Source organism: Opisthocomus hoazin, chromosome 5 (genome assembly GCF_030867145.1).
Source record: "Opisthocomus hoazin isolate bOpiHoa1 chromosome 5, bOpiHoa1.hap1, whole genome shotgun sequence".
In the NCBI taxonomy this organism is placed as follows: Eukaryota; Metazoa; Chordata; class Aves; order Opisthocomiformes; family Opisthocomidae; genus Opisthocomus; species Opisthocomus hoazin.
The window spans coordinates 78,470,936-78,541,141 of record NC_134418.1 but is presented as its reverse complement, the minus strand read 5'-3'; the positions used below and the strand labels follow the sequence as shown (position 1 = coordinate 78,541,141).

Here is a 70,206-nt window from a genome sequence, read left to right as displayed (position 1 = left end):
AATGCAAACCTTTGTCAGAACACACGACTCCCGCCTGCGTTGCTTCACCGGGGAGAGGGTGACAGTGACAGCTGCCGCGGGTGATCTGCTCTGGCGCTGGTTATGGCGGGGGTCTCGGCGCCCCGGAGGTTAACACAGCGGTGAAACACGTGTGCAGCGGAGCGGAGTGAAAGCAGCGCAGAGAGAGCACGACCTTCTAGGATTCATTCATGTTAATGCTGGAGGCGATGTAAAAAGAAAACCCAACCTACATTTCACAGGATCGATAGGATCCTCCTGCGAGGACAGGCTGAGGGAGTTGGGGCTGTTCAGCCCGGAGAAGAGAAGGCTGCGGGGTGACCTTCTAGCAGCCTTCCAGTGCCTGAAGGGGCCTCCAGGAAGGATGGAGAGGGACTTTTCACCAGGGTGTGTAGTGATAGAACAAGGGGCAATGGTTGTAAACTACAAGAGGGCAGATTTAGATTAGATATTAGGAAGAAATTCTTCACCATGAGGGTGGTGAAACTCTGGCACAGGTTGCCCAGAGAAGCTGTGGATGCCTTCTCAATGGAAGTGTTCAAGGCCAGGTTGGATGGAGCTCTGAGCAACCTGGTGGAAGATGTCCCTGCTGATGGCAGGGGGGTTGGAACCAGATGATCTTTAAGGTCCCTTCCAACCCAAACCGTTCTATGATTCTATGATTCTATGACTGATAATAACCCCACTAAACCAGTCACCTTTCTTTTGCTATCTAGTGCTTAGGTTACCAGTACGGAGCGTTGGGGAGTTCATGGGGAGCCAATTCACTCACTGGCTTTACTCTGGGTTTAAGCCGAAAGCCACGTCGCTTATACACAGACCCGCGGCCGAATCGTGATAATAGGGGAATAAAACCACGGCGGGATCAAGCTCAAGCTGGGAAACAAGAGCCCAGTGTGGACGCGCGTGCAGATGCTGGCGTTGAGGGATGTGGCACTTCTGCGCAAGGGCCCTGCCAAAGATCAGAGCAAAATGTCACAGACCGCTGGAACCCAAAGACAGGGGCTGAAAAAGTGTAAAAGTACAGAGGCGAGCTGCTTCTGCCTCAGCCTTCTTGTTCTGACCGTGTCCTGGGCTCTCCGTAACGGCGAGAGACAGGGTATCTGCAGCGGAGCTCACCATCCGCCTCCTCTCTGAAGAGCAGGATCGCTTGTTTTGCGATCTTGCAGAATGTTGCCGAGCTCTCCAAACACTGGTTGCAGGCTGCAGGTGCCGCCCGTTGCCAGGCTGCTTTTACTCCGCGGCGTGGAGGCGTTCGCGAGGGACAGTAGCACGGCCACAGCAAAACCCGCGCAGCTCGGCTCGCTGGGGTCCCGTGCGGATTTTGGCTGGGAAGTGGGAAAACTGAAACTCAGTTCTATTGAGTTTAAAGTGAGATCCTGAGGGGAAGGGGGGAAGAAATGCCAAGGAGAGCTTAGCCCAGGGTTTTCAACGCTGTTTTCAGGCGCAGGCAGCCCTGCCAGCCTCACCGGCGCTGTGCTGGGCAGCGAGGAGGGCTCTCACCCGCCTGCCCCCACCGACTGCCGGGGAGCCTGGCAGTGCGTCAGCGCTTGCCGTGTTCCAGGGGTTTCATTTCCAGACAGAATTACCTGCCAAAACCAAGAGAGCTGTGTCGGGCCAGGTGGGCTGAGGGCTGCACCTCTGCCGTTCCCGGTACTGTAAGCACGGAGTAACGGAGATGGGCTGTGGACAGAAGGAGCCCAGTGATTACAGACACCCAACAAGCCCTCCAAGCCCTGTGCCTTTTGTCCTTTTGGGATTTCCTTCAAGTTAGCAAAATAACCAGCAGCAAGCGACAGCATCTGAGCTCTGGTGGGAAGTGGGGGATGAGGAGCTACCTCGCGGTGCTGGCTTGTAGAGAGAGGTCATGTCTTTCATCAGAACCACTAATAAAGCGGGAGAAAGGGGCATTTCGAGCAACCTGTCTTCTTTTGCCTTTCTCATGCCCTCAGCTCATCAGGACTGCCACAACCCAGAGCCTGGGACTTAAGGAGAAAGAACAATAGTGCATATTGATCTTCTTTTTTTGGTTGTTATTACAGTTCGGCTGTGCTGTCAGGTGAAGGGACAGATGAGCAACAGTGAAGTTCAAGTACTTGACGTGAATGACCAGATGGGACCACAGGCCCAATAATGAAGCTCTTCTCAAAGCTACCTTCCATGCCTGTTCCCTCTTGCACATGAAACCCTTTAATGCAGCGGCGTTTGGCTTTGGCCAAGCGGGAGAAGCCGTTCAGCTGGACAGGCTGCGACTTCTCATTTGGAGAAGCAAGAGATGTTGCTGCTGAGAGGGCCGGGTGCTAAAAATTGCACCACTTTGGACAAATGGCCACGGACCCGCACCTGCGGACGAGCAAGTACTTGCAGATGAGCTGAAACGTTCTTCTTAAGTAACAAGGTTCCCCCGGCTGGGATGAGAGGGAAGACAGTGCGGTGAAAACTTCAAACACACAATGGGAAAAACACCACCAGCAGATCTGCTAACAGCTTTTGTGTGAACGTTCTCTGCAACTATTCCACAAACTATTTACAACTGGTTCATGTGCATTAAGTGGTGGCTTGCCAAGCAATGAAACATTACCCTTTCTTTGAAGCTGACTGGGAACTATTAACACTTGCTTATCAGGCTTTTACATATCTAGCCCAAGGTATAATTTTATGAGGCTTTCCAACACAGAGAACTCTTGTCTCTTCAGCCAGATCCACTCCGCAAATGACATGGTGGTGCGGGAGGAAAAGAAATGCAGTGAAATTACACATAATTGCTTTTTCTCCACCTCTGTTACACAGGGAGCAGGTGAGTCAGCATTCCCATAGAACTGCTTCGCTGGGAAAGGAGGGGCTCTGCCTGGGCCCGGCAGCTCTCTGCCCCCGCCTCTGCTTTCGCTATCTGCCCACCAAAACTTTCCCGCAGGGCTGGCTGCTGCTTATCGGCGCCGGAACACGCGTACCTGCGGAGCGCTCCTTTCTTCTTTCATTAGAAGGAGGATTTGCCACCCCACATGTAATTATTTAAAGCAAGGTGCAAATAGGCATATCGTAACCACAAGGATCTGCGTTGTGCTTTTCGACGTAGTCCCACTCATTTAATGTGCTGCTGAAGTCCGGTTGGGTTCATAGGTCCAGTGTCGTCACTTACAGAGCTAAGGAAGCAAGGCTTCTCCTGGCTTTACGTCACCTCAATAGCTGCTTCTGATTGCTGCTGTTGTTGTTGTTTGTTTCTTTGAGATACCAAAAACACAAGTATGTATGAATCCTGCTACTGGAGAACGGCTGTACAGAGCAATATTACTTCTGGTAGCACTATGCAGGAGCAGGGTTCCTGAGAAAGAGATACATGTTTGTACCAGGCACTGTAAAACCGAGTCAGACAAGACAGCTGGTATCTCCGGGAGCTTATCATTCACACGGACACAAAAGACAAAGTCTGAGAGAAACAAGAGTAATGGGGAAACCTCACGGAGGGCGGGTAAGGCTGGGAAAGTAACTTAAAACTCCGGAGTCTGAGCTGGCACTGACTCCACCAGCCTACGTTCAGAGACCGTCTCTCTGAAGAACACGGTTGATTGATCTCTTGGTTATTTTTTAATTCGGGCATTTTAGCTTGGCCCATTTCAAACTCCCCTGCGTGGCAATGGGTTTTTAGCCGGCTGCCTCCCGCTGACCTGCGCTTGGGAAGGCAGCAGGCAGAGTGCATGGCGAGCCTGGCTTCTGCATTGCATGCCACTAATTCAAGAAGCCATTCAAAATAAAGCTCCTACTCATATTCTCTATTAATAGCCAACGGCTTTCCTCCTCCCTCCCCTCCCACGACCTCTTTCTTTTAAAGTGATAAAGCAACCCTGCCCAGGGATTTGAGATCCCTTGCACTCAAAATACTGACTCTGCACCTTTTCAGCTGCGTTACAGCAGCCTTCCCCAACGCGGTTTGCCTTTAAATATGCCCCATCAATACCCCAGTAACGATGGCGAATTCTGGGAACAGGCAACTTCAAATCAAAACCATGGGGCCAGACTCTTTTCAGTGGTGCCCAGCGACAGGACAAGGGGCAATGGGCACAAACTGAAGCAGAGGAAGTTCCAGCTGAACATGAGGAAGAACTTCTTCCCTCTGAGGGTGATGGAGCCCTGGAACAGGCTGCCCAGGGAGGTTGTGGAGTCTCCTTCTCTGGAGATATTCCAGACCCGCCTGGACAAGGTCCTGTGCAGCCTGCTGTAGGTGACCCTGCTTCGGCAGGGGGTTGGACTGGGTGACCCACAGAGGTCCCTTCCAACCACGACCATTCTGTGATTCTGTGATTCTGCGATGCCGGCTTTTTCTATGCCGTCAGGGGCTTCTTGTTCAGCCTGTGACACTACTTATCCACTCACCTCTGAAAGAGTCTCCCCTCAGCTACGTGGGCTTAGCAAACCTGAGAGCGGGGCAACGGTCAGAGCGACAGAAATGACTTGTCAAAAGAGAAGCGCAGCAAGATGGGCTGCAGGAGAGATGAGTCACGGGCGAGCTGCGCTCCAGAAACAGCTCAGCAGGGCCAGCTGCTGCCTGGCAGAGAGTGGCCTTGGGCTCGATGGGCGAGGTGCGGCAGAGGAGCTCCGCTCCCACCAGCTCGATGCGTTCAGGAGGAGCTGCATCTGCCCGTGCTTTGGGAGAATGGTCAGCCGGGTGCACGGAGGCTGTGGAGAAGCTCTCTGGAGATCGGGGTTGCCGGGCCAAATACACGCAGGCAGTCAGCAGACGGGAGTCATTATGCAAAAACTACTCTTCTGCTAATAATTAAACACAGATTAGGAAAGGCAAAAGAGCCAAAGCTTTAGAGAAGGTGCTGACTTGACCATTTTAACTTAAGGTAGAAGAGTCTTAAATTAAAGAGTTATAATTGGCCCCTCTTTTTTTTTTGGCGTCACATTGGACTGTCACCCAGGCTGTGTTGCAGTACGAACTGGGGAGCGCACCAAAGAGGAAAGGCTCGAGCTATATTTAAGTAGCCCCCTCCAAACACGTAGCATCAGAGGCTGCTGCAGGGTGGGACGAGCTTGGGGGGCATGCAGAGCACTGCCTGCTTTGCCAGCAGGAAACCTCCTGAGCAGGACCCCCCCACCTCGGCTCCTCTCTGCCTCCACCACCCTCGAGGGGTCCCAGCACCTCCTGCCTCTCCTCCTGCGCTGGGCGATGGTCCCTGCCGACCCCCGTTGCCCAGAACAGGGGCACGCTGGCTTGGGCTACGGGAGGCGGGGATGAGAGGTGGGCTGCTGGCTCACCCACGCGGGTGCATCTGCTAGGTGATGCCCAGGGCAGCCTGGCGAAGGTCCCACGGGTGGGTCGGCTCCCTCTGTCCTCCCATCGTCCAGCTCTGGAGAGGAGCAAAACACCCCTAGCACGTGGTGGGACCTTTCTTCCCACCGAAGCCATGGGACCTTGGCAGGGTTGTCTGCTTCAGACAGTGATTGATGGGGGAACGTGCCTGGTGAGCATTTCTGTGATGAGCGTCCCTGGAAAGGCATCTTTACGTGTGAAAATCCACCACAAACAGAAAGTGAAAAGAAAAAAAAGTCCCTTCCCCCTCAACAAAGAGAATTGACCTGATTTTAGTAATAAATAAGTTCTGAATTAATGAATCAAACCCTGCGTTTACACGATATGAAGGAAAGCTCTCAATATCTCATTATTATCCAGAAGAAAAAGTATTTGTTCTGCTTTGTCACGCCAATAGGCAATACATCACTTATCTTTTTATTCTACCTCAGTTTCACTGGGAAAATTGCCATAAAAGCTTCCACTTCAGCGAAACGTGCTATTAAAGCAGGGCTAAGCAGGATCACTTTCAGGTAGGATCTGCTGCAGCAGCCTGGCCCCTGTCCAGGTTTTCTCTGCCAAGCTCCACTCCAGCCCTGAAATGTCAAGATGCTGTACATGTTTTTAAAGGACTGCTTTCCTCCCTAAAATTTGCTGCGAGGGCCAAGAGACGTGAGTAACTAAAACCGTCTCACGATGCTGGTGTTGAACAAATTCCTGGTTCCCTCTCCTCTCTCCCGCTGAAGAAAACGGACTGCATACAGCAGCTGAGCTGGCAGAGCGGTGGGCTGAAGTGCTGCGGCCAAACAAAAGCGGTGACAAGTAAAATGAACAGGCAGTCTAGCCCTCAGCGGTGTTTTTCTGCGTCACATATATGCTGCTGGCTCAGAAGACAGGCTCTCCCCACCTATCTGTCCTCCTGGAGCACCTGGGTGCAGCCAGGCCGATACGATCGGGGAGGTACAAAAAATTCCTTAGTAGAAAAGATGTGTGTCGTGGATTATTATTTTATCTCTCTGCTCTTTCTGGCTGAATTCGCTAAGGGCTGGATAGAGCAGCACTTTAATGAGGACACTTGCTTTTACTGAAAGTGTACGAGGCTTTGAGTTGCAATGGAAAAATTTCATTTTGCCAGCTTGACAAGACAGCGTCCAGAGATCTGGTCTGAGCAAAGAAGAGTCTTCCACCCTGGCACAGCTTTCTGTTGTTATTACTTTAATTATTACCAATGAAAACAAAGCACCACTCCCACCATCTAAATTCCTGGCCAGCAGAAGATCAGCACAGCTGGAACACGAGAGCTGAGAAGTACGTGCTAATTTAGACACCCCGTTAAGCCTCTCACGGGTAGGTCTCCCCGCTGGGGTAACCCAGCTGAAGACAAAGAAATTCTCCCATGGATGGATTTGCTCTGAAATGCGTTAAGGAAATTCCCTCTTTGTGCTGTGAATAGTGTCGGGGTGGCATGCAGTATTGCTGCTGTCGATGGGTTCCTGCTGCGGGAGGACCTCAGGCCACGCTTCTGTCCGTGGCCGAGCCCCGCCAGGAACGGGCCGGGGTCCACACCCCACAGAAGCAGCCTGAGCAAGCTACACGCCACCCTGCAGCCGTTCGAGCGGGAACGAAGAGGAGAGACCACAAGAAGGTTGAGTTAAGGAACCCGGGCAAAACGAAGGCAAAGAGGGCGAGGCGGGAGGCTCTCCCCATCCGCCTCCTGCGTGCACACGTGACTTCAGGGGCGTGAAGACCCTCTCTGAACTCCAGAGGAGCTGCTCATCTCCTTGCTTTTGAGGATGTATTTGCTGAACTGGGACTTAGGCGAGCCAGGGTTTTTCCCCCGCAGACGCTGGGTGAGGCAGAAGAGACCCAGCCGTATCTCCGTGGTTTGCAGGCCCCTGCTGATGGCTGCTGCTCTGCCCGTCCCCTGCTCACGCCAAGGCTGGGGTCACAGCAACAAGGCAGCAACAAGCTTGAGTTTCTGGTCATTTTAACACGAGCATAAATACTTTTCAAACACTGCAGAAACACCAGACAGTCCTTTTATTTACGACAGTAGCAACACAAAGTGAATCAAACAAAAAACTCATCCAACGAACAAAGCTGATTTCAGAGGAGAAATGAATTGCAAGTTGATAAAATGTTAGCCAACATTTTTTCCATTATACTTGGGGTGATTATTTGTGTTACAGCAATATGCAAATACTTCAAATTCTTGACTATAATCAGAAATCTCTGTTTTCTTTGGGGATTTTTTTTATAAGAAAGGTGTCATTACTATGTAGTATCTAAAAATATCAGTGCTACAGATTACATCAGCATCAGAATATTTTTGGAAGGACAAATGAAAATTAAAAATCAATTACCTTGCATCATGATTAAAAATGGGTGTAGGCACTCAGAAAGATGTGGGTTATAGTATTAAAGAAAGAATTACAGGACTCTTGCAACTGATTTATTTTCTTGATAGTCTATAGTGCGAATTACCAACGTGGTTTCTGCTGGAGGGCTTTACTACTTCAACGTACCAGAAAAATAAACAGGTTGGACATAGGTGAGTGTGCAAGCTCGGGGCCCAGCTCCACGAGAAAATTCGACTACTCCAATTCTACAGATAAAAAGTGACAATGTCGGTGACAGTGGTTTTAAGAACCAAAATGACGGTATCATCAGCTCCACTTAAAGACAGCGTAAAGCCCCACAACAACAGCAAAAAGGGAAAATTTCATAGATATTATTAAACTTCTCAAAACTATTATTAAACTTTAAAAACAAGCTGGATGGCTTATTTGCCTTCCGGAACTTAAAAGATTCTTGTTTTCAAGTGTTTTCTCAGGGAAATGAAGGCCAGGCCAGAATAGTGAAGCTTCTGTGAAGGAAAAGCAGGATGCTCACGGAAACAACCGATTTCAGTAGCTGGATCCCTAAGGAAGGTGCTTAAAAGAGTAAGCTGCAAACTTTGGCAATTCTGCAGAGAAAAAGCTGTGGTTATTTGACGCTTCTGGGTTCAGTCTTCTGATATTAAAGCTGTCGGGTCTCACTGAAACAGCAAAGTCACGGGAGTTAAAAGTCTCTTTTTGGAGGGAATGAGTCACCGCCGAAAGTTAAGTTTAGAAAACAAAAGCTGCCCATTCCCATTACCTTTCAACATCAAAAAAAGAATCACAACAGAAGATTTAACTTCTGGTATATCCCGTGAACTTGCGATGCTAGAAGACGCGGAGGGAAATGCCTTTGTTAACGCGCCCCATCGAGATCAGCTGAAGGCAGTGGGAAGAAGGGACCAGGGTGAGCTGCAAACTCTGCTCGAGGGTTTGGCTGGTGTTTCTCCAGGAAGCCAACTGTGTTTGAGCTGACCAAAACCAATTAACGTCATTCATGGCGTTGCCGCTTTGTGAGCAAGCCGTCCTCCGAGTGTGATACTAAATTATTAATACGATGGGAAGCCTTTTTTCCCCACAACTTGTGCTGATCCTTAAACTACAGTCTTTTTCACAGCCAGCTCATTCCGTAAACAAATTAAAAGCACGTACTAGAAAACGACTATGGTCACTGAGTGCTGCAAAAGCTGGCTGCAGCAGCTCTTCCCTTTGCTGGGAGGGAGGTGTCGGAGCAGCACCAGCCACCTCCCCTGTCCCCCGCCGCTCGCAGGCATTCCCATTCCCAGCCAGGCCCTTTCCAAGGGCACCCTCCGCACAGGTAGCCCCCAGAATTTCATGGGTTAGGGGCTGCCTGAGGCAGAGTGATGTCTTTACATTTAATAGCATCTCACTTTATTTTTTTTTCCTGTCGATGTGAATGGGTGATTTTTTGGATCCCCTGAGAACTTTTGGCACCTCAAAGCAGGATGTCCCACTGTTTAACTACCTGCTGCATGAAGATCCACCTCTTTCGGTTTGCTTTGAATCTGCCACCTGCTAGTTTCACTTGATGCTCTCTAGTTCTTTTATTAGAAAAAGAAAGCAAATAATCCACCCCTGCTCTCCTCTACTCATGATTGTGTATTGTCACTGGTCTGACCGTTTTCTGCTGGTTATCACTTCTCCATCCCAAATAATCCCAATCACTCGAGTCCTTGAGTCACTCTAACGTCGAGGTCACTCCATACTTTCAGTTAACTTCGTTGCTCTTCTCTGGATCTTTGCCATTTCTGTTAGGCATGGCCCAGAGCCCCCAGAGTCCCCCTGCTCTTCCTTGCGCTCTGTCCTGGTGCGTCCCACCAGCTTTCCAACAGTTTCCGAGCGCTGAACCCATCCTTCCATGGAGTTGTTAGGACTCCAAGATCTTACTTCTGAGTGGGAACGAGTTGGTTAGAAATTTCTCGCTTTCAGTCACTTTACTGCTCTCTAATCACACCTGGCACAGTAACTGCCTCCATCTTGGTCAGAGAGTCGTTACTACCATGTCAATACTACCGTTCACCTAGTTAGACCTCGAGTCTATAAAAATTCAGCTTTAGCTGCTGGAGTTAGCTGTTTTGACTCCTTCTTTTGGCATGGAACTCAGAGCCCCTTTCCCTCCAGCCACAGCCTAGTCTGACCCTCCTGTACGAGCTGTGTCCTGTCACCACCTTGTCCTGCTGCTTGTCTCCTCTCCATGCACATCTGTTCAGCCAATGTGCCAATTCAAAGCCAGGTGCCCCAGCTCCCTCATCCTCATTCCACTGTGGCTTCGTGGAAATTGGTCCCTCTGGTCTCTCTCTTCTGGAAGCATCTGGGAATATCTGCCATGTGAATACGACCCTTCCTTCCTGCTCCTTTGCAGCTGCTCTGGGGACCTGTGTCCCTCCCCATCGGTGTGGACCTCTCCGTCCTGCTGCGAGGGTTCCTGGAGAAGTTTTGGAGGAGATGCTTGATTTTACCATCCTGTCTGGCACCCTACAGCTTGCTTCCAAAGCCTCTGCCTTGCCCTTTCCTACTTCACTGGTGCACACGTGGACCACTGCCACCTGCTAGGCCCCAGTGTTTTCTGGGAGGCGGCGGATTCCTGACACCCATGGGTCCTTTCCAACCTAAATAATTCTGTGATTATGTTCTCCTTGGTGCAAGGAGAGCACTTACCAAAACAGGAGGGCTCACCACCCACAAGACTGGACTCCCCACCCTGTCGCTAGCTCGGTGTCCCCTGCACGACCAGGGCTGCCACCGCAGAGGGTCCTCACAGCACCTGGCACCTGGGGAACACCTCCCTCTCCGTTTGCCACCCCATGTGAGAGCAGACCGCTCCTTAACCACCCCCCTGTGCCACCCCCTGCACAACCCCCGGCGTTCCTCCTGCTGCTGATGGCTGTGCATCACGTATCTGCACCTGTAGCCATACCGCCTTCTCACATGAATGTATGTAGGTACGTACGTATAGCATACGTATGGATATGCCCGCATGCGGGAGAGATGCGTACATCTCTCTCTCTCTATCTCCATACACAACCTTTTGTCATGACTACGCTTCGTATGTCCCCCAGTTCCCCAGTGCTTGGGGCCTTTCCCTAGCTGTAGATGACGAAGAGAATTTAGACAGTCCTGCAATACTGCAGCCTCTCCTCGGTCAATTTTCTGTGCTGCAGTTTGCATCAGGACTGTCTAAATTCTGCAGAATACCCTTGGTCTCTATGTAGACTCCATGGCCAAGGGCAGTCTGCGGAATCTGTTGAAATCCGAGAGCTCTCTCTCGAAGTAACCCAGCTGCTGGGGACTCGCTGGGTTCAAAGGACCTGGTCTGAGACTGCCCTCGCTGTAGGACTGTGACACAGTCCTACCTTACAGGGCTTGACAGTCCCAGCACAGGTGCGCACCTGACCCAGACCATGACTCCCACCTCAGCAGAGGGGGAAGAGACAGAATCGCAGAACCGCAGGGGTTGGCAGGGCCCTCTGTGGGTCATCTGGTCCAACCCCCCTGCCGAAGCAGGGTCACCTACAGCAGGCTGCAAAGGACCTTGTCCAGGCGGGTCTTGAATATCTCCAGAGAAGGAGACTCCACAGCCTCCCTGGGCAGCCTGTGCCAGGGCTCCGTCACCCTCAGAGGGAAGAAGTTCTTCCTCGTGTTCAGCTGGAACTTCCTCTGCTTCAGTTTGTGCCCGTTGCCCCTTGTCCTGTTGCTGGGCACCACTGAAAAGAGTCTGGCCCCGTCCTCCTGACACCCACCCTTGAGATATTTATAAGCATTTATTAGGTCCCCTTGCAGCCTTCTCTTCTCCAGGCTGAACAAGCCCAGCTGCCTCAGCCTTTCCTCATATGAGAGATGCTCCAGTCCCCTCATCATCCTCGTAGCCCTCCGCTGTCCTCTCTCCAGCAGCTCCTCATCTTTCCTGAACTGGGGAGCCCAGAACTGGACGCAGCACTCCAGATGGGGCCTCACCGGGGCAGAGCAGAGGGGAAGGAGAATCTCCCTCGACCCGCTGGCCGCAGGCTGATGCCCGAGGGGAAGACCACCGGCCTTCCGGGCAGCGGGGGCACACCGCCGGCTCGGGGTTGACCTGTTGCCCACCCGTACGCCCAGGCCGCTCTCGCCGCGCCGATCCGGGGCTGCGTCCCTCAGTCCCCCCGGGGCTGAGCCCCTCGCTCCTCGCCCCCCGCGATAAGCAGCGGCGGGGCGGGGGGGTGTGCAGCGCCGTGCCGGTGGCGGTGCCGGTGGCGGTGCCGGAGCCGCACGCTTCCCGCCCCGCCGCAGCCCTGCCCCCGCGGCCGGCCCGGCCCGGCCCGGCGGGGAGGCGGGGGGATTTCCAAGCGCCGGCGGCCGCGCCGCGCCGCTCCCTCCCCGCCTCCCTGCCCCCGTCCGTCCCTCCCTCCCTGCGCTTGTTTTGCTTTCGGTGCGGGCCGTCCGCCGCCCGGGCGGAGGCAGGGAACTTTTAGTTTTGCTCCCGCGATTATTCAGCGCCCGTTTTCATTTCCATTGCGCGTCCCCTGGCAACGGCGGTAACCTTGAGGAATTGTATAAGGGCCGCGGGAACGGGCCGGCGAGGTAAATGTTTCAATTTGTCTTTTTTTTTTTTTAATTTTAATTTTTTTTAATATTAATTTTTTTTTCTTTTTAATTTTTTAAATTAAATTTTCGCGTTGCCGGGGCGGCGGGGAGATGCGGGTCGGTTTAAAAACAAAAGGCCGGGCTGCAGCGGCCGGGGCCGAGCCCGGTCCCGCCGTGGCGCTGGGGAAGGGGCGCGGCGGGGGGGGGATGGCGGGGGGGTGGGGGTTCCCCGCCGCCTCCCCCCGGCCGCCTCCCCCCCTCTCCGGTGGGCAGCCCCGGCGCGCAGACAAAGGCGTTGGATGCGGAGGGCCGGGGCGCGGCGCGGGCCGGGGGGGGGTCCCGCACTTGTTGCGGGCTCGGAGGGTGCCGGTGGCGGCGGTGAGGCGGGGGGGGGGGAGCCCCGGTGGCACGGCGCGGGGGTCGCGCTGTGAGGCGGGGGGGGGGTGTCCGTTACACAAGCGGCGGGGCGGTGCCTCCGCGCCTCGCCCGCCGCGGCCTCCGCCTCTCCTCGGCGGGTGAAGGCCCCCGGTGGCGGCTGGGGGGCCCGGCGGGGGGGTTGGGGGGGAGCGGGGCCCGGCGGGCCGCCGCGGGGGGGCTCGGCGGAGCGGCGGAAGGAGGAAGCCCCGCCAAGGGCCGCGCAGGGCAGGCCGCGGGGCCCGGCCCCGGCGCGGGAGGCCTTCCCGCCGCTGCGGCCGAGCCCCGAAAGCCACCGTTTCTGGGGGTGTTTTTTGGGGGTTTTTTTGGTTTTTTTCTGGCAGAAATCGCCTCTTTTCGCGGTGGGCGCCTGGCGGGGCGCGGCTCTGCTCCGCGGGGGCCAGGCCCGGGACGGGCGGCCTCCCCCCCCCCTCCCGGGGAGGCCGACGGGCGGGGGTCTGTTGGTGGGTAGCACCCAGGGTCGGGCTCCGGGCACCCGGCGAGCGCTTGCAGGGCTGTATCACAGAATCACAGAGTGTTGGGGCTGGAAGGGCCCTCTGTGGGTCACCCAGTCCAACCCCCCTGCCGAAGCAGGGTCACCTACAGCAGGCTGCACAGCACTGCGTCCAGGCGGGTCTTGAATATCTCCAGAGAAGGAGACTCCACCACCTCCCTGGGCAGCCTGTGCCAGGGCTCCATCACCTTCAGAGTGAAGAAGTTCTTCCTCAAGTTCTCCCTCATCCCAGGTTCCCAGAGATATTTAGGTCTTTTAATTCCCGTTTTGGTTAGCGTGAGCACGGGCACAGCGGAGCGTCTGGGGCTGGGCCCGCGGAGCTCCGATGGAGTGATGTCAGAGCGCAGAACTTCGCTTCCGCCTGGCGCCTGGTTGTGATTTATAGCCCGGCTTACCGCGCCCGGGTCTTTGCAGGCAGCGGTCTCTCGAACGTGGGAGCGGTTGTAAATGACAGCCTCCGTTTCTGGAGATGAAATGCGGTATGTTTAAGTTCATAGCTGCTTTATTTAACTCTTGGTGCATTTGCATATAATAACCTTTGCAGAATGCCCGCGTTAGTACCATAAAAAGAGAGCTGAGCGGAGCAGCAACACTGAAATTCACCCTAATATGGAAACGGTAACATAATTATAAAAGTCGCAGAATCGATCCGTGAGGCGCATGGTTTCCGTCTGAGTCGCAATCTTTCCGTGCCACCAGCCCCTTCGGAGACGTCAGCGTCCTTCTCTGGCCCCCGTCGTGAGCAGTTCCCACAGGGGAGTTGCTTCACGCGCCCCTCGTGCGCAGCGGTTCCTTGTCACGGGTAAATGGTGGCGGAAGGTCCGGGAGCGCCGACTCCTTTGAGGCGGTGTCGCTTTTTCGTGGTCGTGTGCCGCGCTGCCGTGCTTCAGCTGGGCGCAGGCGCGGCGAGGTGTTGGTATCCCTCTGGGGCTGGGGGTCCCGGCTGGTCGGCAGGGGTAGGAAGAGCGGTCGGCCATTGTATTTGACGTATGTATCTTTGCGGTGCCGCCCGGGTACTTACTGACTGCAAAACTGACAGAGTTCAGAAGATGCCAAGTCAGTCCCTCGAGAAGAGCTGTTTGTCACAGGCTGCGTTATGTGGAGAGGGGCAGCTGAGAGGTATGAGAAGTAACGCACAGGCTGTTAGGGAGGGGGTAAACGACTCCAGTCTTCATTGCATGGAGGTCTTTGATGTGTGGGGCCGGGTGGAGTTGGAGAGAGGCAGAATCTTAATGCACAGTTGAGAAAATGATGCAGGGAAAAAAAGGAGCTAAGATTCAAGAGGAAACAGAAGTATTTTTTGTATAGAAAGAGTCCACATTAGACAAATGGGCTTTATGTGAATAAATTTGCAGCCAGGCTGTGTATGCTTTGGATGAAAACTTTTATTTATTTATATATAGTATGCAGATATTAATATAAGATTAAAAACCAAACAGTGGAGAAAAGCTGACAGGTGAAGAGCGTGAAGTTTGCCGTGACACATCCTCTCTGGAAGAGGAGCATCATGCCCGTGGTATTAAAACTGGTGTTAAAACACCTCCGTGCTGTAATACTTGGAGTATTAGAAACTTTGTGGAAGCTCGGATATTGTGGAGACAGACTACAGATGGCGTAGAGAGGACAGAGTGGCTTGCACGTGCATGAAGTGGGATACTTTCTGTTAAAGAGGAAGTAACTGTTTTGGGAAGTAACACAGGATCTCATGAATTTATGTTCTAGGCCTGTATAGGAAGAGTAGAGATTAGGGCTGTATGACTGTCTGCCCAGCCAAGATGTTGACAACGGCTGTCATATGTTAAGGGAGAGTAGAGAAGCCACAAAAGTAGGAAATACGATGATAATGGCAGGCTTCAGTTGCCCCCATGTAGATTATGTCATTCTCCAACATGAAATTTGCCCAGGTACTAACTTTTTAGATGCCAAAAAATCCTACTTTCTAGGTGTAGCTTGTAACGGTACTCTGTGGGTAGCAACTCTGGACAAGGTCCTGCCCAGCAAGAATGAAGTTCAGAATTTTACATGAATAATGCCAGCCAGCTACGATGTGACAGTGATCATAATGTACTTAGACTTAATGTTACTTCAGGAGCAGTAAAGCCAAGGGTTGTGGTGGCAGTGTTTTTCTAAAGTGTATCTTCATAAAGCAAGCAAAAAAATGAAAACAAAGAAAGGGTAAGAGGCACCCAGAAGTGTAAAATACTTGCAGGTGGCATGTAATTCTTCAAAGGCACTATAGTGAAGACTCAGAGCGATTACGTGGCATCTGTCAGAAATGCCAAAAAAGCTGAGCAGGCTGACAAGCAAAGGAAAGCAGCTCAGCAGAAGTAAAAAGACATCTGTCGAAGTTACAGCTCTGTCCCCAAATGGGAAAGGTGCAAAAGAATGTAAAATCTGAAACACAATAAGGTAGGCCAAAGAGAGTCGTGGAACAAGTTGCTTAAAGGCATGAGAACAATTAGTAAATCCTCTTTGAAATGCATCAAAAGCAGGAAGCCTGCTGATAAGTGATCCATGTGTAGAAGGAGTGCCTGAGGAAGATAAAGTCATACCAGGAGAGTGAAACAAATTCTTTGAGCCTTGCTTTGCTGAGGAAGGGTTTAAGGAGATTCACTTACAGGAGGCTTTTTCTTTTTTTAAGGTGTGAGGATTTCTACCAAATTGAAGTGAGAGAGAGTATCGGAACGAACCGTTGAGAAGGATGAAGTAGAGGGCAGGAGGTGATACTTGTTGAAGAATTTTGAAGGAACTTAAAATACTAAATTGCTGATACGTTGCCTTTTGTGTGTAGCTTGTTGCCTTGGTGCTCCAGGAATAGAAGGTGACAAATGAGCTGTGGGTTTTTCAGGGTTTCTGGGGAGAGTGAGAACTCCAGGGTGGTCGTTTCTGTTTGCTTGTTTGTTTGCCAGGGATTAACGAGGGGGATTAGTGAACTGGTGTAAATACGATACATTGACAAAGGCTAGGCCTGACTTTTGTTGAGGAGGAGTTGTGTGTCTCGAGTCTTCTGAAGTTCTTTAAGGGCATTGCTGAGCTGTTGTTGAGGTCCAGTTGATACAGTCTTTCTTAAAGCAGGGCCAGTTTCAAAGTGGGATCAGATTGCTCGGGGTCGTATGGTCATGGTCAGTTCGCCCAATGAAAGGAGCTTGCCAGTTGTCCCGCCCAGAGCCTGCCCAGGGTCTGTGCCATTCAACGGGTGGAGGAAGGCATAGGTGGTGGTATGACAAGTTTTCTGGTTGTAGTAACTCATTTGGAGCATGAAAATCCCAAAGGCTGAAACCTCAGAAGACTGCGGAAGGATCTCATATTGAAAATCCAGATGTAAGTTTGCAACTGAAACTCAGTACAGACCAATGCAAGTGTCATGCACATGGAAGGGGATTCAGTCTTTTTGTACACAAGGATGAAGTTTGAACTGACTTCTGACTGAGGAAAAGATCATACAACACAGATAACCCTGTGGAAAAATAAGCACTGTGCACAGAAGTGGCTAAGAAAGGAGAGGACAGGTTAGGAATTATTAGGAAGGAGTAAAAAAAAAAAAAAGAAAGAAGAGCTGCTGTCATGCCGCTATGAATCCATGTTGCTCCCCTCTCCTGAATAGTGTTAGCAATTTTTGTTCCCCCATCTCAAAAAGGATGCGGTGAAAGTTGATGAGCTACAGCAAAGGGCATCAAAGACAATCAGGGATGTGAAAGAGTAAGTAGCTTGGAAAAGAAGTGACTGAAGAGGATGTGGGGATGTTCTTTAAAATCGTTAGTGCCATGAAGAGAATGAATAGGTGATAGTACAGATAAGATAAATGTGACCCAAATAAAACAGTTGGGAGGCAGCTGCAGAGCAACAGGAGGTGTTTGTCCTGCAATACATAAGTTGTGGTGCTCATGGCCACTGCATGTGTGTCGTTGGGAGTTTACGTGGGTTCACGAGTGATTAGGCGGTCTGTGGGAGAGAAACTTGCCATGCAGCTTGGCAGTCAGAACAGTTCAATATCAAATTCTGGGCACTGACTGCCCACAAAGAATTACTGCAGATGCTGATTGAGGATTTTTGCTAAAAACTGCAAATAGAAACCTTCTCCACAGAGAAGCGTAAGCAACGGTCTGTTTGCAGATAACATAGAGAAGCAAGACCGTGTGTTGCCCTTTGTTACATGAATCTTGTGGCATAAGGTTTTACGAAAGGTCCAGCAAAAAAATGTTTCTGTGGTGATCCTGTTTAATCTGTGCTCATTACCACTGGACTTGTTAACCTGGCACAAGTTACAGTCAGGTGAAGTGCATCCTGTATGCATTGAACATTGCACAGGAGTCATACCCCAGCAGAATTCCTCTGATGTTTGCAGGATTAGAGCCTTACATTTTTGGATCTTACATTGAAAGTAGGTAAGGAAGTAAAATTAATCTCATGTTACTCTTACTTATCTCTGCGACTCGTTTATAAAGATTGCTCTTTTGAAACTCAATTCTTCAAAGGCCTACAATGATTGTGATACTGAGGGCATAAACCATAAGGTAGTGTTTACAGAATTTTTATTGTAGCTTATGGTGCTGTAAACTTTGATTAGTGTTAAACATTTTCTGGTTTGTCCTTTGAGATCGTAAGTGCAAAGGCAAAACAACAAATAAGCAAGCCAAAAAGATTCTGGGTACAGTGAATGAGAGGAACAGATTTATGAAGTTACATATTCCTCATGTATGAATAATATTATGGAAAAAATCATTCAGTGTAATTAAATAATTTCCCCTTGTTTTTTTCAGAATTTTTGTTGGAACTGTATGAAGGTTCTTCCTTGTATTGACTATGCATGTACTCTTGGGTTAAGATTAGAATAAAATAGCTAGTAAGAAAAACTGGAATGCATGGTAACAGTTAAGAGTTTAATGTCTGCATATGTATATATATGCACACATACATGTCTACATGTATAAAAAATATGAAATCAGATGATTTATATGTAGCATAATTAATCCATTGTACAGCACACATTTCTTACTGATAGACTGTAAAACAGTTTTAAAACTGGCTCTTCCAGTTAGTGCCGGATGTGTTTTCAATTTCTTGGAAGTTGATGAAAAATTACTGGCTTTTTGCATGAGCCAGGGAGAAAAGAAGTGGTAAGCGGTAAAGTAATGTTTGGTTTCTTAATGTGTAATATACTACGAGCCTGGCTTTGTGTATACTGGAAGTCTTCTGACCCCTTTGTTTGCTTGGGGGCAGATTGCAACAAATGTGCAGCAGTCTCTAGTACAAGGCAGAAGTTTTTTCTTGTTGCAGCTTGGACACAGGCATCCAGGAGCAAATCCGCCTGCAAGTGGCACGTTGTTTCACCCAAGGTACAGAACTATGTGCTAACTGTAAATGATTTTAACATTCAGTTGTCGTTATATAGGGTACTAGCTCTCAAGATGAGCTCTAGTAATCATTTCCATATTCTTGCCACTTAAAGAGTAGAGCAGATTATGGTTTGATGGTTTTTCGTCTAACCTTTACAGGTATGGTTTGTAGCCCCCAGTATAGCTGATGTTAGGAATGGAGTTAAGCTGCGGCAAAAGCAAAAGTGTTTACATTTGTCCTTCAGTTTGAACTGCGTGTGACAGTGGATGTTGTCTTAACCATTTCCTGTTCACTGTAAAATTATTTTAAGTGATTTTTAATTTAAAGACTTGCATGCTTAACATCGAAATAGCGCAAAAGAAGGAAGTGTTGCTTACAGTTCGTTTAAAGAAAGTGTGAAAGCGTGGTAAAGTTCTGCTTTTTCTTGCATACGGAGGGGTATATGTGACTTGAGGGGCTTGATGAGTGCACAGAGGGCAGTCGGTCCTGTAATGTTCCTATTGGTATTGGACATTGCTCAACAGCCTTACAGGCGAACCTCTTTCAGCTTTATCGAAGCAAGATAATGCCTTAATTCTGTAATAAGTTTGAGCCGCAGTAAGTTTACGTCTTTATGTGCGTTTCATGCCTACACATAACATGCATTTGGTGCGTGATGTGGGCTTTTGTGCATTTGGTACACTGGCTGCTCTTCTAAGGTGTTCCACTGAATCGTGTCAATGTGCTTTATATACTGCTGGGAGGTGAAGCCAGTGGAAGATACTAAGCTACTGAACTTAATCGGATGTGGCATATAAATTTGTAAAATCAAACACCCCCTACCCCCAAACCCATTCCAAAATTGTGACAGCATCTTACAAAGTTTATCTAAAATAAAAATAATTCCACAGTAGGAAAAAAGGCGGGGTGGGAGACTGATGTTTTTAAATTACTGAATGCTTTCCTGCAGGATCTGAAATCCCAGCAGTGTTACGTGAAAAAGATGAAAGCAAAACTTGAGGATAAAATTGAAACTAGATATAAACAAAAGTGAAACCGACTCCATTGCTTTTTGTTTCCCAGTTGGCAAAAATGAAAGAATAAACAGAGCAAAGAAGCATGAGAGCTGAGCTTGAAAAATTATTTATTTTTTATGATTTGTTTTACCTGCTGCTAAATTTGACTTCGGCATGACAGTACTCCTTTAGCAGGCTGCACAGTAGGGAGGAGGAGTTGCTCTCCCTGGTTTATCTGGGTACCACTCTTCCCACCCAGTGTTCTGGGCGACGGCCCTGAAGTGCGGGAAGTGACGTCCTCTTCAGTCACGGAAGTGACGGTTTGAAATGCTGTGGCAAACACATACAGAAAGTGGAGTGGAGGTGATGACATCCAGTATGGTGAAAGCGAGTCGTTCAGCTGATGGGTGCGCTTGAAGTTTGTTCGTGTTGAGATGAGAATTGCTAATAGGATCAGGTATCAAATATGTGGTGGGCTCTTTTTTGCTCCCCCCACCTTTGGGGTTGTCTGCTTAGATCTGGGTCAGATGAACAGTAACCAAAAGATGTTATCTGATGTCAGCTTTGCTGATGACATGAAATGACTGCGAATGGTTTCGCTCTGTTTCCGCAGATCGTCAGCAGCTAGAAGGTCCTTTTCCACCTTGAGAACTAGCCGGTGAATTAGTCAAAAGATGGCCAAGCACTGGGTGACTGTGCACGCTCCTGGGCTGTATTGACCAAAATGGTGGTTGGGTGTTGAGGAGAAGCTTGGACCGTCGTTGCTCTGCTGAAGCTGTGCTAGAGTGAAATGAAAGACCTTCGTTCCAGAGGTCTATCCTCACACGTTTGCAAACATTGCATTCGAGCATATCGGAACTAAATTCTTTGGATGCTGAAACTGTTCTGGAGATTTGAAATTGCTGAGGGAAGCTGACGAAGACTGGCTTTGTTCAGTTTAATAATATTTATCTGGCTTAGATGAGAAATGAAGATGAGTTCAGTGGTCTCACTCTAGCTCAGCAGTATTTTAGGAATCTTCCGAGATAGAAATAGCTGCTGCAGATCAGAAATTGAGGCTGTCTCGTTGCTGTTGGTCTGTGGTCAACACAAAAACTTTAAATTAAGAGCACATTTTGTAACCAATCCTATTAACTATTCATATCTCAACATGAGAATGAGTTAAGAAGTTGCTGTATGTCCTGTGGCAGTGGAAGGAGTAGCATTTTTATAAAAAGGAGAATGACATCATACCGTTTCAGCAAGCGTCAGTATTAAGCATTTAATACTTAGCACTCTCCAAGCGCGAGCCTTTAAAGTGTAGGCACAAAAGAAAGACATTTCTCTTTTAAATTCTCCAGTGTCAAGCAATATCTCTGTAATAACTAATTCGATTTATTTTTTGTGCTCAACACATCTGCTTCTTTCATGGTGCTATTTTTGTAACCATAAATAAGTGCATGTGACAGACATGTTTCCAGCTCACAGTGTGGATGATTCAGAGGATCCCAGCCCCCAAGTCTGTGCCTGCTGTGGTCTGCCTGTAAAGCAAACATCTAAGTAAGCGGGAGAGTGCTTTTCACAAACCCAAAATAACATACAATTTTCTTCAGTACCTTCTCTTGCAAGTAAAGGAGAACCTGCTTTCTTGAAAGGGGGGGTTTTGGTGCTCACTGCGAGGTGAAGCAGAGGTGGTTTATGTCTTTTGGTCTCGGTTCTGGGTGCTGCGCTAGCGATTAGAAGTTCGGGTAGCAGAAGTGTAGGTGTGGGTTAGCTATTAACTTCAGTGGCAGAAACTGCCCTTGCCCAGACAATAAAACGAAAGCTTTAAGCAAATATTAAATCGCACTTTAGTGTAGTGTGCAAATAGTTTTTGCTGTGTGTTGCAGAACAGTATGTTATACAAACAAAGGTAGCTGTGAGAAACAAGCCCAGTCCGAGCGAGGTGGATTACATCAGGTGCAGGTCATGGCCGGTGAATGTGAAAACTCTTCCTTGAACACATTTCTCTGTGTTAGCTATCTGGAATAATTTTTATGCCTCTCTGAGCACTTCTAAAATGTCATTGTCTTCTGTGCAGTCCTGCCTGAGCCTCACAAGCCACCAGTATGGGAACACTGACATTAAGGACTTCTATTTTATGGTAGCTGCTTTTCTTATATATAGCACCCTGTAAAGTACTGCCCCTAGGAGAATGCTAGACAGGACACGGAGATGAAGTCTGCCCGGGCTTTAATAAGTGTTTTTACAGTTTAAGATCCTCGTCTTGCAGATACTTGCGTGTGTGGTTTTCCACTGCTTTTGGAGGGACACATGTAGGGAATGTGTTGTGCTTGTTAGACTTTTTAGGGGTGTCTCCTGTAAATCTAGACACAGCACTTAAAAGTACCTTGGTCTAACAGAGCCATGGAGAGACTTAAAAAAATGCTGTTGCATCAGTATGGTAAAAGAAGTGATTCTTGATAATTGTTTGAACCTTAATAGCCTTCTAGTTTTCACCAGGCTGGAAAATTCTTTACAGATCAGGTGTCAAATGCTGAGTTTTCATGACAGCTTTCAAGAACGCACAGGGGTTGACTTCCGTGGATACCGACTGACACAGCTAAGCAGCAGCTATTACGTGTGGCTATGCAGGAGCGGAGTCGTGTGTGAGCACTTAATTCTGGAATAAAATTGATTTGTTGGATAACTGCTCCCCAACGCAGGGAATTCTTCCCTGACAACCATGCCAGCATTTTTCTTGTTGTAAACAAGCCCTTCCCAAACTTGTCAGAGTGAAGTACAGCTCTACGACTGGAAAGTCACCACCATCTCTCTTCTAGGTGGCTTTTGGGGGAAAAATAGTTAGACGTCCCAGATACTGAAGACAAGTCTTGAGCAATCATCAGCCTTAAAGCCTAAGAAGGAAATAAATCAGGTAGAATTTATGGCTACATTGAAGACTGCTGGAGGAGGTGACAGGGGAAGAGTTTTCTGTAATCACATGCTGTTGACTGTCACTTGCGTTCTCGTCCTGATGCCACCCAGAATCTGGCATCTCCGTCTTCCCTCCAGGCAGGACCTGGGAAACAAATGCAAGTAACCCCCAGCAAACAAAGTATTCCTTTAAAGCTGAAAGTAAAGCAATCGTTTTGTGTCGTCATCAGATTTTGCAGACATTCATGTGTGTGCAGATGATTGTCGTGGTGGGGACGCTGCGGAGATGATCTTTAACATTCTTTTTGCTGGAAGCCTCGGCCAAGTTCCCAGCTGATGTAAGTCACTGCGAGGCCAGAGAAGTGAATGAGCTCAGCCGCAGACATCGTGTCATTCAAGTGTCATGATCAGGTTCAGCACAGGAGCCAGTGCAAGGGAAATTTTATTGTAGGTACTGAGAAGTTGAAGTGTTGTTTCATTACAGCTAAGTCCAGAAGCGAAAAAACAGCCTTCTGGTTCTGTTGTATTAAAATAGGATGGCTTTTCTTCAGTGCACTACTTGTCTGCAGATCTGAGGGTTACCTTGAATGATGCCTGAGATCACTGCAAAATAACAACTCATGTCTTTGCTGCTGAGGGAGAATAAGCTTTGCATAGAAACCAAAGGAAAGAGTCTGTTTTGATGTGTAATGTCTGAATCCCAGCCAGGGCATGTTAACACCCTTTGGGTGGAACAGAAATGCTATAGGGCTGATGAAACACACTCTATATACGGTATGAGCTCCCATTGTACCTTTTCCTGGGCATGTTTGTCATGCGGTCTGTAACGCTGGTTTCAATACACGTTTGAGGTATTTGCTGCCTTTGTTTTATCTGGGCTTTGTATTTTTATTTTTTTTTTTTTAGGAAACATTGGGTTGATTGGGGTGGGTTTTGGCCTCTGTCCCTTGAGGACGCAAGGGCTTTTCTTCCTTCTGCCTTTGTGTGTCTTTCTTGAGTACAGGGGCACAAGAGGAGGGCGTGCTGAACACTTCCCTCTTCCTCCATCTACCTTGCAGCTCCCTGCAGCCCGAGGTGGGCACAACTTGGCCCCTACCAAGCAGGGCCTTGGGCAATTGTGTAGCTGTGGCTGGCTTGAACCTGTCGCTCAGCAGCCTGGCATGCCAGGTGTTTCAGCAGCCCACAGAGCTTTCACCTTAACAGCCATGGTCCTGTTGTAGCCCTGCCACGTTTGGTTTAGGAGCCTGGGGAAGCAGGTGAAGTATCGCTTGTTGGTTGCTGCACAGGGTCTTCCTAATGGCCAGGTCGGGTCTCACACCGATCTGCCCAGGACCTGCGCCCTTCCACCCTGCCTGCTCTCCAGGTCTTGGCTTTCCAGCCTGTCTTGATGGAGTTTCCTCCTTCCCGCAGGCACCTGAGCAGATAAGATCCCCCCTTTTCTGCCCGCGGTGAGTTATTTTTCTTGGTGATGGACAGGAAGGATATAGCATGCTCATGGCGTCTTTGCTGCCGCCACCAAAGTGTTAGGGAAGAGCAAGAAAAATACTGCTGTTGCTACATGGTGTAGCAAGCGTTACAGCCAGCACAGGAGCTGGGTCTGCGGAGCGGTCGGCCATGGACATGCTGTAAGGGAGCGCAAGGCAAGAGGTGCTTGGTGGTAAGCAAATCCGCCGGCAGAGTCGTGATGTTTCCCCCGTCCCGCTCTGTTCAACGGGGCATCACTGACAGAGCGTTCGTAGGCAGTGAAAGAGGCCCCATTACATGCGATGAAACGATCAGAGAGGGCAGGTTTTGCTGTCTAGCTGTCCGTGCATCCAGAAAGTCTCTTACAGGTTTTTGTTTTCTTTCTTTGTATCTGTTTTGCGACGCCGAGAGCTGCAGTATTTTATTTTGAACCCTTAACCCTTGCACTCTCTGCAGTGCCCGCTTTTCCTCATTTACTAATCCTACTTTAATTACGTGTTTTGCTGTTAGTTCAAAAAAAGATACGGGTATTTGCATAATGTGGGGTTATCGGGAAGAAGGCCTGTTCGTTCTGTTTCCGCAGCGTTGGTGGTGAGATTCTCCTTCTCCTCGAGGCAGATGGGAAGCGCACCGGGCAGAGGTCTGTCTCCACGCACGCGCTGCGGGCAGGGGGGTTTCGGGTGCCTGAGGTGGGAGCAGCTGAGTAAAGTGCAGTTCAGTTGTCTGAGTTTCAGTGTCAATCTCACATTTCTGAAATACTTCTGAGCAGGTGAGGCTAACAGGTTTTCTTACCCAGGAAAAGTCTCTATCCCTCCGATGAGTCTGACTTCCAAGCAGGGCTTTGCTCGGAGTACGTACAGTTAAGCACATACTTACCTTTGAAAGGGGCATCCACAGCGGAATAGTTGAGAAAGGTGGTCCTAAATGCAAAATTCTATACGAAGGCAGAGCCCAAGCTGTGACCAAGGGACAGAATTTTGCTCCAAGCACTGTTCCTTAAAACAAGATCGTGTTTCCTTGTATCCTGAAACAGTCTTGGCACGGGGACAAATACAGAACCCAGTTCTCTGAATGCTAAAATTAGCGTATGGTCTCATTTCAGCCTATCTGTTTGGTCACACAGGGTGATTGATGCTTTTCTGAACTGCAGCAGCGTTAGCAAACAAAGAGAATACTTAAAAAGATTATCAACAAAGCACAAGGTAACTTTTTTTTTTTTTAAATACTGTCAGTTCTGTATTTGCAGAGAAAAGAGAAATAGATACTGTGCAATATTTTGCACATGTCCTCTGGGGAGCAGATGTTTTTTCACAGCTCTGGGGAAAGGCTGTGACCTCCTTCACAAATGCACCTCGACGTGTCTTATCCCATCTTACATTCTCACAACCGTTAATAATGTATCCATATACTGGCAAATCTTTCAGCTGGGTGCTTTGTGATGGGGAAGGAAGAATTGCTTTTTCAGATTTTTTTTTTTTTTACTTCCATAGAAATATTAAAAAAAAAAAAATCCGTAGGCGTAAAGGAGCTTGTGTTTTGGGGATAACCTTTGTGCCTTTTCAGTTATCTGCCACTGTCGGAGGGAGCGAAACTGAAGGGAAGAGAACATCTCGTACTGCTCAGATTTAATGCCTGCCGTGCCGTTGCTTTCACTTTCTGTCTGCAGCTGCCCTAATTCTAGTGAAGAGCTCCCCATGCTCAGAGGTTACACTTTCTGTATGACAGGAGTGTTACCTCTGTCGGGGAAACAAATAAAAGTTAGACTTACTGGAATGTTTTAGCAGAGTAGGGAGGACTACAAGCTCTTTATTGAACATTATGGAGTGAAAATATTTATATGTATATATAGATTGCAACCATCACATATTTTCTAATGTCTCTTTAAAGATGAATAGCTCTTGAAAATAGCTAATATTTTTCTAATATCTCTTAAAAAAATCAATGAGTGCTGTGAGTTTCCTTCTGAAGAGTCTTGCATAAATAATCTCAGAAAAATACATCTTGCAAAGAAGTACAGAGCTGAAATTTGGTGTGGTTTACTGTGTCGTAAGGATACTGTGGTGACAGCTACCTGCTCAGTGCCCTTTGTGTGACTGCTTCTAAAAATGTTGCTATACCCATGCTTCCTTCTCTTACACCATTACGACTCATCTTTTAGCCGTGTCTATGTTGGGAATCACACAACCACAGAATGGTCAGGGATGGAAGGGACCTCTGTGGGTCATCTAGTCCAACCCCCCTGCCAAAGCAGGGTCACCCAGAGCAGGCTGCACAGGACCGCGTCCAGGCGGGTCTTGCTGGTGTGATTTCCTCACAGAAAGCTCATTTTCAAGTGCAGTCTGCAGGAGCGGTGTTACTGACTGGCCTCCTCCCGGTCTCCATGTTCCTAACTGGGTTACGCTGGCCCCGGGTTCAGCAGATCCTGCGCTGTCTGACCTCCGCAGAACTCTTCCTCCGAGTCACGTCTGTGGGATTAGGACAGTTTATGGTTTGTCAGTGGGTAGCCTCCACCATGTTTCTGCCTTATCTAGTGGCATAAAAAAAAAAGGCTGAACTGACTGCAGGACTGGCATGAATAGCGCAGTAAATAAAGCTTCGAAGAAGGTCACAATAATCCCTCAATAAACTGTGGCGTCAGCTCATCTGTGGGCCGTGCTTCTTGTGTGGGGCTTGGCTCCTCAAGGCTGTGGAGTTGGGGTTACTGTCTTGCACGCTCGGCACTTGTTTGGGAATAATTGAGTTGATGTCTTAACGTCTGTCGATACATTTAAGCTCCCACCACTGAAAAGGCAGCCGCCCCTCACTACGGACGGCCCCCTTTAAGAAGGAGGCGGGTGATAAAAATGGAGTGAGAAAAGGGAAATGATATTTATGGAACTACCAGCCTTAATACATTTGTAGGATGTATGGTTAAAAACTGGTTCTTGAAGATGGGCTGTCTTGTTAAGAATGGCAAGGGTTCATAAAATGAATTTCTGGCAGGTAGCCCTACTTCCTTGTCTAAATGAGCTCCTCTTTTCTTGTCGGGCAGAAAAATGCTTTCTTAGGTCCCATCTGCATTGGAATCGTAGAATGGTTTGGGTTGGGAGGGACGTTAAAGGTCATCTGGTTCCAACCCCCCTGCCATGAGCAGGGACATCTTCCACCAGAGCAGGTTGCTCAGAGCTCCATCCAGCCTGGCCTTGAACACTGCCAGGGAGGGGGCAGCCACAGCTTCTCTGGGCAAACTGTTCCAGTAATTAGCAGCTGACTGTGTTTCTTGGCAGTTAGTCTTGCCTTCCCCCACCATGGGACACTGATAAACCAGAAGAGAAAACAAATGGGAATTATTTTCAACACAATGCTGGAAACCTTGATTTCAACGTGGGTCTCTGGGAGTGTTAAGTATTTTCCCGTGCTCTCCCCGAAGAGATGCTGGGGGTCAGCACTGCCCAAGTTTGAAGCTGTGGTCTAAAAGCAGCTTCGTTAGCTTTGGATTAAGGGGTTCCTCCCCGTCCTTCCTAGCTGCTCCTTCCCACTCCCGTGCCAGAGAGCCCTCCTCTTTCCACTGTGCTCACGCGTGTCTTTGAGCAGGGTGGGAGCTGTGGTCTGGGTTCAAACAGACAGAAAAGGCTTTATGGAAAGAGGTGTTGCTTGTGAGCCTGCGAAGTTCCCTGGCCTTGTTAACAAAGCTGCCTGTGCAAAGGGTAGCGTTAGCATGCAACAGAACTGGGGTGGGACCGAGGGTGGGGGTGATGGAGTGCGAGGTGCTCCTTTGCTGCTGGTGGAGCTGGAGCTGCAGCCCCAGCCGGCTCGGCTCCTTTCCCCTGGCCATCCACATCCATCATCTCTCCAAGGTGGAGGAAGATGATGCCAAGTGACTCACGGCAGTCACTAAGCCATTTTTCTCCCGGTTAACCCGAGTGTGAAGGTTCAGGCTGGCAAAGGTAACCAGGCTTCTGGAGAGGTTTGCTTAGGCCAGCAGATGGGTACCCACGGCTCAGGAGCTCACGGTGGTGGGAACTGGATCACTTGGCAGCTCTGAAATACTGGTAGGAGTCCACTTGTCCCAATGCAAAAAGTACAGACACCTGCGCGTAGCTGCTTCTACGTGTAAATCCGCAGAGGAAGCGCGACGTTAACGTTGACCAGGAATGGGAGATAGCATAGATCCTCCCGATTTTACAGCCTGCCTCAGATTAGAAATGTTGATGTTCTGTTCTCCTTAAAAGGATCGACTGTCTGCTTTTTCATTTCTGCTGGGTAAACACGGGAGAGGCTGGAGCGAGGGAACGTGGCGACTTGGCGTGCCTGCTGCTTTGTACGGCTCACCTTAGTTTCTGGCTTTGTGGGTCTGTTTTATAATTAATGTATTCTGACACTGGTTTGATGTTGGGTGATGGCCTCTGAAACTTTGTATGCCTTTGCTGCCTATTTTGGAGAATTTCAAAGGTTTTTACAAACTTGAGTGACGCTTAATGGCAGCATGTGATTACTCACTGATGAATAGACTTCAGGTTCTCCCACCTGGAGCCACTGGAGTAAGACTCCTAGGTGCACCCATTAACCCTGCTTAGGGACAGACAGAGGCTACTTTTAAGGCACTGCAGAAGTTGGTATTTCTTTCTGTAGAAACAAATCATGCAGTTAACAGTTCTGGAGGGGAGATGTAGCACCTGCATTTCCTATAGGCAGTTGCTCGGTAGAGCTGACTTGGCATTTTCATCACAAGGATGTTGTTGACGTGCAGCTGGCAAAAAACCACATTACATTTTAGCACCATTGTGGTCAGTGCTGTCCTGAGGCAGAGAGGTCTGGGGGTGTCTTCTGAAGACATCCAGCTTTATTTTCAGTGGCACGTGCTCTTAGAGGAGCACGGGGTGTGTTCTGATGAGCAGAAGTGTGCTGTGCTTGCCCCTCTGTGAAAGACGTTCCTGCAGAAGATGCCCACTGCTCCCTCCAGCTGGACATCGTTGCATGTTATTTTTAGCTGGGTTTGGTTTTGCTTTCAGATAAACAGATCTTGGGTGCCACTCCTCTCTTCTCTGAAGCCAAACCTCTTTTCTGATTACCTTGGTTTAATTTGCCTTGGTGTGGGTGATGGATGTGAAGGTGTGTGCTGACAGCTGCAGGTGCTAATCCCAGAGGAGTGCCAAAAAGGAGACCAGCACTGCAGCGTCTGCGGGGGAGCAGATGGGGAAGCCCCTGGGGACGTGGGAGGGAAGAGACAACTGGCTCAACCGTGCTGTTTTGGGCAAGACCCGGCTTCCTTATAGTAGCGATGTTGGCAGCTTTCTCCTCTCCTGAAATGCGTTGCTTTTACACAAAGGCAGCTTCTGTTTCCTTAGTGTTGCCTGTCCCAGGTGGGATTCGTTGCTGCTGCCTTCAAGATGACTTTTCTGCCTTCTGCCTAATTTGTTCATTCAGATGGGCTTGCAATTTGTCTTAGGGGCTTATTGCTCAGAACACAAGACGAGTCACACTGCTAAATGGAAGCACTCATATATTGAATGCTAAAAGCAATGCACCGTGTTTCCAGGAATTGTCTCAAAGTGCATGCGTACTTAAAGATGCCTTACAAAGAAATGCATCGAAGACGATTGTTGCATCTACTTGTTTCTTCCTTGACAGATGAATAAAAATTTGCCCACGTTTTGAGTACGCTGCCATTTGCGTTTTTCAGCTTTGACCCGGTGTGCGGTAGGGGAAGGTGGTACAGATCCCCCATACACGCCCTGCAACCTGGATGAGGATCCTTGGTGCCAAGCGGAGGGGGCTGCAATGGTGCTGCCGGCTGCTCGCCACCATCCCGGGGGCCAAAAAAGCTGCACCCACGTCGCCCTCATCCAGAAAACAGCTTCCCTCTTGCACAGAGAGGGCATTTGCACAGGGGCTTGGCTGCTCTCGGGTTCTGGGGTTGGCTGTGGTCTCATGTCTGACGCGAACCTGAAAGGGAGCTGAGCAGTTGCAACCATTTTCTAAACCCTTGCAGGAATTCACAGTCACTGGAAAAGGCTGCGGCTGAAGCACTAGTGACCAGCTCCACACAGTAGTAAATAAAATACCAATATGTTTGCTAAGAGATTAGTGTGAGCACGGCTGCTGATAAATTCTCTGAACACATCAAAGAGCCTTATTGTTGCAGTCAGGTTTTAATTCCTTATTAGTTTCAGGAAATACATGTCCTCAGAGCAATGAGAGGAAACTTTGAACGTTTTTCTTCCTCTTGTGCTGGGTGTGGGCATGGTACTGCTCAATTGTTACTCTATCTGATGCCTGTACTCCCATAGGAAGCAAGAACAAATCCATTTACATTTGTGTCGTTGCTGTGTGCTTTCAAATAAGTGGTCTACTCATTTTTTTCTTGGTGGTGTTTTTTTTTTTTTTTTTTAAGATCAAAGGTGACAAGAACAGTGGAGCAGAGAAGTTAAGAATGGTGCAGAGAACACAGATGTGAAGAACAAAGGAGAGAGGAAGGAGCTGAGCCCGGTGAAGAGGGGGAGAGAAGAAGCAGCCTAAATGCAAGTACTTGAACATGGAAATGATGGGTTGGAGGCTGCTTAGCAGGAGTTTAATGCGGTGCTTTAATCTGCATCTAGTGCTAGTTGGTGCTTTCAGAGTGGTGCCTGAGATAGGTTAATGTTTTTAAAATTTTCTGCCTTGGGTTCGAGACTTTGGACTCTTACGTCAATAATTTACAGCTCTAAACAGGGAAGTGGCATCAGGGTCACGTGTGTGTGTGTGAGAGAGAGAGAGAAAAAACCAAGCCAGTTTGAGTCTTAATAATATAACGTGGCGTGGTGTAGCTGAGGGGGCTGTAAAGCACTCACTTCCTAGCTAAGCAGCACCGAAATGTAAAATAGCAGCTAAAAAAATCAGCGACTGGGTTTATCAGAGAAATCTGGAGGGAGGGGATCAAACTGCTCAGCCAGAACCAAAGTGATGTGATAAATTGCTGTGATGTAAAATGTATTTTTCATAATTTTAGTCAAGTTTATGAGATGGAAGCAGCCATTTGAAAGCACTCTCACTAGCAGGTGCATCATTTTAGCTAGTACAGTGGTGCCTCCTGCATGTAAATTTTTTTGGTTAAATTTTTTTTACTTGGCAAAAAAAGCTCTTGTGCAAATGTAGGTACGTGGGCCAAAAAGAGGTCTCTTCAGGAGCATGATTGTTTTTCTTTGCAGCCTCTGGTGTCCCGCCTATGTCAGCAGATAAGCTTTTGCCAGTATGATGTGTCTTCTTCAGGTGAAGGTTTTCTTAATCCAGGTGTACCAGAAGAGTGTTTTCTGCCCTAGAGAGGGCTTTGTCATCTCAGTTGCTCTTAGGGGAGGCTACCGCACGGGTCCGGAGTCGCTATTACATTTATAACTGTTTGACGCCTGTAAAGCTTTACCAAGTCTGTACTGCGCAGCGATGAGGGAGCTGCCTGGGAGTTCTGCCTGGAAAACAAGTAACCCTGTCCCTTGGTCCCTGCAGCTGCTTCCCGGGTGGGTGACAATGCCTGTCGAAAGGATGCGGATGCGCCCCTGGCTGGAAGAGCAAATCAACTCTAACACGATACCGGGGCTGAAATGGCTAAATAAGGTAAGGGGGGGGGGGGGGTGCATGTGCACGCGGGCGTACGTGTGCTGAAGAGGGACTTTATAGCAGTCCCTGAGATTCGGATAGGCAAATCAGCTCATTCCTGGTTTTGAAAGGGGTGACATGGGGAGGAAGGGCAAAGCTGAATGCTTCCTGCTGAACCTGTTCCTCTGGCCTCGCCTGCCAGATCTGAGGCGCCCTGCTTTGGCCTGGTGGATTTGTGGCTCCTTTGAAAGCATTTTCCAACTCTTTGTTGTTGGAGTGAGCGTTTCTGGAGACTCCGCTAGGTTTTTTTTTAAGCTGGGAACAGATTGCTCACCAAATAGCGTCAGAGGGATGTGAAGAAAACGCTCTCCGGAGGTGGAAGGCTGTATTCTGTGTTAGACTGTGGGTTGAAGCAATGATATCGTCTTTCAAACTTGTGTGGCTTCTCTCATATTTCCCAACCTGGGAGAAAACAGGATAACTTTTCCCCTGCCAGACCCAAACCTAATAATCCTGGTCCTGAGCTCTTACTGAGAGCTCTAGACACCTTTAGAGCACAAGCGTGGGCTCCAAAATGTCAGTGCCTACTGTGTTGGTTTTTTTTTAATTGGCTCAATAAAACCAAGGAGTGTGTTCGAGACTTTGAACAGTCATAAACCCTGGAAATACCGCATGCGTTCAGCGGGATGCCAGAGAGTACTTCACCACACTGAAAAACATGAAGCAGTTTTGCCTACAGAGGCCACTTTATTGTCAAAATGGGTGGAAATACACAAAACTGGGTGCAGAAACATAGGATCTGCCACTCTGGTTAAGACACTAACCCAGTTAGTCTGGTATCCTCCCTATAGTAGTAGTCGTGGTGCTCAGGTGTTCATTTTCAGAACTGAAGAATGGCAATTGAGATTACTGCTTTTCATTTTAGCTTTCAAAGCTAGAAATGCTCATGCCTATAAAATTATCAGGAGCCCTTTGAATTTCAGCTGTGATTTTTTTTTCTCAGGAACTTCCTGCATCAGTGACTCTCGCATACTGTGGCTGGGTAAATAAATATTGCTTTATCCGTTCCCCAGTTAGCTGCCCTCTGAATTTGAGTAGGTCCTTGTTCTTGTGTGATGGGGTCATAGCTGAAGAGGAGGAAGAGACTAGTTTGTTGTCTTTGTAATTTGAGTCCCACATTCAGGTCTGTACGGATTCTTCTCCTTGAGTGTCTCTACGTCAGCGTCAGGTCTCTCCTGCTGATGGTTCATCTCTGCAGTCCTTTGCTGGGCCTTCCTGAAGTAATTTCTCTGCCCTTAGTAGGGCACAGAATTTCAGATGTGAGCATGTTACTCTTAAATATAGTGTTGTCATCTGTAGGTTTTGTTCATGTAACCTTCTTCGATATAGCCCAGGAACATACTTGCCTCCTTTGCTCTGCAGTGTGAAAATGCTGCCACTGTGCTAAGGGCTTCATTCTTCCCAGTTCAGCCCACCAGCCCGCAAAGGCAGTTTGCAAGGCTTGTCATGTTGGGTAATGTTTGCAGCCCTCTGATCGTGGTGTTACAGCGGTTGCTGCCTTGTGCTTCTGGCGTAAACTGCATGCAAGAGTTGGCAGGAGATTTTGTCCTTAGTTAGCGTATTGTATATCGACCAAGGCTTGTCTCACAAAGAAAGTATTCCGAAGTGAATTTTTTCTTTTCCTAAAAGAAAACCCTGGCTCCTACCAGAAGGAAGATACCAGGCTAAGTGGCCTGCCTTACGGTTTATTAAACTCTGATTCCCCACTTCTGCCCTCTGATCTGGCATCATTCTGGGTTGCCTTTGTTGTGCTCAACAAGCTAATTGCAATTCTGAGCATTTCTGTTTAAAAATGTTTAAACGTTCCTTCCAACAATGAATCGTTAAACCAAAAATATTTCTGTTTCTACTGTAAATCCTGACCATAAACAAAGCCATCCATGGGATCAGTGATACAGTGTCATGTGTATCACAGCCCATTTTGTACACACAGAACTGACTCTGGAGGCTGTAGGATTTCAGGATTTGTATATTTTAGTCAGTTTGGCAAAGGAAATACCACGGTACAGAAAAGAAGGGGGTCAGATTAGCAAGAATGGCACTTGTGTGTGTGCACAGCTTTTAAGGAAGTCAGATTTAAATACTAAGGAAACGAGTACCATTCTGGGTTTGTTATTGGCTGTCTTTTCTTGGGGATTTTTTCCGGACTGAGGAGGGAATTGAACTTCGCTTCGTTAAAAATGACAAATCGGGTAGAGCTGACTTACATAATTCCTTCCCCTGCTGTCAGTTGATGGCATTATACCTCTTGCTTTGTTTTGTCCTCCAGAACAGACCCCTCTCTATAGGGCTTAAAAAATAAACACGTGTGTACCTCCCTGGTGAGTGTGTTATGCTGCTGAATGGCATGAAGGAAGAAGGGATTTTCTTCACCTTCCCAGACAGACAAAATTGGGAGATATGAAGGAAATTACGTAGTTCAGTACAGGGCAGAGGTGATGTGAGGAGGGGTATAATGGGAGGCCAGTGTCCCTCATGGATCTGGAAAAGGAAATTGGAGTGGAAACATTCAGATTAGCTGTAACAGGAGTTGAGAGGCAACCTGGATGCTTGGAGTATTACCCTACAGACGGATGCTGCAATTTAAAATTTGTCCGATGACTTTCTAGCTAATATGTGATCTCATGCTCTTTCACCTGCTTGGAGCATTTTGCAATGCTAGGGTTGCAAGCGTTCAATACTATTTCCTTCTTCCTGCCTGTTCCTAAGAATGTGACACCTTTTCCCTTTTGATGTCACCACTGGAGTTGGTAGCAATTCCTGTTACGCTGCAGAAGTTTTGTGGGTTGTGCTTTTGACTTTAGCTGAGGTTAATTTTTGAATAGAAACGCAAGACTCCTACACAGATGTCCCATGGTGGAGTGCTGTACCAGACAGCACATGGTTTTCCAAGTCTAAGAGAAAGCACTGTTGAGCCTTTTCCTATTAAGGTCATTATTAGGAAGCATTGACCGAAGAAGGATGTAGATAAATGTTTGATAATGTGTGAAAAAAAAAATTAGTATTTAAATAGAAAGCCTCTAGGTAAACTAGAGCAGAACACGCAACCACATGGGATGGCTGCAATCACCGGTCTTGTGGGATTTCAGAGAAGATTAGGTATTTGATAGTTGATGAACAAATCTGTAGTTTCCATATAGGTATGTAAAATTATATATGTGCTGTAAAGTTATAATCTACGAGGAATCTATGATTTTTTTATTTATATTATAATTTGCTGTAAGTCCATGTGCTTCAAGACATCTGGGATTGGGAAGAACTTTCTGTAATGGGCAGAAACACTGTAATGAACGCTTAGACTGCTGTTGAGAGTGTCCTTGCACCTTCCTTTGAAGCAGTGAGTGTGGTTGATGATGACAGGATGCTACGTCTGGAGTCTTGTTCGTTCTGCTGGTTCCTGTAGAACAATTTGAATTACTGTGCCAAATACGAAATCCATGGTGTAACCTCCATAGCATTGTGCAGCATTGTTTGAATGTCTCCTTGTCACCAAGTGTGAGAAGCCTTCTTAATCTGGTCAATTCTTAAAAGTTCTTGTTGATAGAAATTGTGGAATTTCTATGGAAGTATGATTTTTTTCTTTTTCCATACTCATTATAGTCTATGGTGGAGTAAAGGTAAGGAAGCTTATTCTAGCTGTGATGAATACAGTAGTGCTGTGGACCACGAGACAGTGGGGTTGGGGCTTTCTTTAGAGGAATTTTACTTGGAGAAAGAGGAGAGCATCTCTGTAGGATGATTTAACTGTATAGAGGGAGAAGAGTAAGGAGGCAAAAGGCACAGAAGAGAAACGATGGGAGCAGATTAAGAGGAAGAATAAGAGTGTGAAGGCTTGAAAGGATATGAGGAACGTGTTAAATCTGTACTTTCACCAAATTAAAGAAAAGGTGAAGCCAAGCAAGAAGGGAAGAATGCAATTCTGAAAAGGTGAATGTAAATGAGAGAAAGGATGGAAGAGAAGAGTTGGAAGGACAACACAAAACGCAGGCTCAAAAAAGAAGGGGTCACATGGAAAGGAAGGGAAATAAACCTAACCTTGACATTAGTGAAATATTAACCAGACAGACAAGGAAGAAAAGTGATTGTTGGAGGAAGGGAAAAGGGCAAAGGGTTCATCTCACCTGACCGCAGACCTCTACAATGCAGTTGTTTAAACGAGAGCTACCTGTCTAGAGTTGTTTGTAGCCAATGGAGAGAAACAGGGTTTTCTGAGGTGCAGTTCAGTTGATGCAGCTCAGGTGGCTACCTCAGGATGGGGTGCATTTTGCCCTGGAAGTGCTTTGCTCTTCACAGACTGAGAAGTGGATCTAAACCCGTAGTGGCAGTGTTCATAGTGCAAGGTGTCTGCGTGTGAAGCCAGATAAGAAGTATCCCCCCACCAATAGGGGAGAAAAAACAAGTGTTGCGGAACAGACTGCTTTTATATGGCTTTGCAGAAACAAGCGGGAAGAGTTCTGAAGTAGCTCTGTGGGTCAGCACACAGGAATGCGTTCCCATGTTGTATGACATAAAAGCACATCTGACCCAGCATCCGTCTGGCCCAGTATCCTGCGTGCTAAATGCTTGTGGAAGGAGTATAGGAAACAGGCTGCTCAAGCGCTGAAGGCCGTTGGGCTCCCAGAGCTGGAGCTGCATCCCAAAACTCATCTTCCATGAGTTTTTCTGATGCCTTTGGGAATCAGTTTATACTTCCACCACATAGGGCATGCCCTGGTTTAACTACATGATCTGTGTTAAAAAAAAAAAAAAAAAAAAAAGCCTTTCTTTGGATTGCTTTAAATGCAATTCCCTTTGGCCTAGAGTTTCTAAACTCAAATAGGTTCAACTATCTTTGATGCTACCCCTTCACATGGGTGTCCTGTATATTTTATCCCCGCTGGAGAGAAGTCTGCAATTGATGTATGTCTGTTTGCTTGGTGTATAAATTTGAGAGATCCCTTTCCTTCACCATGCTAGTATTTTACTGGCTGAATTAGAAATCGCTTGAATTTACTCTGTTCTTATGGTTGTTTAATTTCGTATCTAATTTTTCTAATCATAGAAGTGTCTGTGCTGCCAAAACTAGCCTTCATTTGAATGTTTAGAAATGAGCAGCACTGCATGTTTTATCCATGTGTCAGCTTGGAAAGCTGCCAGGCTCACATCCGTGAAGGGGCATCTGACTATTTCATACACTTAAGGCTGTATTCTGCTTTCGGTGACGCCAGTGGATATTTTCCTATTGAGTTCAGTGACAGCAGCACTGGGTTAGAGGGAAGCAAAACACTTGCAGATGCTGGAACTGTGCTTTTAGATAAGTGACTTGAAGTCATCAGAAGATCCCTCAAGTCAATCAGTGTTGGCATTTCCTGTTTGTTTTCCCTTGCAGGAGAAGAAGATTTTTCAGATTCCTTGGATGCATGCCGCGAGACACGGGTGGGATGTTGAAAAAGATGCTCCCTTATTTAGAAACTGGGCAATTCACACAGGTATTGGAACTCTCTGCAGGACAGATTTTCACATTGTTTTCCCTTTTAAAGTTACATTTTCCTTCTTTCTTGTCTTTGCTTTTACTAACACAGAGAGTGAATTTAAGTTGCTAGATTTGTGGGAGGCCAAGTGCTTTTTTCAAGGCCTGCGATACTCTCCAGCTTTATTGAAGCGCCAGAACTCATTTACATTGCGGAGCACAGTAAAACTTAATAGATTTAAACGTTAACAAGATTGGGTTCAAAATTGTTGGGAGTAGAGCATGCTCAGCACTTTGTAGACTTGGGCCATTAGGCATTTTATGCCTTTCTATGGATTTGAGCCAGACATAATAAAGATAAATGCTGTGCAAGCTTTTCCGCATTGTTGTGGAGTCACATCTGATCTGCAGTGCCCTGGGTCTTTCTTGAGCAGAAACTGTTCATCATGTGTTCTAGAAATGTGCATGGCAATGAGATCACAACGCTCTCTTGCAACCTCAGCTATTGTTAGAATGCTTGTCATGGGAACCAAAGACTGATACCTTGAAGTTAACCCACGCTGTTATTAATTCGCCTTAGGTTTTCAACTGCACATCGTGTGTGCCTAACTTTCTTTTCTTACTTAGGAAAATACCAGTCAGGAGTAGATAAACCCGATCCAAAGACATGGAAGGCAAACTTCCGTTGTGCTATGAACTCTCTGCCTGACATAGAAGAAGTGAAGGACAAAAGTATAAAGAAAGGAAACAATGCCTTCAGGGTGTACCGGATGCTGCCGTTATCTGAAAGACCTTCCAAAAAAGGTAGAGGGGAGAGCTTGTCAACATGAAAATGGTGTTGGGGGCATTGTTGTTATTATGGGGCTCACAAAATGTGCCTGTTCCACTTCTGCTGTGAAGCTGGGCGTTTTTATCCAGATGTTCCCCAGAACTTGGGAACAGCTATGAGAAATGGGCTACATTCAGTTAAGAGAACAAGCTGCTTGGAGAGAGGATCAACACGATGTGATACCCCCAAGATAGTGGTGTGTGTAAATAGTACTAGTTCTGTTAAAGCCGATGGAGTTGTGTTCAGATGCTGGTCCCAGGTCTCCTTTAGTCAAGGAAGATGGTTAGGGGGATGTTAGAGATTGATGCGTTTAACTCGGTAGGCTCATTCAGAATACAGTGGCAGACAGTTTGATATCTTTGTTCAAGCAAGGGTAGAAATAAACTGGTGCTCTGTTGGGCTGAGTGGGAGCAGTGCATCTTCTGCTCAGTACATTAAACTGTGAAACCACTTTATTAGTTACGTAGCTACACTAGGCCATGAAAAAACAGCCCCCACAGCATGATAATGGTGAAATCGGAAACTATATTTGAATCTCCAAATTTAGGGATTAGGTCTTCCACCTGCCAAGAGAGGGCCTAACCACCAGGTCAATCTCATGAGTATTTGGTTTCTTATGGAGTCAAAACAATGGCTTCTTTATGGCTTACTGGCTTTCATATGACTTCATTACTGGTTTATGAAGTAAAACAATGGCTTCCTTAGTCCTCTGGTATCCTCTGGTGTCTAGGATTTTTGCACAAAAAGATAACCTGCAAACCAAATGCACGGTGTTTCTCTAAAATCCAGTTTGGTTCACCTGTAGTTCAGTTTACTGTTTTCTTAAATTGAGAAGTGAAAAGGAAATCTTCAGTTTAAGGTCAGCGTGATTGGAAATCATGAACTCTGGCATTTTTTGGGCAGAATCGTACTATGAAAGGGAGATCAATCTGCAAAAGGTAGAACACTGGCTTTGAAACTGTTCCCAGTCTCTTGTCAGTGGTGTAGTTTGTATGTTCAGGCGTATTTCCCTGAATTGTAACCTGTCCTATTGTGGTAGATTCCTCGCATAGCTGTAGGAACTAGAAAAGTTCATCATGAAAGCTGAGATTCTGGAGGTGGGGGCTGTGGCAGGAGAGGATTCTGCAGCAAGTCCGGTTACTATAAAACTCTGACATATTTTGGGCCCTGTGTATATTCTCACATGCCCTTTCTCCATGGCACGTGGCTAAATTTATGTGTGAGTGAGAGCAAAAGAATTTGGCTGCAAACATTTCTAATTGTCAGTGCTAACTTGTAGTAGAGATGGGAAAAATTCCTGGGACACATCTGTGCAAACTGTGAGGTAGAGCTGAACCTGCACCAGCGGGTCTGAGCTTCCACATCAGGGTCTTGTTGGGTCAGAGCAGCGGCAGCAGTGCTGGGGTCTGCCAAGGCACACGGCATTTTGTGGGGGTCGTACACTCTTTCTGGATTCTCCAGTCCAGCGTGTTTGCATAAACCACTTTTGCATGAATTAAAACATATCTCCCCCCCCAGATTGCAACTATTTATGAAAATATTTGTTGAAGTTTATTGTGATGTCTTTTCATGTTAAATCAATGAACAATCTCCTTTTTCCTATAGCTACAGTGAGAGTGTCACAAATGTGATGAGACATATATTTTGATTTTTTTTCCCTTTAAGAGTATTTTTCTCCCCCTTCCTTTTTTAACAGGCCTTGTTGCTTAGTTTGTCACTTTTCGTATTTTACACCTTGATTTTTTGACTGCAGTTGCTTTCCTCAGTCCCATCTTGGTTCTTTTTTGACTGCCTAAGCCTTAAGGGGGGGGGGAGCTGTGTAAAATTAAACAAAATGTGTTCTGCCTGTCTGAGGAGGTGCTGCCATTTTGAGGCACATTTTGGGGCTATTTGTTGGTCAATATTGAAAGTATGAAGGATAACTTATGGCACACAGGACTTAAAGAAATCTTCCCTCTGTTGTTGCAGGAAAAAAAACGAAATCCGAGAAGGATGACAAATTCAAACAAATCAAGGTAAGAAGTGGCTGTTTAATATTGCGAGAGCTTGTGAAAACAATCTGTTGCAAATTTTTTTAATAGCCCCAATAGTATATTGTGGTGGATATTTGCAAATCTCTCGTGCCTGTGGTTTGGTTAAGTAGCTACAGTTACATGGGATGTTTGGGGTTTTTTTAAAAAAAAACATGAAGGCTGTTGGAGCCATGACTGACGTCATCAGTTGACACAGCCCTTGTGTTACAGTGCCTGGAGGTTGGAAAACTGGCAGCCTCGGCAATACATTTGCCATTTGTTTGTCTGTGTAAGTAGAAATAGAGTAATTATGGAAGGAATGCTTCTGAACAATAGAGCTACCTTTTGGAGCAATTAATTTCTGTGCGTAAGGCATTGGAAATTCGTTTTCATTTCAGCGATGGGGAGAAGTTGTGTCAGAGCTGCACCTTCTGCTCATGTTTTGTCAGTTAGAAGACCTCAGTTGCAAAGCTCCTCAGTCACTGCCTGAGATTTCTGCTTGTTAAGAGCAGGGGCCCGGACTGATGTTAGCTTTTGCCTACAAAGGGTGGTGTTCCCTCGCTCTCGCGCTTCTGCTGAAGGCCTCTACAAGGTGCTCAGTGTTACACACCAGCAGGATTTAGTCTGCCTTCTAATTTTTCAAAAAGCAGATCGCAAAGGTCTCAGACTTTTCAGCCTTCAGTAAAGCTGGTGTTCTTGGGTTGCATGTAGCAGCGGTGTCTGCAGCAGAAGGGCAGCTCGGTCCCCTGCTGCTCGCTTGTGCAGGGCACAGGTTCTGCAGCTGCTACCCGGGAGATGCTCTGGGCTGGGTGAACCTGGAGGCCTGGGAAAACTCCTTTGCTGAAATGGGGTTTGGAGGGCAGACACTCTCCTGGAGGTTGTGACTTGCAGAGTTACGTGTCAGAACACTGTGATTTTAAAATTGTCTTAAAGGAACCACTTTTTAGCCATCCTATCTGGATCATGCAGCCACCTGTGCTTGTTACAGTGTGCCGCTGGTAGAAGCCTGTGTTCAGGGGGAGCCAGTAAACTCCTTTGGTCAGAGCAGAGCAGCGTGTGATGCCTGCCAAAGCTGGCAGCAGCACTTTGCCAGTCCCCTCCTTCAGGATCTTTCTTTTAGTCAAAATACTAAACGCGTGACAAGCTATAGAGGCGCTTGAACCATCTCATCCTCCCCATCAAGATAAATCTCCCAAATAGTCGTTGCTGAGGGAGACCTGGTGATGCCTGGGAGACTACATAGTACATGTGGTGCTGGGCCTGGGAGTAGGTGCCAGTGAGGCGAAGCTCGCAGTTTTTGGGAGTGCTGTGCTCCAGTTCCCTTGCTCTGAGCTGCACAGGAGTGTTCGGCCAGGTGATGCAGGAGCAGTGGGCTGAGCTGGCCGTGCCTCCAACTCGTAGACCTGCCAGCGATACCTACTACGAGCATACCACCCACCAGCCCCCAGCCATGGTACGGCCACTTGGCTCTTGCGGGCTGTGAGCCGGGGCTAGGTGGTGTTCCTGTCTGTTCCCCCTTACTCTGACAAATGCGTACACGAGCTGGCCTCCAGATATGCCTGGATTTTAAAATAGATGCTCCTTCCATGCTCAGCTACTGTTAGACTGACTATTGAATGGTGAAGGCTCTAATAGTGGAGAAAGGTGGTGGATGAATTAATATAAATAGACATTTCTGAGCATTGAAAGCTGCTTATAGTTGCTTTGCTCAGGGATGTGAATTCCAGAGATCCAAGTCGCGTGTTTTGCATTGGAAGCCTTGCAGTTACCCTGAAACCCTCTTTTTAGTGGAGGTGAGCAGGAGGCTGCTCCACGATCTGCCCGGTGACTGCAATGGGGTAATGTCAGCAGAGGGAGAAGCTGGGGATCCGAGTGCAGATCTGCGAAGGCACTGCAGCATAGGAAGAGTCTCACATTGGGCTCCCCACTGGTGCCACTGCCGCACCCTGTGGGCACCCACAGCAGCCACTGATGGGGGTGGAGAGCCCTGCCAGGCCCTGCTGAGCTTGAGCAGGGTGCTCGGGGCACTTCCCCACTTGTCCCCATGGATGTGAGAGACCTGGATCTCACCAAATCCCTGCTCAGTGATAGGCAAGGGGGGCTGCGAGCAGGTCTCCCACCTCACAGGTACATCTCTGACCACTGGGTTTTGGGGGAAACGAGGTGTCAATTAAAAAGTGAATTCTTAGCAATGGGAGGAGGGCATATATGTGTCTGAGTGGCCCAGATAAAAATAGACTCTTTCTTTTTAAAATAAAATTAAGGGCTGAACTGCCTGCCTGAGGCTTAGTGTCTGCCTTATCCTAGATGTATCCTCTTGGCTATGCATGCAGCTCCCCTTTAAGACATTTTTTAAAGTGACAGCTTTCCCCATGCATTTAGCATAGGCTGCTGGCAGGCATCTGGACACTGAAAATTTAGGTGATTTAACACCAGCGGTGCCAGTGTCCCAGTCCCTTTGTCGATCTGGCACATCACCTGAGTTCCAGGTTGCGTATTTGTTTCTGGAGCTGGAAAGGGGCTACTAAATAGATCTCCCTGTAACCAAGCTTCAGTAAAGCTGAGCAGGGTGCTGTGTGTGCGGGGTTCCCATGGGGGCTGTGCTGTGTTTGCTGGAGCATTGCACAACACCAGAGGCTCAGAGCCCCAGTGTGCAGCCCTAACCTGTCTCTGCAGTCAGTGATCCTCGCTGGATCAATAGCAGCTAATTTTATCTTTTCCAGCTCTCAATCCTTTGACCTGCAGGTTGACACAACCCGTGCATCTCATCAAAGGCCTGGTTGCCATTAGCACTAACTTTGCACTCTTCTGATGTGTGGAGGGGCCTTGGGGCAGGGTGCATGTTTGCATTGTGGCATGGCTTCGTGGCTGGGAAGGTGTCAAAGTGACAGCTCTTTTTGAGCTACAGCATGTGGCATCCAGGAAAGACCTGTCATGCTATCCCCAAGTTTTTTTTTGGTTGACAAGTTGGTGTGGTTAGTACTGTGAAGGGCTGGCACCACAAGTCTCGAGGCTCGCCTTTGCGCTGCCCTTGCCAAAAATGCTTCAGAGCAGTGAGAATGGGCACGGCGTGGTGTCAGGCCCAGCTCCGCGCCTCTCTGCGGGTGTCTCTGGGTCAGCAGCGAGGCAGAACTTGCCTTGCAGGGCTGGCACGGCCAGCCCAGAGTGGGAGCGGAAGACTTTAGACTTTGTAACCGATAAACCCCTAAGGGAGTCAATAGCAGGGAGGAGGTTGGACATGTAGATAGTTCTTTAAATGTGTTTATAGCTTTTTAAAGAAATCCTGAGTTTACAGAATAAAACTTTTTGGTATTTATTCTGAAGGGAGTTTTTTAGATTCCCACTGGAGTGTACCAGACCTACAGAGCTGCATCTTGTGGAAAGCTCAGTCTATGTAGAACAGGTGGTGTTTTCCCAAAGCTGTTGCCCTGTGGTAATGTTTATGATGTGATCTAAAAGGCTGTATTTGGTGTAAACACTTTGGTTTGCTTTCAGGCTTGCTGCAGAGAAAAATTAAGGCTAGAATTTAGTAATTGCTGTACAGAAGCTAAGGCTTCCTTTCAGAGAGCACTAAGACATAGAGCATGTTTGGAAGGGAACGAGGATGAATATTAAAGAGTATCATTTTAAAGCAATGTTTCTTCCTTATTTGTTCCAAATGTTAATCTCCTGTAGTAAATAGCACACTAATTTCTTGCTGTCTGGCAGCTCACTCTGAAAATTAAAAATAGTTTTTGTTTCAAAGCAGAAATTTTGGAAATGGAGTAGACTTGGGCTTCTCAGAGAACCGAAATATTTGTTTTAAGACCATGTGTAGCAGAGAGCAGGGGCTATATGGCAGGCAGAAGCGAGATGAGTTATTACCGTCTTAGAACAAAGTGATGAACGTACTCCAGGCTCCTAAAATAAATCAACCCTGACCCAACTGTACTGTTTTCATTCTAGCAAGAGCCAGTTGAATCATCTTTTGGGATTAATGGGCTAAATGATGTCACTTCTGACTATTTCCTGCCCTCCAGCATAAAAAATGAAGTTGACAGTACAGTGAACTTTGTAGGTAAGTACTCCAATGCTTTTCTTATATGCTAAGCATACAGGTGACTTCAGAACCTCTTTTGACTCTACCAAACTCGACTTTCCATCAGCATTTTGCACTTTAGAGAACACCACAGTTACAGTCTGGTCAACACATTTTTCAGTAGCCCTAGCCAAGTGAGGTCCTGGTTGCAGGTCAGCCCCACCAGCCTGCAGAGACAGTGAGCAGCACAGTGCAGCACGGTGGTTCCCCTGAGAGCAAAGCGCTTATAGACATGCTCAGGTGGATTTTCCTGATGTGAACTTACTCTACAGGGTAGTCCTCAGCGGTGAGGAATCTGTAGCCAGTGTCATGTGGGAGTTAAACTGCAGTTGGATGGTCCCATTGCTCAAAGCAGAGGTTTGTATAGGGCAGCAGTTTATTTGGGGGTTTAACCCTGCTGATGAAATGGAGGAATCTTGTGTCTTTTTACTGGCACCTCAGTAGCAGAGTTTGTTCTTAACATCACTGAGCTAACAACAAGGATCAGCGAAGACTGCATTTAGAAACTGGTACATTAGGAATTGGCTGTCATCTCAGCATGTGAATAATTGGTTATCGGTAGAATAATTCGGCTGATTTTTGACAGCTGTGTTTGGCTGAGGTTGTCACTGCAGCGAGGGCTTCTAGAAATGTGACCCACATACCATTTTCTCTAGAATTCCGCTTTTATGTATGTCAGGTAAGTGTTTGTGAAATATGTTAGTCATCTGTTTGGAGACATGGCATAAATTATGTGCAGTGACTATTTTTGACGCCCTGTGTCTCAGGTCGCAAGGCTTTGCATAGTCAATCCCCTGAAGTATTTCTGTGGTTGAGGAGTTTGTGAGTAGTTTTCCTCTCTGTATGGCAGTTCATTTAATCAGCTGTTGCTTTGTAAGAGTGTTAGAACATGACTGTTGCTCCTACTATTAGAGAGGGGTTTATAACTTGAAGGAATAGCTGTTAGTGCTTCCTGTTTACTGACTGACTCATAAACAAATCTGAAACATGCCAAGGCCAATATGCAGTCCCAGGGAAGAAGCTTCATACACTGTTGCTTTATTTACAGTCTTAAACATCAATTACAACAGTCTTTGGAACGTATCTAGTGTTCTTTAAAATCAGCTAACATCAGAGAGAGTCATAGTGCTGCAGACATCTCAGTTTTCTACAGTACAGTGTATCCTGAACTCCTGTTTGATTTTATGATAAGGTGAATGCATGCTGCACCTTGAGAGATCTCACTAATTTACGGGACAGGACCCATAGTGGTGACATCGACATCTAAGAAAGGTCAAAGGTCTGTTGTGGGAACCAAAGAATAGATTCAGAGGAACAGAACTGAATTCAGGGCTTTCATTTTGCTCTGGACTCACAGAAATCGTTCAAGGGCAGGACCGGAAGGCTTGGGTGGGTAACTGTCATCCAGTGTTGTTTAATTAATGGGTTGTGGAGTGTGCTGCTTATCCAAACTGGAGAGAGAAGTCCTTATTTAGGACTGCAAGCAGGATTTTAATGTAAACGGGGAAAAGGGTAAAATAGGTCTTTTCTGCAGAAAGGAGGGAAGTCAGCTGGAGGGGAGGAAAGACAAACAGCACCTGCAGTGTTTCTGACATACGTGGAGCTCACGGGAAAGTGGTGGCATATTGCCCAAGTGAGCCGTAATTTTTGCTGTGCAAGTTATCTCTCAGGGTGGGTAGGAATTCGTCAGGTACTGAGGAGAAAGATAAAACAGTGCAGATGGCCTGCTCCTTCCCTGACGGGGTTGCACAATATTGGTTTCTCCCAGATAAAAATTAACTCTGTGTGTGTATGTGCTTGCCCCCTGCATCCCGCTCAATAAAAAGCAAGTTGTTTCAGAACCAGGAAGGGTGGAAATACAGTGGAAATGAAGTATCTGGAACAAAGTCGTAGTGATTGTAGTGATGTGACTTCTAAAAAAAACCAATATCCACCATTTATATATTTTTCTTTATGCTGGAAATGTCTCATAAAATGCACATCCAGCTGTGGGGCCTTTCCAGTGGTTACCTGGTGCTTCACAAAGCAAAATGATACACAGCTTTTCTCTGGGAGAAAAACCTGTCACTTTTCTTTTTCAAAAAGTCATGTTCTAGCCTTGTCTAAAGGTAGAAGGCAGGAATGGGTTGTGTGTATATACGTGTACATTCATGTCTATTTATCTTAGTTCATCCAGGAATAGATGCTATCTTTTGCCTTTTTAAAAATTAATAATCAGAGTACTTAGGTCACTTGACAGAAGAATTTCAAGGTGGTACTGTGTTTGATTGCCTACATTTTTTTCCCCATCATGGGTCTAGAAAAAAAAGTACTGTCTGAATTTCTAACAACACAGCACTGTGTTGGTACAGAATTTGCCTGTATGAAGATTGTTCCATTTGGAGCTTTATGTTCCAGTGAAAGAATGTCTATAGTCCTTCCCTTTCTCTTGGACAACTGTGGATTCAGGTTAGCCATCCTCTGAGACGGCTCCATCCCCGAGTGCTCTTTACATCTACCTGGTGGCTTTCAGCTCCGTGCTGGATTAATGCAGTTGTCATGTGTTCATACTGCTGAGATCGACAGGGGAGTTGTACAAGACAGAGGAATTATCTCAAGCAGCTCCAGAGAAGTGAGATTCTGTCTTTCACCATAGTTTTGCTTTGCTCAGTAAGTTCTTGGTACCTCAGTTTATTCCCCTGTTTCAAAAGAGAGTTGTGTAGCACAGTTAATATCTGCAAAGCATTTCAGGATGCTTGCAAAGCATCCATGGTACCTTCACTTTGTAGAAAAAAATAATGTTCACAGAGTGGTTGGGGTTGGAAGGGACCTCTGTGGGTCATCTGGTCCAGCCCCCCTGCCAAAGCAGGGTCACCTACAGCAGGCTGCACAGGACCTTGTCCAGGCGGGTCTTGAATATCTCCAGAGAAGGAGACTCCACAAACCCTCTGGGCAGCCTGTTCCAGGGCTCCGTCACCCTCAGAGGGAAGAAATTCTTCCTCATGTTCAGCTGGAACTTCCTCTGCTTCAGTTTGTGCCCGTTGCCCCTTGTCCTGTCACTGGGCACCACTGGAAAGAGTCTGGCCCCATCCTCCTGACACACACCCTTGAGATATTTATAAGCATTTATAAGGTCCCCTCTCAGCCTTCTCTTCTCCAGGCTGAACAAGCCCAGCTCCCTCAGCCTCTCCTTGTAGGAGAGATGCTCCAGTCCCCTCCTCATCCTCATCGCCCTCCGCTGGCCTCTCTCCAGTAGCTCCTCATCTTTCTTGAACTGGGGAGCCCAGAACTGGACAGAGTACTCCAGATGGGGCCTCACCAGGGCAGAGTAGAGGGGGAGGAGAACCTCCCTTTGGCCCGCTGGCCGCACTCTTCTTGATGCACCCCAGGATCCCATTGGCCTTTTTGGCAGCCAGGGCACACTGCTGGCTCATGGTTAACCTGTCGTCCACCAGCACTGCCATGTCCCTCTCCACAGAGCTGCTCTCCAGCAGGTCCTTCCCGAGCCTGTACTGATGCATGGGGTTGTTCCTCCCCAGGTGCAGGACCCTGCACTTGCCCTTGTTGAACCTCATCAGGTTCCTCTCTGCCCAACTCTCCAGCCTGTCCAGGTCTCGCTGAATGGCAGCACAGCCTGCTGGTATATCAGCCACTCCTCCCAGTTTAGTGTCATCAGCAAACTTGCTGAGGGTACACTCTGTCCCTTCATCCAGGTCATTGATGAGTAAGTTGAACAAGACTGGGCCCAGTACTGACCCCTGAGGGACACCACTAGTTACTGGCCTCCAACTAGACTCCACGCCGCTGATGACAACCCTCTGAGTTCAGCCGTTCAGCCAGTTCTTAATCCACCTCACTGTCCACTCATCCAACCCACACTTCCTGAGCTTCCCTAGGAGGATGTTATGGGAGACAGTGTCAGAAGCCTTGCTGAAGTCAAGGCAGACAATATCCACTGCTCTCCCCTCCCCTCCTTTAGTATTAAATATCATGTGCCCATGGGAACAGGAACACCCTCTGTTAATAACTAAGCAGACTGTAGCTTTCAGTCACAGACCATCGGGATTACAGACTAAAGGTACAGCTGTGCTTTTCTACATACCGACACTGGTATCGCAAGGATCAATGAGAATAAGCAGCTAATTGGAAGAGGAATTTCTCACAGATTCATGTCATGTATAAGTCAGCGTCCCACCATGTTTTACATGACCATGTGGTCAGGTTTTTGCATGCCAGTTCCAGTCTTCTGGTGTGTAATTTCCTTGAGAGCATCCAGAGACCATGGGATGCTGGCAGCTCACTGGGTGAGGGTGCTTTCCCAGATTAGGAGAGATTACTGTGGTCCATATGTCCTGGTGAGACCGTGTTTCTGGGTGGAAGAAGTGTGGGAGCATGGCTGTGGTCTTCCCTGGGAAAATCTCTGGACAGCTGGTATGTCAGGGGGGGCTCAGGGACAGTATGTGTGAGAGCCAGGGGAGAGTTAGACATTCTTAGTCATCACAAGTGGGGAAAAAACGTCTCTGAAGGTGACGAAAACTAAATAAACTACACAGGTTCCTTTAGAAGTCCTGCTGAAAGCAGGTGGTGGGCATGGAAGGAAGTGCTGAGACTGAAGACTGACTCAGATGCCAGACAGACTCCAAGGACAGGCTCTTAGGGATCCAGCGGGGTCGAGATGTTATGAGTAATTGATTTTTTTTTTATTTCTAACCCCAAGTTGTAGGACAGCCACACCTTGATGGCAGCAGCGAGGAGCAGGTGATAGTTGCCAATCCTCCTGATGTTTGCCAGGTAGTAGAGGTGACAACAGAAAGCGACGAACAGCCCCTCAGCATGAGCCAGCTGTACCCCCTACAGATCTCCCCTGTCTCATCCTATGCAGGTAAGCATCCTGGCATTTCTTTACGCTCTTTTTTTGGAAATGTTTGGAAGACACTTGGGGAAAGAGGGCTCTTCCAGGGTAGCTGGCAAAGATCCAGAAATGTCTATTTGGCTGCCTTCTGCATTTAATGAAACTCAAAAACTCACAGTCCTCTACTGATTTCACCTTGGGAAACAACTTGGCAGATCTGCAGTTGGAAATATAAGCTGCAGATTTTAAGCCTGTGACTAATGGAAAAAGAACCTTTTTAGATGTAATGCAGAGAGGTCTTTTCATCTTTATTATTAGAGGGGGCATTTTCAGTGGTACAAATGATGCACTGCTAATATAGTGTGTCCCCCTTGCTCCCTGACCAGTTGGATGCTGCGTGCTTCCTCAGCGCCTAGCACGGTGGGCACAGAGTGCGATGGGCTGCACTAATGGCATGTAATGCAGGCGTGGAGCTGAGGGCCCCGGGGGTGGATCTGTCTTGTTACAAATAGTCTGCAGGCTACAACAGCCTTGTAGCGACTGATAACAAGCGGTCCTGCAAGCAGCAGAGCTGTGGACCTCTGGTTTCCAGCGTCTGCCTCCCGTCTGGGTTCTCTGATACCTAAAAAGGGTTGCGATAACGAGTTTTGCCCTGAGTTGTGGTGCTGATGATTTCTCTTTTTTGTCTGGCCCCTTATTTTTGTAGAACTGGTAGGAAGTTAAGAGTCGTTGGCACTCATTTATCCCTTATCCAAGTCTTACAGTGTGTTCAGAAGTTGTTAGGGGAGAACAGATAGAAATGCACACGTGGGCACTCTATATAATATAGAGTCCCTGCAATCATACAAGCCTTATTTCCGTAGGAAGCAGGGCAAAGCCACATTTGAAAGTAGAAAAATTTTCGGAGCCAACCTGTCTTTCCTTTTTAAACGTGTTGCTAACTTGCAAGCCTCAGGAGACTGGCTAGAAACATAAATGTCATCTTTTTAGGCAAAATTAAGTATTAATTGTTTCCCGTGCAGTTTGTTATTTTACACATGGTTTTGCCTTTGTCTAATTAGGCTGAAATTACTTCCAGACACATTTTTATAAAAGATGTATTTAGTAATTTTTATCTGTGGGTCCGGGTGAATAGCATGATGTTCTTTTGAATAGCCTCCAGTGTTAGTCTCACACATGTTGACAAATGGTTATTCTTCCCAATGTGTTTAGTCTGTAATGACCAAAGCATTTAGAAGGGCTTTGCAAAGCGTAAGGCATGGGGATGAGGGTGCTGTAACTTATTAGCAGCTGAGAGATGGGGCCTTTGAAACATTTGTCCTCTTCCCATATGCTTCTTGCGAAATTCTGTTCCCCTCTGTGTGAACATGACAGTGATGCTTTGTTTTAACCTCAGCTACAGGGTCTAGGTTCTTGGAATGCAAACAGAAGTCACTGCCTTGGTTTGGAGGTCATGGCGGTTGCTTGGGCTGGGACGATAGAGAGGAGTGGTCTGGTGACAGGAGAGCCACCCTGACATGAGCAAGCCATGAGCTACCTCCCCTAAAGTCGAGCAACAAGCCTGCGTGAGGAAGATGAGGCATGACTGAAGTACTTCTGCTATCTCCTTATGTCATCTTAGTATCCTGATGGCCTTCAGCTGTCTTAACTTATACCAGGACCTGTTAGCCCCTAACTGGGATAATGCAGAGATGATTTCATGCCACCGACACGTTTTTGAAGGTGTCTCAAGGCAGCTCTTGATGGTCCTGGTTACTGTAGCTAGAGGCCAATAAGAAGCGGAGCACAGCAGGGTTCTGTCCTGGGACAAGTCCTATTTAAAATATCAGTGAGCAGAAGAGGTGTCGGAGTACACGCTTGCAAAGTTTACAGGTGACACCAAACAGAGGACACCAGTCAATATGCTTGAGGGCAGGACCACCATCCAGAGGGACCTGGAGAGGCTGCAGGAATTGGGCCAGCAGAAACCTTACAAAATTCAGCAAGGACGGATACCAAGACCTGTGCCTGGGAATGAAGAGCCCTCTGCAGTGAGAGAGGCTGGGGCCAATGGGATGGGGAGCAGCTCTGCAGAAAGGCAGGTGGACAGTGAGCTGAACATGAGACAGCAGAGCACCCTGGCCACAGAGGAGGCCACTGGCTTTCAGGAGCGCGGCCAGGAGACCTAGGGAAGTGTTTATCCCCCTCTGCTCAGCACTGGTTGCACTGCTTCTGGAGTATCGGGTGCAGTCTTGAGCCCCCCAGTCCAAGACAGGTACAAACAAATGGGAGCAAGTGCGGGGAAAGGCTAGCAGGATGATGGAGGGCTGGAGCACTCGCTGTGTGAGGAGTTACTGAGGGACTGGGGCTTGTTCAGTGTGGAGAAGAGATGATTTTGAGGACCTCATAGCAGCCTGCTCCCACCTGCAGGGATGTTACTGAGAAGGCAGAGCCAGGCTTTTTGCAGCAGTGCATGGTGGGAGGATGAGAAACAGCAGGCATAAATTGAAACGAGAACTTGGTCCAAGTGGACATAAGAAAAAATGTCACCTTTTTGACCCCAAGGACAGTCAGGCAGTGGAGCAGGATGCCCAGAAAGGTTGTGCTGCCTCCATTCTTGGAGGTTTTCAAGACCTGACTGGATAAGGCCCCAGATAACCTGATCCAGTCCTGTAACTGGCCCTGCTTTGAGGAAGAGGTTGGGCTATAGACCTCCTGAGGTCCCTTCCAGCCCAGATTGCTCTATGAACCTCTTTTTTTTTTTTAGAGCATGCATTTGCCCGTGAGGCAGGAGTGAGGGAAGGGGTCTGTGGTTTGCTAGAACCCTGAAACTTGTAGGACACTCTTGTGACTCCTCCTGGCTTTGCCTTGCTCCACACAAATGCGGACGGGAGAACCATGGGAGCCCTGGGCCTGTGCTCATGGGCTGGCTGGGTAGAGCTGCCTGCTCTGCCGGGGCTGCTGCTGCACGGCGGGAAGGAGCATAACCCTAACAGCTGTGCAGGAACGGTTAGTTTAGCTCTTCTGAAACAACACAAAAAAAAGTAGCCTGAGGTACCAGCTGTCCTACATAAATCTGTTTTATTTCAAAAACACCTCTAGTTCCTTTCTGAGGTTACTCAGGCAAATGATATTAGTGGCCCTTGCGAGTTTTCTCATATTTCCACTGACGTCTATGAAATCCATTTTTTTAGTACCAAGGCTGTTGTCAGCCTCCTCTCGTGTTTGACACTGATTCAAATAACCCCTTGATTGAAATAACCTCTCTAACTTTCCATGCCCGAGTGGCTGGCTTCCCTGGCTTTGCTAACTATAGTGCTATCTCTTGCTCAGCATTTTGTTATGTATAAACACCAAGGATGGATTCCTTTTCAGCTACATCACTCTTTTTTTGTTGCCACATGTTTCTTCATGTCAAGGAATATCTGCTTCTTGTCTCTGTGTGGATTCCTCCTATTGGTTCTATCTCTGGGGCCGTTTCTCCTTTGCACAGATTAATTTGTGCCTCTCCTCCCCCCAGTATGTCTTAATTAGCCAGCTTCATCACATCGGCATAGCTCTCTTTACCTGGGCCAGTGAAGGAGAAGCCCTGTGGAGTGTTAACTTCAGTTAGATTTAAGCTTTCGGACTGCTCCTCTGCTTACTGCAGGCTGCGGCAGAGACTGGAGCTGGGGAGGTGCTGGTTTTGGTGCTGGCAGTCTGGAGTAGCTAAGCTGCCCGCTTCCTTGCTTCAGAAGGACTTTGGGTGCACTGGGACGTGGCACAGCCCCTGCACCCTTAGCACCCCTGTTACGTCCCGTGCAGAACACGAGGTTGCTCTCTGGGAAGGCAGGATCCTGGTTTATGGTCGCAGGGGAGCAGGGGCTGTGCAAAGCAGCCTGCACGGGCTAAAATCCGTGACACAGAGCGGAGAGTGGAACCTGGGACTTGAGAGCTCCCTTGCCTGACACAGTTACTCATCACGTTGCTCCTTTGACCTTGTAATTTCTGGGCTCCCGTTGGCTCGGGGAGTGGAGGAGCCCTCTCTGCTCAGCCCTGGTGGGAGGGTTGGAGAAAGACCTTTTGCTAGTGCTGTCGGTAGCCTGGTAGATGCCTAGCGTTAGCCTCCCAGGACACGGGAAGGCACAGACCAGTCCAGAAGAGAGAGGTTTGTGCCCCATTTCGGATTATCTGAGGCACGGCACTCTCAGCCAGCCCGTGGCCCAGGAGCCCAACTCTCAGATGCTGGGAGACCCACATTCAGACACACTTGCTTGAAAACACAGTCAAAATTCCTGGATTTCGGGCTTTTGTGCAAGGGATGCAGCTGCGGGAGGATGGCCATCCCGCTGGAGCTGCGCCCCTGTGTTTGCCCTCTGGTTGAAGGGATGAGGGTGAGGGAGGCCGTGTGTGGTGGGAGGAGGTGATGGGGCTGGAGATAGTAGTGTTTCTTACGTGCTCGAGTGGTGGGTGAAGGGTTGAGAAATGGGCTGGGGGGGCTGGGCACGGGTGGCAAAAGCGAAACGAGAGCAAAGTATAACAGTAATAAAGCGACAGCAAGCCCTTGAGACGGCAGGCTGAGATAACAGTTCATGAAACAAAACCACACTTATCTCCTCTGGGGTGGAGTTGTTGCTGGTTTTGCAGGGAGAGAAAAGTAAGGATTTGGGCAGAACTTTGCTCTTTGCCAGGCCTGGAGCTGCCAAGAGAGGGCAAGGGGGCATCCCCCGCTTGCGGGAGGCTCTTCCCTGTGCTCAGAAAGCACAATCAACTTCTTCCCTCTCCACCACGGTCTTTACCAGGGTATAGCCATGTTAACTGTGATAACCGTGTGAATTTATCACCGTTTTTCAGTGGAGCTGTGCTGTCTAGCCCTTGGATTGCTGTTGCTGTGGCAGGGGGTCCATGGTTCTCCACTGTTTTCTGTTGTTGGCCTTTACTCTGTTGCTTCCACTTGTTGGAAGTGGATCAGGCCTCTTGAGCTGGATTTTGCTACTGTAGATAGAATGTTGGGAGTTTCATTTCTGTTTCTCTTTTGTTTGACAGAAAGTGAAACGACTGACAGCGTTCCAAGCGATGAAGAAAATGCAGAGGTGAGTGTTTTCTGGATTTTTAGCACTTTGGAGCAAGGTTTCAAGAACAGTGTCCCCTTTTTCGATTTGCAGCTCCATCTGCCAGTGCAGTATTTATTTTAATAATAGCTGGGGGGAGCAAAACAAACCAGGAAGGTTCAAAGGAGACGGGCGTTTGGATGATTGTCTGGCAGAATGGATACCTCCACAAGTTCTTTCCTCCTCATCTGCCCAAACTACAGTGGGATTAATTTGAATGAGAAGATGTTCTGGAGAGCCATCAGTGGTGCCAGCCAGTTTGTTAGTATGATGCATTGGCATTGCTGGGTAGTATTTTATTTTGGTGGAAAGCACACTTGGTTTGTTTTCCTTGAAGGGCACCTGAACGTATACAATTGCAGGAAATGCTAATATATATGGTAGAAATGCAACTTGAATGTTTGAGATATGTGAAGCAAAAAGCTATTCCAAGCAGTCAAGTTGGGTATTGGTGGGTGAAAGGAATCCGTGGAGAAAATACCCACCCTGTGAACGTTTCCTGAGCTGCACCTACACAGAACCAGCACTCGTCTTCTCTTTTGGGGCTGCCATCAAGTGGCGAGACCTGCTGATCCATATGAGTGCTTAGAGGCCGGGGAAGCTCACCGAGAGCACTTAAATGTGCTGGTGCTCCAGCTGCATTTTTGCAGAAGGCCTTTTGCGAATCTCTTTCCTGCTGTGCCCGTCAGAAAGCGCTCTGAATCCTCCTCCCTGGAGCACTGCAGGTTGCACAGCTGTGTAACGGCATGGCTGTCCCTCTTGGTTTAGTCTCTCATGCCTTGGTTGGGGTGGAGTCCCTAGGTAGGCTGCCAATAGTGACTCCCCAAACCTCCTTTGACAGAACGTGCCTCTGCGGCATGTGTGATGGGGAAGGGACTGGATGCTCATCTTCCCTTGGCGAACCTCCTTGCAGTGATGGGGGACACACCATCAAGTGACAGTGGTTTTCCCATCCGCCTTGCCTGTGTTGGCAGTTTGGGTGGTGCTGTTTGAGAAGTGATGGGTCTCTGTGCCTGCCTGTTGGTGATGGAGGAGACACTTCCATCTGAAGCTTGGAGTGCTTGGTCCTCTGCGTCTGTTTCTGTCTCTGACATCCTGGGAATAAGACCTTTATTTTCCATCAGAAGAGAGAGCAGAGCCTCTTGAGCACTGGAGAGCCACCAAGGTTTAGACACATGACTTCAGAAAGGGAGAAGTGGCTGAGAGCAAAGACATCCAAAGCCAGCAGCTAGAGGCTCAGGCTTTTAGAGATGGGATAACGCCTGTGCAATTTGTGGATGTTTCTGTCTTCATCTTATTACTCGGAGCACTTCGCAAAGTTGCGGTCACTCATAGTAGTCTTTCCTCCTTTTTTAGGGACGACTTCACTGGCAGAAGAAAAACATTGAAGGCAAACAGTATCTCAGCAATCTGGGAATGAGGAACACTTCTCATATGCTTCCCAGCATGGCAACGTTTGTAGCCAACAAGCCGGACCTCCAAGTCACCATCAAAGAAGAAAGCTGCCCACTGCCTTACAACAGCTCCTGGCCCCCTTTCCCAGACATCCCTCTGCCACAAGTAGTGTCCACAGCCTCCACGAGCAGCAGCCGGCCGGACCGCGAGACACGGGCCAGCGTCATCAAGAAAACGTCGGACATCACCCAGTCGAGAGTCAAGAGCTGCTAAGCCTTTGACGGTGTGGTTTTTTTAGCTTTGTTTTGTTTGGTTTTGTATTTTACATTTCTCTAGGAGAGGTTCATCCCTTGGCGCACACGAGACAAATCTAAGGTGAAGCCTTGGAAATATAAAAACATTGCTGTGTCCGACTCCGGTGCCGGGAGTGTTTTTAACTCAGGACTCCAGCTGTCAGTATGTACACCTGAACCCAGGCGGATTTCCAAGGTTGCTGCATAGGAAAACAACCCGAGAACTTTGGCCCACTCGCAGGTTCCAGTGTTTCATAAGAGGACCAACCGACCACAGGGGAAGTGGTGCTGCTGCGCTTCTTGCTGTCAAGGCTGTGATGGAACTGAAAGCCTCAGAATGGAAGAGAAAATGTGAACTAGCTGGAATATTTTTAAATAAAGAAAAAAATCTATTGTGAATATTGTACATAGTGCAGTACTAGCAACGTTGCAGTCTGCTTCTGCACCTTATTAAGAAAGCACTTACGAAAGGCCTTTTATTACCTTGCTCTACTTAATGGCACATTGAAGGTCCCTCCCCACCTCTATTCTTTTCCAAGGCTATTCTTGCTAAAGTGTCTTTAAAGAATAGAGGAAAGGAAAGGAAGTTAAAACTTCCCATGTGGATTTCATACGTTTTAAGACTGCTTTTCTCATGTTTGTTTCTAATCTGCTATGCTTGAATGCCGCGTGGTACAATAGGAAAAAAAAAGAAACCTATTACAGAGATATTATGCAAATTCCCAGATTTAAAAAAGAAGAAGAAAAATACTCTAATTCTAACCAGAGCAAGCTTTTTTATTTTTTATACAGGGGAATATTTTATTCAAAGTAAAATTCTAAAGTGAATATAATTTTTTTTAATCTTTTCTACAGCAAATTTATAATTTTAAGATTCAGTCCTTGGTTATCAGCAGTTATTACATCCTTGTGGCACATTTTTTTTTTTTTTAATTTTGTAAAGGTGAAATAGCTTTTATGAGCTCATGTAGCAATCAGATTATCCTGTGGATTGATAATAAATATGGTATATAGTTAAATTTTTAATAATCCTCTTGTTTGCCTCTCTTTTTTTAATCTTGCAGAAGCCCCAGATGGCATGGCTTTGATAGGTGACTGTGCCCTCTCAGAGCGAGCAGTTAGCGTGAGCCGCCTTTGCAGTTTCTAGCAGGATGGGCAGCACTGTGCTGGAGACAGCTCGAGGCAGAAAGAGGAACCAGAGTTTGAAGGCAGCATACTCGAGTTCGGCCTCAGGTGCAGAGGCTGGGAGCTGGGGCACCTCTTCTGCTGTTACTCCGTGGCTGGGCTGTGGGCAGGTCACCTCATGGAAGGGATCTCGTGAAAGTCCGTCCCCCGCCCAACGCAGGCTCAGCTGGGCTTGCCCCGTTCCTGGTAGATCTCGGTTTAGCTTGCTCGCAGTTTCCTTGTCTGGAAAAATCTCTTTTTGCAGAGTTTCAAGCAATAACTCCTTATTAGTGGAATGAATCAGAAGTCAAATACTCATTCCCCAAGGCTTTCAACATCTACCATGTGATGGCAAGTTCTCATTCCTCTGGGTCGTTGAGGGAAGCTGCGGAGTATCTAATTAAGGGCACGCAGTGGCTTGCAGGGTTGCATGGTGATGGTGGATGACGAGCCATGCCGTTGACTCTCTGAAGTGCGGTCACTGGCACGGGTGGACATTGAGAACACTTACCCTCTTGCAGTTTTTCAAGCTGTTGGAAGCTGAAGGGGTCGATTCAGGTACGTAAAATGCATGGGCACAGAGTGCCCTGCAGGTGTGATTTCTGGTACCAACCTGGCAGGTGGCTGAGCCGAGTCCTGTGTATCTTGGGCTGATGAGCAACAACACGCACAAAAACGGCTCTATCACAAGGAGGTGTGCTAACTGGCTGTTGAAAAGCGAAAGCAGGCAGTAGGGTTTTGCTGTGTTCTTAACCAGATGCCACAATTCCAAATTTCATTGCAATTCAGTGTGAAATTTGCAATTTTCTCTTGCCGACCCACCACCTGGTGGCCCGGGAAGGCAAGTTTAGAGCTTCGCTTAGGGTTGGGAGGAGGAGGAGGAATCCCAGAGCAGTAGTTAACACTTGTAATGGTTGAAATCATCGTATGTAGACTTTCTGGGCTCTGTCCCTTGCATTTGGTTGCACGCTTACCCTTCCAGTGGCCCTCTGGGTGCGGAGGCCACAAGGCTTGGCCTTCCTCAAGGAGGTTGTGTCTACGCACGCGTGTGTGCGCAGGGGTGTTGCAGTGAGTCTCCAGCATCCCAAGTCCTTCGCCAGCAGGGCTCTGAGCCTCGTGGCAGGTTTCCTCCTCTTGGTTTTGGGGCTCGCTTAGGATTATTTTTGTATTTTCTTAACACGGTCTGCTTTGGTTTTTGGAAGTTTTTCCAAACTTCCCAGAGAAAGTTTGGAAGTTGCTCTGTAGCATCTCGTAGCCCCTTCTAAGATGACGGGCTCTTGTTAGGGAGGGACCTCAAAGGGTCGCGGAAGAGCCAGGGCTGGAAGGGACCCGCACTGGCCAACCTTCTGTTGAAAGCAGGATCTTAGAGTAGGTTGTCCAGGGCCCTGTCAAACCAAGTCTTGAAGATTTCCAGCAAGGAGATTCTCTCCTAGGCTTCATGAATCCCTTTCTCCAGCCTTCCTTCGTGTGACAAGTTCCCCGGCCTGCGGCTGGCCCTCGGAGCAGTAGTGGGGCTGGGGCTGGGAGCTGCAGGGGGACTGTGACGGGAAAGGGGCTGGCCGGGGAGGCTCGGGGCCGGGAGAAGTCATCTCCTGATGCATTTTTGTTGTGGGGAATGAAAAGTTGAGACAGGGAGAAGAGGAAGTCCAGAGCTGCAGCTGTGCTGGGGCTGGGAAAGGGCTGCCAGGCTGAGCGCGGGGCTGATGCCCGACCCCCCGCTTGGCAAGGCACGTTTTTGGGAAGGAAGGGCTGCAGTGCCGGCGCTGCGGCTGAGCCCAGCGCCCCGAGGGAAGGAGAAAGCCCGGTCGCATGGGGCTGGAAAGCGCTGCACAACGTAAACTAAGCGCTAGCGCTCGTCTGCTCCTTCGAGGAGTATTTAGTCTGTGGACAGAGAGAGGCTCTTGTGTCTGGCTCAGCCTGGGTTTAGTGTTAAGGCTGAGAGAAAGCCCGGAGGTAGGTAGGGTTGTGTGGGGGCTGGAAAGCATCTCTTCCAAAGTAAACAGCGCTGACTCAAGGCTTTTGCTTTTCTGAAAGCAGCGCTGCTGTTTACCTCTGCCACGGCCTGCTCTTTCTTCGCCATTAATTGCTGGCACGTCTCCACAGGTCTCCAGGCAAGCGGCCGTGTCCCGTGCACCGTGTACTGCGAGGGGCGGTGGGCTTTCCTCGTCCATAGCAGCGGTTTGAGCTCCCTACCCCCCACCCACGGCACTGAGGAAGCATCTTGGAGGCCTTGTACCTTCCTGCAAAGCCCCTTTCTATGTCTGACCTTCGTGCACACATGCTCCCGGACATCAGTCCTGCATGTCCATCTGAGAGAGGGAACATTGGCCCTTTATGGCAAAACTTTTTGGCTTGCTCAGTCTCCGAGGCTCACTCAGGTGCCTGCATGGAGCCTGGCCCCCAACAGGGCTGCCAAAGAGTGAGGACTGAGCTGCCTTTTAGAATCATGGAATAGTTTGGGTTGGAAGGGACCCTTAAAGGTCATCTAGTCCAACCCTCCCACAGTGAGCAGGGACATCTTCAACTGGACCAGGCTGCTCAGAGCCCCATCCAACCTGGCCTGGAATGTTCCCAGGAATGGGGCATCGACCACCTCTCTGGGCAACCTGAGCCAGCGTTTCACCACCCTCACTGTAAAGAATTTCTTCATTATATCCGGTCTAAATCTGTCCTTTTTCAGTTTAAACCCATTACCCCTTGTCCTATCGCAGCAGACCCTGCTAAAAAGTCCCTCTCCAGCTTTCTTTTAGGCTCCTTCAGGTACTGGAAGGTCGCAATAAAGTCCCCCTGAAGCCTTCTCTTCTCCAGGCTGAACAGCCCCAACTCTCCCAGCCTTTCCTCACAGAAGAGGTGCTCCAGCCCTCTGATCATTGCTGTGGCCTCCTCTGGCCCTGCTCCAACAGGTCCCTGTCTCCCCCATGCTGAGGGCTCCAGAGCTGGATGCAGGACTCGTGGAGGGGGTACCTTGTCTGTGGGTGCTGTGTGACTTTGGGTGAGAGCCTGCCTGCAGCAAGCCCCGCTGGTCACTGGGGTGAGGAGATGGTTGCCCAAGGACTGCCCGAGTGTTTCTAGCATGTAGATGTTTGTCTGCAAAGTAAACCGTCACTTGCCAGGAGAAGGATTTGCTACTCTTTGCATCAGCCATCTGAACTTAAGAGTAGTTGATGGGGAAAGGCAGGCACCTCCAGTTCAACCCATGCGTTAACGTTTGTGCAGCTAAAGCAGGTTACGTGGTCACATCTCGCCTCTCGTCGTTCCGCGTGAGTCAGTGCCATCGTGCTGGTGGCCAGTGCCAGCGTGCTGGTGGCCAGCTAACTCAGCTCACTCTCCCCTCGCTCCCGCGAGGAGGGCAGCTGAGCTGCAAAACCACTAACCCTGCTCCGGTAGCTGCGCAGTAGGAGACACACACACACATGTATCTCTGGGAACGGCGTGCATACCTGGTAAATTCCCCTCTTCCCAGGGCTCGCATGTTTGAAGCTCTTCCAAGAGGTATCCAAGGACGGGAGTTGCCGTACGTATCCATAACACTGTTCCATCAAGGAGAACACCCACCGCGCGAAGGCGGTGACGCCTCTGCAGCTTGCTCAGGCCGAAAGCAGTTGGCCAACAGCGGGGTGATGTAAATGCAAAGGAGGATTTCTTTGGGCTGGGACATCAGATGTTTATTCTGAAATGCGGTGTTTGATGACGTTTGTTATCCGTGCTTGCAAAACTACACAAAGTCTTAAAAAAAACATCCGGCCTTTAACAGCGCAACCGCCGGTTCAGTTCTGAAACACTGGCGAGCAGGTGCCTGTCCATGAGCACGACGAGTAATACCAAGTTAATGCCAATTTTGTGCGAATCTGTGATGTGGTGGTCAGCACGCGAGCCCGCCGAAGCTCCCTGGGCAGGGGCCAGGCGGGAGGTAAGGGCCAGGCTGTCCCTCTGCAGCACCCGCACGGCTTGTGGCTCGGGGGGGGGCAGCTAGCAAGGAGCCGTGATACCAAGGTCTCCGGCAAAGTCTGGTCCCCTCAAAAGGGCTGTCCACGTGGCTTGGGTAGGAGAAAAGTCATCTGGGGAGCAGCAGAACTGGAGAAAGGTGGATTTGCTTGGGATCTGGGCAGTGTTCAGAGGTGTTGCCTGGGGTGGAGGATGTTGCTGGAGCTCCCGTGTTGGTCACGGTGCTCCCACAGCCTCTCTCTCTCCCACCACCTGGTCTCCTTATGAACTTTCTAGTGAAGGGTTGGCCTACACAGCAGCCTCTTCCTCAGTGAGGACCTAGTGGGAGCTTCTATCCAGTCACCTGTTTTCTCGAACTTGTAGGAGCTTTTCATCAGTAGGACACATCCTCCTGCAGAGTTGTAGAACAGCTTGGGTCAGGCGGGACCTCTGGAGATCACCTGACCCAACCCCTGCTCCAAAACTTCAAAGGTAGGTGAGATTGCTCAAAGCCTCATTTGGTCAAATTTTGAGCATCCCCACGGATGGAGACCGTGTGCCTGTGTGGACCCCTGCTCGGGACTTTCAAAGTGTGAAGGGTTGGGGGGCGCAGGCTGATGGGGCTCATCATGACGACGCGCATCTCAGATCCTTGGGAAAGCAGAGGTTTAGTCCGTGGAGGTGAAGGCGTCGGCCTTGGGGACCTGGCTGCATGAGGGACTGCAGCCGCAGAACGAGCTGCTTCGAAGGCTGAGGACAAGCGAGGAGTGGTGATATCTAGCGAGAAGGAGATGATAGAGCAGAGGCTTCTCCTGTTACGTGCAGGTTTGCTATGAGGGGAATCACCGCCCCGTTACTACGGGTGCCTTTGCCTTCGGCTGCTGCTGGCATCCATCGCCTGGGCTTGTGTTCCTTGCGTTTTTCAAAATCGACCAGAGTCAGCCTACCCTCACTCAGAGAAGGCACCAAAGTGTAATATTTCTGTAGCACATGAGGGGGGGGGGGGAAAGAGGTCAAGTACAGGGTCTTGGGGGTTTTAAAAGGTGCGAGTCTGGCACGTGCCGTGAGGGTAATTTTACACGCTTCCATCCCAGACAGGAGTTTACCGAGCGCGTGGTGCCTCACGGTAGATGGTGTTTCCGTAGGGGGAATATATCTACCCGTGTGTGGGACAGGATCTTACAGACAAAGCAGTGGAGCGAAGCTGGGCTAGGTCTGTCTGGAGAGGATCTGTTCCCTTGCCCAGGAAAGCTAAGTGCGGGTATGTCCATTTTTTGCAGGAGAGTTAAAAAACAAAGGTAAATGATGTTTTTCTTGGGTTCAGAAGGGGCCAAGAGAGCTGCTGGAGGAGTCCTGCAAAGGCAGGATCATCCTTTCTGTAACTTCACTGGAATACTGGAAAAACCGAGGGAGAACATGAAAAAAAAATGAAATAATGGCCCCGAGCGTAAATTTATCCAGGTGCGCTTATGAGTCACAAAATGTTACAGCCCAGGTTCCCGCTGGCAGCTGGGGCTGCCACTCCTGATGTCTTCCTGGAGCCCGGCAAGATCCTCGCACACAAAGACATCCGAATCCCATGCAGGGCGGCGATGGGTGACTCAGCTCAGAATTCCCCAGGACCAGGCCCTCGGTGTTTTCCTGAAGCGGGTAGAGATGGCCTTGGTTTCTGGTTGTGCCTGGCTGCCTGGCCGCCCCTCTCGCTCCCGCGTGTGCATGCATCGGCGTTGGGGCGGGCGGCAAAACTTGGCTTGCATCCTAATGGGAACTTTGTTGGAAGCACCAGGGAGGCCGTAACCCTGGTTGCCAAGAAGGCCAATGGTCTCCTGGAGTGCATTAAGAGGAGTATGGCCAGCAGGTCGAGGGGGGTTGTCCTCCCCTCTGCTCTGCCCTAGTGAGGCCCCATCTGGAGTACTCTGTCCAGTTCTGGGCTCCGCAGTTCAAGAAAGATGAGGAGCTACTGGAGAGAGTCCAGCGGAGGGCTACGAGGATGATGAGGGGACTGGAGCATCTGTCCTATGAGGAGAGGCTGAGGGAGCTGGGCTTGTTCAGCCTGGAGAAGAGAAGGCTGAGAGGGGACCTAATAAATGCTTATAGATATATCAAGGGTGGGTATCAGGAGGATGGGGCCAGACTCTTTTCGGTGGTGCCCAGTGACAGGACAAGGGGCAATAGGCACAAACTGAAGCACAGGAAGTTCTGTCTGAACATGAGGAAGAACTTCTTCCCTCTGAGGGTGACAGAGCCCTGGAACAGGCTGCCCAGGGAGGCTGTGGAGTCTCCTTCTCTGGAGATATTCAAGACCCGCCTGGACAAGGTCTTGTGCAGCCTGCTGTAGGTGACCCTGCTTCGGCAGGGGGGTTGGACTGGGTGACCCACAGAGGTCCCTTCCAATCCCGAACACTCTGTGATTCTGTAACCCACACGCCTCTGCCGCGGGACTGCGAGATACGGCCGCTCTGCGCGTGGACGGGGGGGAGAAGGATGGGTCCGTAGGAAGCGTGGATACTGCCCGTGCCTGCCCACGCTTTGGCTTCCCGCCCCACCGCCTCGCGTTAGTTGTTTCTGCTGCCTGCCTGTTAATTGCTTTTGCCGATTGGGTTTCACGAGGAGGGGCTGGTGGTTGGGCTGGCCAGCATGCGCGTGGAGGCTTCTCCGGCCCGGCGGCAGAAGGAGCAGCCCGACGACCCCTGCGGCGAGCGCTCGCAGGAGGGTTTGCTCCTCCGCGGCGAGAGCAGCAGGTGCGGGGTTCTTCTGTCGACAGCGGCGGGGAGGAAGGAAACCGCGGGGACGGCAGCGGCTGCTCTGTCCGGGACCCTGGGCTTGCTGAGGGGGTGAAGGCGGCTGCAGGAGGCTTGGTCTGCCTGAAGTTCAGCTGCAGGACGTTGCAGCTCCTGGAACGAGCTTTTCTCCGCGTGCGGCAGCTTTAAATAAATCAGCAAAGGCGGAGGGAGCCCTAACCGAGTTCAGTGTGTCATTTTTTGATGAGAAGCCGGCGATAGGCGGCTCCTTTGGGCCGGTTCTACTCTCACTTAGGCGCCTGTAGACTAAATAATTCAGCGGCAGCAAAAAGGTCCGCCGTCGAGCTTCCCGCAGCGGCAGCTCCGACCGCTGCTCGGCCTCCTCGACGAGCTCTGTGCGGAGCTGATTGTGGACTGGCGTAAGGAGATGAGATGCCAGTGGAAACAGCTCCTTGTTTTATAAAGGATAATGCTGGCGTAGGGATGGTGGAGAGGAATCAGAGCCGCTGTTTTTACTTTAATTTTGTGAGGACTGCGGCTTTCAGAGCCCCGCGCTGTAACTCCTCTCCGGAGGGTACCTGGCAGCGCTGCCTCCATTCCCTCCGCTTGTTTGACGGACACTGTCTCAGCTGATGTACGCACCCCGTCCTGCCCTGTGAACTCGGTGCCTCTCCTACGCTTTTCCAGGCTGTTCCGTAGGAGAAGGGGAGCATCAGGGGTGTCCGAAGCGGGGCGGCGGGCTGGGCTATCTGCCCCTCGCAGCTTCTGCCCCGAGTCGGGGGGGCAGCAGGAAGCCGGGCGGGTGCGGAGGGCGTTCGCCGTAGCGCTTGCTTTTGCGTGTGCCCGTTTGAAGATCGTATCTCTCACAGTCGGTGCTGTCAAGTTTCAGTTTTCGGTAGTATTTTTACTCTCAGGCAAATTTTCTTTTTTTTTCTTTTTCCTTTTTTCAAAGAACTAAAAAAAAAAAAAGCCCCAGTGCCACCCAACACACTGTGACGCTCTAAAGGCCATTTTTTGTTCCTGCCGCGTGTGACGAGGCGCAGGTCTGTCCAGCCGGGACACCTTTCTGAACGGAGTTCTCTCAGGGGCAAGAAAATATGGACACGTCAGTGGGGGTTCGGGCTTGAGTCTGGTGCAAGCTCCCGAGAGCTGATGGATGTCTGAACATGAGGAAGAACTTCTTCCCTCTGAGGGTGACGGAGCCCTGGAACAGGCTGCCCAGGGAGGCTGTGGAGTCTCCTTCTCTGGAGATATTCAAGACCCGTCTGGATGCGGTCCTGTGCAGCCTGCTGTAGGTGACCCTGCTTCAGCAGGGGGGTTGGACTAGATGACCCACAGAGGTCCCTTCCAACCCCAACCATTCTGTGATTCTGTTAAAACCTGTGGTGGTGGGGTCGTTCTCGCTGTGCCGAGCTCCCTTCTCCCGACCCTGAGAACCAGCGTGGGCAGGAGCGACCATCCAAGCTGGCAGGAGCCCGGGCATCTGTGGGGCTGCTGCAGCACCAGCCCCACCTCCTCCCACGTCCGGTTTTATTTTCTATTTCACTTCCCCTCATCGCTTGCTTTCTTTAGCTGGGTTTTAACCGTTCCACGCGTGCACAGGGTGACTCCAGCAGCTGGTGCCTGCTTCATACCCCTTTCGGTCTGGTCCCCCATTATCCCTCCTCCCTGGTCACCTTCCCCTGCACGCTCCCTTGTCAGTTTGCCCCACTGGTTCCCCCCCGCCCCCACCTCCCAGTTTTCTCCAGTTGGTAAATGAAAGACGAGTTGTATGGCTTGGTGCTTTCACCTTCTCACAAGCAGCCTCCGGCAGAGCTCTGGCAATCTGTAGGGAACACACTGATGCTGTCCTGTCCCTGGGGCAGGGACCAGCATTGCCCACCACGTTGCCTCCCGCAAACAGCCACACGATGGAAGAGCATAAACCAAATTCATAGAATCACAGAATCATAGAATGGTAGGGGCTGGAAGGGACCTTGAAGATCATCTAGTCCAACCCCCCTGCCATCAGCAGGGACATCTTCCACTAGACCAGGTTGCTCAGAGCTCCATCCAACCTGGCCTTGAACACTGCCAGGGAGGGGGCAGCCACAGCTTCTCTGGGCAACCTGGGCCAGGGCCTCACCACCCTCATGGTGAAGAATTTCTTCCTAATATCTGATCTAAATCTGCCCTCTTTTAGTTTAGAGCTGTTCCCCCTTGTCCTATCACTACACACCCTTGTGAAAAGTCCCTCTCCATCCTTCCTGTAGGCCCCTTCAGGTACTGGAAGGCTGCTGTAAGGTCACCCTGGAACCTTCTCTTCTCCAGGCTGAACAGCCCCAACTCTCTCAGCCTGTCCTCGTAGGAGAGGTGCTCCAGCCCTCTGATCATCTTAGTGGCCCTCCTCTGGACACGCTCCAACACATCCATGTCCCTCTTGTGTTGGGGGCTCCAGAGCTGGACGCAGGATTCTACAAAAAAAAAAAAAGGGATTCACGCGGATTCTACAACACATGGCCCAGAGCAGCCCTGAGTCAGCCGTGTGGGGCTTTCCCCTGCCCCAACACACGGCCTCGCTCCTCCCAACTTGGCGTGAGGGGCTTGGCTTGGGCAGCCCAGTGCTGGCAGGGGCACCCATACATCCTGGCTGCCTTCACGGGACGCTGCACCTTCCCGTGGGGTGCTGCGGTGCCCCGCTCCGCACGGCCGCGTCACCGCTGGCACGAGGGAGGGGGCCTCTGCAGACAGCACTGTTCCAGGCGCCTTTCCCTAAAAGCTATTTCCCTGAAGGTTTCCGCTGCCCCGGCGTGACTCATCCTTGTGTTTGCACGTTTTGCAGCTTCCTTTTGCGTTTGCCGTGCTTTGCCGGAGAAAATGAGATGGTTCCTGTTTTGCTGGAAGGCCTTACGGTGCCGTGGCGTGGTGCGTTTGGGGAGAATATTGCTGTGTCTCCGGCAGCTGCTGTTTGGAGACACAAGTTTCTTGGTACTACAAAAGGACTTCATGAGCATTTTTTGTGTGGTTGGTGGAGGAAAATTTACAGGGAAAATGTAGATGATGGGCATGAGCAAAGCTGATAGCAGACGTCTTCACGAGCATTTCGAAGGGCTCTTCTAAAATGAATCCAACATCAGTGCAGACTTCCTGCAAAAGCCCCAGAAAATCCGTTTAGGACCAGTTCCCTAGAGATCAGTGACCCCTCTGCCATTCCCAGCCCCTCCGCTCTCCCGGGCACCCGGACTCCCCATGCCAGGCTGAGCGCATCCTCCCTTGGGGACCGGGATGCAGCCGAGCATCCCCTCCGGCTCGTGCCGCGGCTGGAGAGCAGCAGCGCGGTGCTCCCCGCCGGCACAGCGACCGGCGGATGTGAGCTGGGGAGCTCTCTGCGCTGGAACAGAAAGTCTGCCTTCGCACGGCGAGTTCTCCTCACCAGAGCCCGTTCGCTTTATGGTTTTGCACAGTTTCAGGTTCCGGATGGGATGGAGGAGAAGCGAAACCGGAGCAGCACAGTAGACAACAAGGAATTACGTCTACGACAAGTCCACATTTATTCACAGAAATCTGGTTAACTGGGTTCTAAATAGTTTTACTTAAATCTCGTATGTTTCTATCTGAATAAGGTCTTTAAAAGCAGACAGACGATAGTAAATCAAGTTCACTGTGGGCTCAGCTGTGGGAACAAGTTACCCCATCCCACTGACCCACTCTGACTGCCTGCAGCAAGTGCTAGTTTGAGGTAATGTAGCCTTGATCATAGAATCATAGATTGGAAAAGACCTCTAAGATCAAGTCCAACCATCCACCCAGCACCACCATTCCTATTAAACCAAATCCTGAAGTGCCACATCTACACATTTTTTAAACACCTCCATGGAAGGGGACTCCACCACCTCCCTGGTCAGCCTGTTCCAATGCCTGACCACTCTTTCAGTAGTGAAATTTTCCCTAATATCCAATCTAAACCTCCCCTGGCACAACTTGAGGCCATTGCCTCTCGTCCTATGGCTAGTTACCTGGGAGTGGAGGCCAACACCCGCCTCACTACAACCTCCTTTCAGGTAGTTGTAGAGACCAATAAGGTCCTCCCTCAGCCTCATCTTCTCCAGACTAAACAGCCCCAGCTCCCTCAGCTGCTCCTCAGAAGACTTGTTCTCCAGACCCCTCACCAGCCTCGTTGCTCTTCTCTGGACATGCTCCAGCCCCTCAATGTCCTTCTGGTAGTGAAGGGCCCAAAACTGAACACAGTACTCCAGGTACAGCCTCACCAATGCTGAGTGCAGGGGCATGATCCCCTCCCTACTCCTGCTGGCCACACCATTCCTGATCCAAGCCAGGATGCTGTTGGCCTTCTTGGCCACCTGGGCACACTGCTGGCTCATGTTCAGCCGGCTGTCGACCAACACCCCCAGGTCCTTTTCCTCTGGGCAGCTTTCCAGCCACTCCTCCCCAAGCCTGTAGCGTTGCATGGGGTTGTGACCCAAGTGCAGGACCTGGCACTTGGCCTTGTGGGACCTCACACAGCTGGCCTCAGCCCATCAATCCAGGCTGTCCAGATCCCCCTGCAGAGCCTTCCTACCCTCAAGCAGATCGACACTCCCGCCCAGCTTGGTGTCATCTGCAGACTTAGTGAGGGAGCACTCAATCCCCTCATCCAGATCGTTGATGAAGATGTTCAACAAGACCGGACCCAGAACTGAGCCCTGGGGAACAGCACTCATGACCGGCCACCAGCTGGATTTAACTCCATTCACCACAACTCTCTGCGCTTGGCCATCCAGCCAGTTCTGTATCCAGCAAAGGGGATGAAAGGGAAAAAAAGGGAATTAGGTAAAGGAACATCCATCCCAGCAGGTCGAGGTGATGATGTTTTTATTTAGATGCTTGAATTAACCAAACACAATCTCCTTGTGTGAGCAGCTTCTCTCTGCTCCAGGGGACAGAGCGCGTTCAGGCGTAGGATGGCCCTGTCCATGGCCACTTTGTTAGGATCGTTCCCCCCCTTGCTCTCTGTGCACGTAAGCACTGCAGACCTGCCAAGCTATGGCATCGTCCCGGCTGGGTTGCTTCAGGTGAAGCTGGCAGGATGGGCAGAGGCAGGATGAGGTGCAGCTGCCTGGTTTGTTTTTGTCATCCTTTGGGTGCTTCTTCGTGTGGTGCCTTCAAGGAAGTTGTTGCAAAGGTAGCCTTGAATTCTAGAGAGTGGCGTGAGGAAAAGCAAGCTGCCCACCCCGAGCCCGTTGCCTCCGGTAGAAGGGAGAAGGCCGTCAGGGAGGAGGTTGGGGTCCAAAGCCCAGAAGAGGACCTGGACGCTGCTGGAGATCAAGGATGGAGAAAATCAGGGTTGAGGGCTTCTAGAGAAGTGCTGCCATGGGGTCTGGGGAAGGACATCCCGCCCAGCACCTCCTCTGCCTTTTTGGATGGCTTTGGTTGATCTGGAGAAGGACGTGGCTTGTCCCTTAGAGCTACAGCAGCTCTCGTGGTATATCCCTAAAGCCTACATGAAGTAACCCCCTGAGCTCTTCATTAGGACGGAGCTGGCTAGCAACACTACCGTCCAGGACCGCTGCCCACAGCAGCTCAGACGCCGCTGCCCGGAGCATCTCTGTCCAGGAGCACAGGGCCAAGACAGCCGCACCACAGTGGGCTCGGGCTGGTGGGAGCTGCTGCAGCTCGCGGGCCACTCGCATGCTGCTTGGGCAGCTCTCCCTGCGGCGAAGCAGATGGGTTTGGCCCAAGCCCGAGTCCCCTTTCCGAATGCTGGATCTTGGTTTGAAAAGAGCGGATCCTCTTTCTTGGAAGGGTAAATCATGTTCTTGGGTAAAAATTTGTGCCCAATTTATGCCCAGAATTTTACCCGCACGATAGAATTTACCTGCCTTGGGTGAGGCCAGTTCTTCTGGATCACTGGCAGAGACCAAGCTGGTGAAGACCTTACTCTTAGGAGTGTCCTCTGGCCTTCATCTTGGTCTGAAGATCTTTTGCATGTCCCTTATTCTAGCAGCAGCACCTTTCACAAAGTCTGGAGTCATTCGTTCAGTTGGTGTGGTCTTGGCCTTGCTGGGCTTGTCGATGACGTGATCGGACTTGGGCGCTGAGAGTGGAGGAGTTAACAAAGGGAGAAACTGACTTGTGCTTCTCTTATCGGACAGCAGACAAGGGGGATGGCCCACCATTGTAAATCAAGTGATCTCCTGGACGTGACGGAGGCCGCGCAGCCAGAGGTTGCTTAAACATTTGGCCCCCCTGAGCGCATACCAAGATGCCTGTTCTGTAGGGCTGAGTCCCGCTTGTGACGACACGACATTCCATGCCAAGAGCCAATCAACACATAAGAATTGACTTGGTCCCACCTCACCAAGAGATTTAAAAATGCATAAAAACGGGCACTTGAAAACTCTCTTTGGGAGGAGGAGCCAAGCGAGAACTTCACCTGACAGATGGGTTGACGGGCCTGAACCTCTCTTCCCGCCCCAAGAAGGGACACCTTTTTGGTAAGAGTCGCGCCTCTGACTTTGTCAGACGTATCCCCGGGAACACATTGCTAACTAAAGTGCTGAACCATTACCTCTGAGCTCAACTTTTGTAGAGAGTGCGTTTATCAACGGCAATCCTGAATCTGTGATACCTGTCGCTCGACTAAATTATCTATGGTTTCAACTTTGTGAAACTGTTTCAGTTAAAGTCCTTGGAGGGGCTCTGGCAGGCAAGTTGAATCTGAGAAGTGGCTGCACACTGAACCCTTTAGACATAAATCATTGACCAAGTCCGGGACTAGGAGTAGATCCAGCCACACCTAGACTCTCCTCTGAGAGAGAGATCAGAAGGCAAGGACCTCTGCTCTGAACCTCGTGACTCAACGGGAGGGCTCTCCTTTTGTTGCTTAGCAGATACTCTTACCCCTTTTAATGCAACAGTCGGTCCTGTCCTTCACCTGACAGTCTG

General features: G+C 49.1%; 1 protein-coding gene across 3 annotated transcripts; it reads left to right on the top strand.

Moving 5' to 3' along the window:
- Window positions 1-12,000: 12,000 nt before the first annotated feature.
- Window positions 12,001-56,482, top strand: IRF2 (interferon regulatory factor 2). Of its 3 annotated transcripts, XM_075421832.1 has the most exons (11): window positions 12,001-12,267; window positions 25,013-25,091; window positions 30,263-30,393; window positions 31,348-31,455; window positions 36,866-36,965; window positions 37,574-37,750; window positions 39,744-39,790; window positions 43,733-43,844; window positions 48,562-48,726; window positions 53,701-53,747; window positions 55,122-56,482. In XM_075421832.1, the coding sequence occupies exons 3-11, from the start codon at window positions 30,388-30,390 to the stop codon at window positions 55,431-55,433; spliced, it is 1,074 nt and encodes a 357-aa protein (XP_075277947.1). In that variant the 5' UTR covers window positions 12,001-12,267; window positions 25,013-25,091; window positions 30,263-30,387; the 3' UTR covers window positions 55,434-56,482. The 3 variants fall into 3 exon arrangements, with proteins under 3 accessions (XP_075277947.1, XP_075277946.1, XP_075277948.1); XM_075421831.1 differs by lacking the exon at window positions 25,013-25,091; XM_075421833.1 differs by lacking the exon at window positions 25,013-25,091 and having other exon boundaries at window positions 12,002-12,267; window positions 30,263-30,389.
- The last annotated feature ends 13,724 nt before the right edge of the window (window positions 56,483-70,206 follow it).

Bases quoted from the DNA above. Each gene is read 5' to 3' on its own strand.
- IRF2 (XM_075421831.1), top strand. The intron at 37,751-39,743 runs GTAGAGGGGAGA...CTGTTGTTGCAG, and splicing joins TGAAAGACCTTCCAAAAAAG to GAAAAAAAACGAAATCCGAG. The intron at 53,748-55,121 runs GTGAGTGTTTTC...CTCCTTTTTTAG, and splicing joins GCGATGAAGAAAATGCAGAG to GGACGACTTCACTGGCAGAA.